We start from the raw sequence: 72,089 nt of genomic DNA, 5'->3' as shown, positions 1-72,089 counted from the left end.
ATAAGCAGTATGGTCCTTGGATATCTCCCAAGTCATTTACATTAGGACATTTCAACCAATCTTCGAGCATATCGGCCTTTACCAAGGCTTCAAACACTTTCTCCATGGGGGTTTCCACTTCCCGAATGCTCCTTTTAACATACACCTCCCCTTCAATCTCATTTTCCCCTGCCCCAACATGATTTGGCAATGGGTTGTTGTTAACATTCTATTCCAGCTTCTTTTCAAAATTCAGGATTCCTACCTTGATCAACCCTTGCAACTTATGTTTGAATGCTATACAATTCTCGATCGAGTGACCTTTGATTCCATAATGATAATCACAATAGGCGAAAGCATCATACCATCTCGGGAATGGAGGTTTTAATGGCTCTATGTATAAAGGTGCCACCAGATGGTTTGCAACTAACTGAGTGAAGAGTTCAGCATATGGGATAGGGATTAGGTCAAACTGCACTTTCTCTTACTTGTTTCGCCATCTTCTTGATTCACCGACAGTATGGTTATTTGAAGGTGTTGTTTGTTGTGTGGTTGAAGCTGTAACGGGTGTGGAAGTAGGTGGGTGGATATTTGTGAGGTAAGGTGTCCGTTGGATGGGAGCATATGGGTACAGGTTAGAAAAGGCATTTGTCATGGGTGGATATAGGTATGGGCTTTGTGAAGCGTTATTCACAACTGGATAATAGGGGTATGGTGAATATGGCTGATAAGGGTTGTAGCTTCTTCCTTGGGGTTATCCCGAAGTGATGGCTTGGGCTTTTCCTTCCATCTTCTTAAAGTTCCTCATTTTTTCGTGTGTGCCGCATCATCTCCTTCTATCTTCCCTTGCTTAATGGCAGTCTCTATCATCTCTCCTGAAATTACCATATCATCGAAGTTCTTTATGGTACTACAGACCAATCGTTCATCATAAGGAGCTCACAAGGTGTTAACGAACATCACGGTGGTCTCTTTCTCAATCAATGGTGGCTGAACTTAAGAAGCCATATTCCTTCATCTTTGAGCATATTCTTTGAAGCTTTTAGTGGGTTTCTTCTCCATGTTTTGTAAAGAAAGGCGATCTGGAGCCATATCTGTAACATGCTTATACTGAGCTACAAACGCCCGAGCAAGGTCCTTCCATGTGTGGATTCGATTGCGGTCCAGTTGGACGTACCACTTTGCTACAGCACTAGTGAGGTTATCTTGGAAGCAATGTATCAAGAGTTTGTCATCATGGGCATATGCAGCCATCCTTCTGCAATACATGGTGATGTGTGTGACTGGGCACTTGGTTCCATCATACTTTTCAAAGTCTGAAACTTTGAATTTTGGGGGTATAACCATATCTGGAACGAGATAGAGTTTGATTGCATCCATAGAGCAATACATTCCCATTTCTTTTATCATACGTAGTCTCTCCTCAAAAAGGTCAAATTTCTGATGGGTATCGGGATTGTCCTTTGATTCAACGGATCCACACTTGAGCTTCTCTTGTTCCTTCGGATTGTTCAGATCGGTACAGAGATGGGGTCTGAAGGACTTGCACCTCCAATTGGCCTCTGTTGGGCATAAGTCGGTGGTGGCCCTATAGGCACTAACATCCTAAAGAACGGATATTGTCCTATCGATGGCATGGGGATAGACGTATTCCTTGCTAGTGGTGATGTGAATCCTAGTGGATATATGGGGTCTGTATTGGCTTTTGTCTGTTGAACGTCTTCTGACACACCAGAACTCCCCACCACTCTCTCCCCTTTATCTGTCGACATCAACTCCAAAATCTTTGACAACTGACCCATAATCTTTTCTTGCTTCTTCTCGATCTTGTCCATTCTCTTCGAGTGTTCGTCCCCCATGATCTTAGAGCGAGCTCTTGTGTTGTATTTGTGTAGGGTTCGTTTCTTTGGAATTTTGTTCCTTACGAGCCAAATGGATATGTTAGAATTTTATGTTGATGAATGCATTGTCATTTGTTATTATTTATATGAATCATGCAACTATGATGCAAGTGAAATGTGTTTGAAAAGAAAATAAAAATAGGAAAAATATCGGCCATCCAACATTTATCATAAGAAAATCCACATCCATAGAATTGAAATATTCGATTACATCATTGTCTAAAACCATTAAATAACTACCAAAAAGAAAAACCAACTTTGTCATATTAGTCCCTAACCATCCTAAGGTGATCGATCAATCGCTCACTCAATTCATCCCTCAGAAGAATCTCTCGCCTGAGTTCTTCAATCTTGTCTGCCATTACTCGTGCTCTAAATGCCACTTCTCTCATATGTCTCAGTATCTATCTCATTTCAACTTCTTTCCTTTGAAGGCCTTGTGTGCACGAATCATTTCTTTCCCTCATTTGGAAATACTCTTACCTTACTGCTTCATACTATGCCTTGTAGCCCTCCATGACAGTTTCCAACAAGCCGCAGTCATTTCTCAACTCTTGGATAGTTTGTTCTTGTCTTCATACCTCGTGCTACAAAGCATTGTTGGCACTTTGGAGTTCTTGCATTCTGGCTATCAGAGAAGAATTTGCCACGTTCACTTCCTCAAACTTGCTTTGCCATTTATCCCGCTCTTACAAAGCCATCGGTACCTTTCTTGCCGTCTCTTTCTTCACTTCTTCTAGCTCATCCTCATGTCTCCGCTTCATATTCATCATCTTATTTTCAAGTCCTTTTCTTGTCAACTTGCTCTCTAGCATGACATCTTGAGGTTCTGGGTTTATGGGATGTTTTGATGGATTTTTCGGGGGGCATATGACATCTTTCACCCTTTGGTCGTGCCAAGTATGATATCTTGTGGTGACTTTATCGGTAACCCTTCCCTGATCCACTCGGTAAGTTTTCTTCCAGTCTTGTGCAATTTCCTCAATTTTCTTTAGCGTTTTCGGTTCTCCATATGTAAACTCTAACTGGTTGAGCTAGTGAGTCATAGGCACGAATTGTTTAGATTCGAACTGTCTCCGTACCATTATCGGTGCATAACTAATGGCTCCTCATGGTCCCATAAGCGGTTCCCACAGCTTGTCTCCGCATTTATACATCACTTGCATTCGCGGCATCCGTGGAGCTCTCCAAGTTACTTCAACGCTCATTAACCTTCGGAGATTCGCAACCCACTCTTCTTTCCTCTTGTAGTCGGGCCATACACTTTCGCAGAATTCAAGGATAGGGCAACTTGTAGATAGATAAGGCTTCCGAAATTTACTCTCTTTGCATTCGAAATGGCTTTTGATCCATATGGTCATGAGTTGGGCACATCCGATGAATCGTTCTTCGCCTTTGCGCCAACAGAAATTCAAGGATCTGAAGGTTTCAACTAAGATGGATAGGGTCGGGTTAGTGCTCCTCATCACCTGATCGAAGAAGTCTATGATTGATACCTCTACATGACCTAGAACCTTCGGGAAGACCACTAAGCCATAGATTGCCATCGCGAAAGCTAGGAGACCTTGTTCATCCTCCATGTGTTTTTTAATATATCCATTCAAGAAACTCCACGGAAGGCATTCTGTGTCTCCTTTCTTCTTCAAGTGCTGATCCACTTCTATCGTAGTCATTCCTAGCAACTTGGCCAACTTCTGCCGATGTCCCATCTTCTGGTCCCTCCAATAGATCTTGTCAGGCTGCATGTGATCTATCCGGAGTAGAGAGGAGTACTCTTCTATGGTAGGGGTCATGTCCACCTTGTTAAAGACAAAGCAACGGTATGAGGGATCCCAAAACTGGATGATGGCTCGGAGCATCTGGTCATCAACAGGTACATATAGGAGCCATACAATGTGTCCATACTTGCTCTGAAAATTGTCTCGGTGAGCACGTCTCCATTGTTCCCAAATTCCTATCATCTTTGTGAAGTCATTATGCTGAAGGTCCAAATGAACTCTTTCGGGTAAAGTTGGGATATGTCCTTGGGTCAAACAGTCTCTTTTTTCTCGCTGAATCTGCCCCATCTGTAACTCTATCTCATAATCATTTCTGTATATGTTGAGCGGACTTGCTAATGACGACTCCATGGATGTAATCGGGATCTCTTAGGTTGGATGTTGTGTAGCCAATATTTCTCCTATATGCAATTACGATTCATGCAAATGAACATGTAACATGCACATGACAAGCAAAATAAACTTAAGTTAGTATGGTAAAAAGAAAGAGTGGAATGTTAAAAAGTAATGAGAGAATAATAAGTAATATCATGGGTATTACTGTCTACTCCACGATACTTTATTACCTTGTGGCATAATTTAAAATAGAGGGAGTGGAAGAAATTCCTTCATGTGTACCTATTTATAAGGTATACTCTTACGGGTATGGCCCTACCTAGGGTTAAGTTGCTCTTAGTATTCTATATGTTGAGCGGGGTTTATAAACAGAGCTAAGGTTCCCAAATCATTCCTCACTGTCGTCCACGCGAACTAGTAAGGTGCCCCATTCCTCGCCCATTACAAGCTTCAAACGGACTAGGTTCGATTTGAGTGGGAGTCTTCACTAGCCCGTGCGGAGGTTATCACCTTACGAGAGCGTAGCTACTAAACTCCCTCCTAAAAGGGACATAACCCGGGTGGAGGGTTTATGCATGAATGCAAAATGTGCTGTGTGTATGAAGGAAAACATCGAGTTCAGAGTATCATTCTCACATCCCTCTATCATAAATCCCCACAATTATTAAAAGTAATAAAATAACAAATGCGAAATAAACAAATGCACTAAACAAAATATGCAAAACAAATCATCAACACTAAGGAATCATCGAATTATTTTAAGCCTTGGATAACCTATTATTATTTAATGGTTCGACTCTCGGAAGTCCCTAGTGGAGTTGCCAGCTGTCGTAATGTGCGGGTCCGGGAACCCGACCGTAGGAGTCGCCACAAATCTCTTTTACTAGGTGCTATTGGCCACCTAATGACTCGATTCTAACCGACGAGGCCTTAAATTAATTTTAAGTTCGCCAAAGAGAACCTTAAACTGGTCTACGGCTTTCTAAATCTAGGCTTAGGAGTACGGTTACGCTCGGGGAAGGATTAGCACCCCCGGGACTCCTTTTCTATGAACGGTACCATTTTTAGATTATCATATTAGGCTTTAATTTTTAATTTCACTTTATTTTCTTAGATATTATTCTCTTATTTTATCTCCTATTTAATCTAAAATGGAATGCAAATGGGAGGCAAGATGAGATGCATGACGTGGGATAAAATGTCGGACGAATAACCTTTTATTGAGGATGTTCTCCTGAATCCGCCCATCATACTGGTGGGATCCGGGATGTTCTCTCACCTAGGGAATTATCCGAGAAACTCGCCTTCGCAAATTCAATGAATAATTCCCATCATCGGGGTCTTCGTACGTTTTCTTTTAAAATAATATTTTCGTGCATGATGAACCTAATTCGAGCAAAAGCCTTTTATTAAAGATGTTTCTCAAGCCTTCCCATCATACTGGTGGGACCCGAAGGCATCTTTTCACCTAGAAAACTTTTCGAGAAATACTCGCCTTCGCAAGATCCTTGGGAGATCCCATCATCGAGATTTAAACTCGAAAACAGAAATATTTGTATGCAATGATATGCATGATGTAACATAAAAATATACTATGCTAGTGCAATTATCTATTTTTTTGTCATTTTTTATTATTTAATTATTATTTTCATTTTATTTCATATTATCATATTTTTTATTTTTTATTCTCCTATATTTTATTTTTTATATTCTAAGTTTTTCCTATATATTCCTTGATATTTCTTATTTTATCATTTTTTACATATTATTTATTAATCTATACCTTATACCATTAGATATTTAAGAAGTGATTTTAAATCATTTAGTGTTTTGGGTTTTCCTCATTAATAGTTTTTAATATTTGTCTATTTATTTAATGTCATGGATATTACCTTTTCACAAATTTATTATATACATATATGAATTATTATCATTATTTTTTTATTTTATTTATTTTCTATTTTTTTCTTTTTATCTATTATTTGTTTATTTATTATTTTTTGATGATTTTGTGTTGTTAATTTTTTTTTTTATAAAAAAATTTTGGGATCTTGAAATCGAGGCCCTCCCATCGTATTGGTGAGGCCTTAATTTGAATTTCGAACCTAGGAAAAAATTGGCCCGGGATTGCCACTTCTCGTGTCCCGACCAACCATCCCATCATCGGTATCGTTTACTTGTCTTATTTAAAATTGAATAATTCTTCTATTTGCTCTCGTTCTCATTATTCCTTTATTTGTAGCTACATCTATTTTATAAACTATCTCCTTTAAATACTTTGATAATTACATTTTTAGTTTTACCACAATTTTTTATTTTTTTTATTCATTTCCATTCATAATTTCTCTATATCAATTTCTCTAATGAAGTTTATTATGTCTCCCATTTCGACCCTCTTACATCTTATACTATATCTTGAATCTAGCCATATATTCCCTTATGTGTAGATTATCCATTTAAATAAATTTATTCCTAATACTAAATACTTACTTTTCCATGTTCAATATCCCTCTAAATCTATTTATTATATTATTATTTTTTGATTAAATGTTCATTTATTTTGTTATATATTTTTGAGCTTATTTAAGCCTTAATAACCTTTTCTATCTAATTCATGACATAATCAAATATATTCATTCATTCATTTATTTTTTTCAATTTTTTTGCATATGTATATATATTGCTTTTATTTTCATCCTTATCTTTCTTTTATATTTCTACTTCCTTTATATGTTTTCCTTTGTCGTTTAATTTTTTTTATATTATATCTTTTATTCCAATTAAGCTCAATTAATTATTCTCCTATCTAAATAATAAATCCACCACAATACCATAAAGTTAACATTAGAGAAGTAAGGAGTATACCTTCAATGGGCTAAATATAGCCCAACCCGGATAGCCTGCTTCAGTTGGTCCATTGTCCAGTCTCCTGCCCAGTAACCTCCAAATGCCCAAAACTACGCCGTTTTGATGCCTTAGCCCTTGGAGTGAGCAAATTCGGTCTCGGTTCGGTTTCAGTTGATTTTTCGTAAAACCAACAAAAAAGTTTTACTAAATTAACTGACCGAACCGCCCCCCTCCAAAATCGATTTCGGTCGATTTTTGGGATAGGTTGGTCGATCGGTTAGGATTCGGTGTTTTAGACTGTGAGCTTAATTTGATTTGGGTTTGGGCTGTGAAGGTTTTATGAAATTGACTTGGACTGTGAAGGTTTATATGGGCTGTTAAAGATCCATTGATTTAACTTATTTTTCCATGAATACTAGTAGTAATTCAAGGATAGAATATTGTCACTTTCTAAAGCAAGGCAAATCAAATTTTAAAACAATGATATTTTTTTGTATATAAATCACAAAGATTTATACTTTTGATATAGTTAAATAATTTGATCCTTTTTTTTATTTGACATAAGCCTTTTGTATATAATTTGTTACAAAGAGTTTTTTTAAGTCTTCTTTTTGACCTATTTATTTATTTTTCAAATGATTAATAATATTAATCTTCATGCAATAAATTAACATTAATCTTTATAGAATAAATAAACATTAGTTTAAAAAGTTCTATAATTAAATAAGATCTCAAAGAAATTAACATTAATCTTCATACAATAAATAAACAAAGAAGAGTTCCACAACTTAAAGTTTAATGACATAAATTACTAAATTTCAAAATATGAATCTCCAAGGCTCCAACTTCGAATTTTAATGATTTTGTAGAACATGCTCCTAAAAAGATTAAAAGCAAATATATAATTAGTGTAAATTTTTGTAGTAAGATAACCTAAATGAATTATAAATAACATATAAATATTGCATAATACCGAATGATAACATTACCTAAAAATGTTAATCCGACTCAGGCTCAAACTCAGCTATTGTCTCCAACGCAATAGTAGCCAACTCTAAAAAATAAAATAACAAATATGGTAAATTAATTTTTAACAAATCAAATAAGTTAAATTATAAATAAAACTATAAAAAGAAATAAAATAGTTACCAAAATCAAGTTTATCAAGCTCGTCCAGATCATCTGCAATCAAATCCGGATCACCAAGTACCTTTCCAAGTAACCAATCTTGAGCACAAATAAGTGCTTGCACAACCTTAGGAGTCAAAGAACTCCTATATGCATCAAGCACACGTCCACCGATACTAAAAGCAGATTCCGAAGCAACTGTTGATAGGGGAACAGCCAAAACATCATGAGCAATAGCGGCAAGTATAGGAAACCTAAACTGATTAAGTTTCCACCACATGAGAACATCAAACTCATCATCATCGAAACCCTCATCATCCACAGGCTCAGATAAATATTTCTCCAATTCTGTTTTCAGTTCTTTTGATCTAATGTTTAACCGGTGCTTCTTGAACCTATCCAATTTTTTTTTAGTTCGTTCTGTGTCCTTGCCAATCAAAGTTGAAACAACATTATCATTACAACCACCGCTAGTGCCTTGACCCATGGACGTTAGACACTGTTGACCACTTTCACCAACATCATGAGCTGAAGGTTGTAACATATTTCTATAACAACGAAACAACTCATCCATTGTTTGTGTCACTAAAGAAAACATCATTGAAGCTTGAGTTGGAGGATACATGTCTAGCAAAGTGAATTCAACATAAGAAAGCTTTTTCCTCGGATCAAGTATAGCAGCAATAAATAACACCAAATTCATTTTCTCCACATTACCCTAATACTTGTCATATTTCTCTTTCATCCTAATTGCCATAGACTGTAAATCAACATCATCACCATTTTGCCATTCAATCAAAGTTGTATACACATCAGAAATGGAATCCAAAAAAGCATTAGCAGTTATGTAAGATGTGCCTGAAACACTCAAAGTCAAATCATAAAATTCTCTCAAAAAACGAGAAATCCTCTTAACATTTTCCCAATCTCTGTCATCGGGCACCCCATCTCCCAACCTTATGAGCTCAGGTATGGAGCCATTATCACATAATTCAAATGATGCAAACGCCCTCTGAAATTTCAAAGCTGTATCCAACATCAAAAAAGTATAATTCCATCTAGTGCTCACATCTAAACACAATAAACACTTGCTCTTAACTCTTGCACTAACAGTACACTCCTTAAACTTGACTAATCTAGTAGGGGATTGTCTAATATATCTCACTGCCCCTCTAACATGAGCAATTGAGGTATTCATATCCTTCAATCCATCAAAGACCACAAGATTCACAATATGAGCAATGCATCTCACATGAAAAAATCTACCACCTAAAATACTAGTTCCAGCAACATTATATTTTTTCTTCAAATGCCCTACTGCAACATCACTTGAACTAACATTATCAACAGTGATAGAAAAAATCTTTTGGATCCCCCAATCCCCCAAACATTTACTAATTGCCTTACCTAGGCCTCACCTTTGTGACTAGTGATCGAACAAAAATTCAAAATTCTTTTTTGCAACTTCCAATCAATATCAATAAAATGGGCAATTAGACACATATAATTAATTCTTTGAATCGAAGTCCATGTGTCAGTGGTGAGACACATTCTACCAGGACATGATTTTAATAATCTTCTCATTCAAGTTTTTTCATCAGTATAAACCTTATAGCAATCCCTAGCAACAGTCCATCGTGAAGATATACGAAATCTAGGACATGCTTCGTTTATGTGTCTCCTATATCCATTATTTTTCACAAACTTAAAAGGCAATTCATCTAAAATAATCATCTTAGCTAAACTCCTCATAACTGCCTCTTGATCAAACTTCCAATTACCCAACCCATCCCCTCCCGAAGCAAAAACTAATTTCATCTGCCTTTTCTCCTCACTATCACGCACCAATTTCAACTTAGGACAAACTTTAATATGATTTTTCAAAGAAGATGTTCCATTCTTTTTTGTATCAGCACACAATTCTTTACCACAATGAGAACAATTAGCTTTCTTATTACCTTTCTTATCAACAAATTTGGTGAAGTGATCCCACACAATCGATGTAGATTGAGACGGCTCCATTTGCTTCCGCACCTTGCTTACAACTTCACACGTTTTGTTGGGATCGGTAGAACTAGCAGTAACATGAGGTGTAGATGTTGATGGTGTTGGTGTTGGTGTCTCATTAATTGCGAAATTTATTTCCTCATTAGTTGACATCTACAAAAAAAAAAAAAAATCCAAATATTAATTTTAATATTTAATTCTAATATATTGTCAATCATTTTAATTAAAAATCCAAATAATAATTCTAAGTTGCCAACCCTGTCAAACACATGCAAGGTAAACAATTTACTCTTCCTCGTTGACATCGGTATGACTTAAAGTCTTTTATACTACTTGGATGAGTGTCATGAATTGCTTAGTCCAAACAACATGGGAGTTTTAGTTTTTCCAACTAAAAATAATTCCAAGTTGCCAGAAATTTTGGGCCAATTTGAGGAAACCAAAAAATGGGAATCAAATTGAGTTATGTGTTGATACTTGGATGTTTATACACAGATAATAAATCAAATATTATCACACATTAATTGAAAAAAAATTAACATTTATTAGATTAAACACATCAAACATAAGTGCACTAAATTGTGTTTATATTAATTTATACAATATTATAATTAGATGAATTATAAATTATACCAAAACTTCTATGTCCATTAAAATTAACATTTATGAATAACAATTTTAAATGTTCTTTTTATAATAATATTATTATAATAGGCTTATCAAAATACTGTTTATCACTTATCAGTAGCATCCAAACCAACTTTCTCAGAATTCTAGATTTTCTCTATTTCTAGATGCATCCGGCATCCCCCACACCCTTTGACTTTCTTTCTTTTCCCTTCTTCCTTTCCAATGACCCAAGTTTAAAGATCCTTTACGTATCATATTCAACTATATAGAACATATATTGTTTGGTAAAGTCGATGAAAATGAGGACCTACGTACCTTTTAGAATTTAATTGCCAAGCTCCATGGAAAAGGAAATTCTAAATTTTTTTGCAAAGTGCAAAAAGAGGGTTTGGTTCCAAGCAGTTTACAATGTCTAAACAGCAAGCTTAATGGAACAAACATAATTATTACAAGCAAAAAACAACCACCCTAAACTCATAATCTCTAACATATTTTCTCTCGAACTTTCTCTCTCTGCTTATTTTCACAAAATAACTTAAAAAATAAAACTAATATTTACCTTGCAATGGCAGCAATTTTGATTGAGAAACACACTTGATAGCAACTAAGAAACACCTATGGTTGCATGAGGCGGCTGCTAGTTGTATGAGGCGAAAAGGGAACGGAGAAAATAAGGGGCTGTCGGGGGAAAGGCCGAATGGTTGTTGGTTTGTGAGATCTGCAACAGGTTTAGGGTCTTTTGAAGAGGGTTTTACAATTTTACCTTTATGGGGGTAGAAAAGAAAGTGTTTAATGAGGGGTATTTTGGTGCTTTCACCTGCAATAGAAACCAAGGCAGTCAATGCCCGGTTATTCAGTCAGCTCAAGGGGGAAGGAGTCCCACCCGACGGTCGACCCGATTGACCGACGAGGCCGATCGACATGACTGACGGTTGCTATTGCAACCGTCGGTTACAAAAACCAACGATCGCGATCGGTTGCTCGGTTGTAATCGATCGCTGCATAGTTTTACTTAACCCTAAGTATAAAAAAGGTTTTTTCTTCACCCTTTCTTCATTTTCTCCTTTTAATTTCTTTCTCTAAAATCAAACTCTCTACCCTCTCTCTAAAAAACTTCCCTTTTGACCGGCCACCACCCAAAACCGGCAGTGCCATCGGCTATCCGATTGGCCCTCTCTCACTCCTGCCTCCTTGCTCTACGGTTGCGGGCGTCACTCCCCAGCAGTCGGCTCTCCCTTTCCCAACGCCTTCCTCTCTCTTCTCTTACTGCCTTGGTTCACTCATTGGCGGTCGACCTAACTCCCAAACATCCTTGCTTCGCTCACCGATGATCAGCCCAGATCCCAAACCTCTTTGCTTCGCCCACCATCGGTCGACCCACCAAAAACAAATCCACTCCCCCGTTACTTTCTTTCACCGATGGCGAGACCCAAAACCCAACTTCTCAGTGTTGGCTCTCCAAAACCCATCAAAATCCTCCTCTCATCCCTCATGCGTTATGTGTTTTTGTATATATTTTCTATATTTTTGTGGTATTTTGGCTGAGGGTTTTGTGGTTGTGGTTGTTTAGAAAGCTAGGAATTCTTTTGGTTTTAATTTTTGGCTACCCTCTGATTTTCTTCCCCCCTTGGTTTTTGCTTCGGATCCCCCCTTTATACTTGAAATATTGGCTTCTGTAGGGGTGTCTTCCCACTACTCTGCCAGGCGTGATTTTTTCGCGTCTGGCACTGTAGTGGTGGTGGTACGAGTACTGGCAAGGGCGTTCACGCCTCGCCAGTACTTTTTTTTTTAATTATTTAGTTAATTAGTTTTTTTAATTAATTTATATTTATTTTTTGTCAAAAGTAAAGTGTCTACAAGTACCTTTTTTTTTTGTTTTTATAGGTAGTTTCCAAGGCTTCCCAAATTTCCTTTGGAGTTTTCATATTGGAGCAGAGATCATATAGACGATTTGTCAAAGTATTTAGAATGTGTCCACGACATATCAATTCATCTTCTTCACGTTTTTTCTCTCTGCCTTTTATGCATCAGAGTCTTCAACAGTCGGTTCTGGAATTACAGTAAGAGTTGGATCTAGAACATAATAAACCTTCAAGGTTGTGAGCAAAAACACCATCTTATCTCTCCAGCGGGTGAAATTGGTTCCATCAAACCGATCAAGTTTGATGAATTCTTGATTCATAAGTTGAAATTTTGAATTTGAATTAGACTCCATTGAAAACAACTCTTTCAAATCGTTAGAAAATTAGTAGAAGAAGAAAAGAGAAGAAAGTAAGGCTTGAGGCATGCTGCAACACACTTTCTTTAAAAAGTTGTTGCCTACTATGGGGATTCGCAGATAAGGACTCTCCAAGATACAACAAGCCTTTTTTGCAAAATGCTTTGAATGACTTCTGGCTTGGAAGTACGTTCTTTTATAGACAATGAGAGGTTGTATCTGTTGTCTTTCAACAAATGCGTCCTTTTTATTTTCAACAGATGTGTCTGTACTATTTTTAACAGATGTGTTTGTTGTATTTCAACAGACGTATCTACAACTTTCAATAGTTGTGTTTGTTGTAAATACTTATTTTTTATTTATTTTTATTTTATTATTTTTTAAGAGTTATATTTATTCTTAAACAGTCACACTTGAATAATTATCTTCCAACAAATATTACAAACTATTCAACAATAACTATATATAAATATGAATTATGTGAAATTTATTGAGAAATGACACAACTATATTATATATTGATTACTATATATTCAAGTATAGTGGAATATTTGAACTCCATTAGTGGGTTTATAAGGTTGTCACGTACATATTCATTTAATAATTATAATTAATACATAATTTCATTAAATATAATATGTTGGACCTGTGACAACTTTCTATGTTTGTTTGTGGAATTTAAAAACTCCATTGCGGATAATTTAGGATAACTTTCCATATATTATATCGTAATTCAAAATTTCTATTATTAAATACTATTAATTTTGTTCTATTTTCCATTAAATACTATTAATTTTGTTCTATTTTGCATAATATATTAATTGTTTATAACTTTAATGAGCTTATCGTAAAAAATCATTCTTTAAAGTATAAGTAAATTTTGTTTTTTAAGTGTTAGATTAATGTTGTAAATCAAAATTTGTCATACGTTTAAACTTCAAATCTGAATTAAAGATTATTTTATAACTAAAAAAATTATCAAATAATGAAAATAAGAAAATAATGATTTAACAATAATTAGAAGCAATTTTTTATTTTCACAACTCTTAAAGCCATTAGACAACAAAGACAATGTCAAACATATATAACAATAATGGCATTGTCGATGGATGTTTAATTTTTTGATGCAGTTTAGGCATAATTAAGTTTAAAATTTTGGATGGCAAAATCTAAGTATAAACGGAAACATTTTTGAAGATACAATTTAAGTTTGGATGGCAAGGTAATACCTAAAGTTGATTAGTCAAATCATGTGATAGTCCAAATACTAGAATTCCAAGTCACTATTCAATAGTGTAGCTTCCTAACAGAATAAAGCATGTAAAATTCCAAATACTAGAATTCAAAGCATGTAAAATTCCAAGTACTAGAATTCCAAGTCTGAAATAGTCATCTCCTTTAGTTCTTTCTAGGATGTTGTGCAAACCTGATCAAAAACATATAAATTAAAAAAAAAATTCTACGACCTATGTCTTGATGAAAAAGTTTCCTACGACATGTCACTACCAGCGATGTGAAAAATTTGAAAAGTTGCCATCAATTTTTTTTATTTAAGTGTGATTGGTCACTTATTAAATTCGTTCTATTCAACAAGGTCCTAAATTGATTTTAGATTCATCTAAAGAACAAAAACTTGATCTGCGAGTTTTATAATTGGGTTTGGGAGTACGGTTATATACAAGGAAGGATTAGCACCCTGTGATGCGCATTCCATGAACGGTACCATTTAATCATATGTTATTGTCAAGCCCGACCTTATAAAATACTTTCCATGTCATTCATATGATTGACAATATGCTTGCATACTTGGAAAGCCCTGAAAGAAAAATCGTTAAAAGACGACAATGTACCAAATGGTACAATTAAGTTAATTTAAGTCTCGAACTAGATCAAATAGAGAATTTAAAATGAAATTAAGAATATTAAAGTCCCAGAATGGTTTAATATGGTGATTTGGAGTTCGAGGATCAATTTGAAGTCAAACTAGAATTTTTACTGTCCAGGGGCAAAATGGTCATTTGCCACCCAAGGACACAATGGGAATTTTTAGAAAAGAATTTTTTTAGCCCCATTTGAGTATTGGAGTATAATTTGAGGGTTTGGCAGTGAAAAAGTTTAATTCCAGTGATTTCTAGAGTGTAGGGGCAAAATCGTAATTTTGCCACCCGCGGACAAAATTTGAGATTTTGAGAGAATTTAGATCAAATTTGACAAATTGGAGAATGGTATGAGTATAAGGGATGAAAAATATGTCTATGGGCAATTTTTCAATTTTTGGGGCAAAAATGTAATTTTTGACTTTTACGGGGGTAAAAGTGTAAATTTCAAAAATTACTCCACCAAGACTTTGGATAAGTCTGAGAATTTTACCTAAGCTATGGATATGTGGGACAAGTGTATGGTGAAAATTTGGAAATAAATGGATGGCTAGAATTTAAGGAATTAATAAAACATTAAAAAAAATGAATAAAATAATATTATATTATTTTAGCCTTTAAAAAGGTAAAAATTCCGGAATTCTCATCTTCTTCAGCTGTCCAAACCAGGGGAGAAAAGGGAAAAAAAAAAACAAGAATCCTACCTGAAAAATTTGGAGAAAATCAAGAGAAATCAAGAAATCAAGCATTAAAAAGGTAAATTTCATTGATTTTCCTTGTGATTTTCACTACCCATGCATTTTTTTCTCATTTCCATGCAAAATTACAAAGTGGGTATGGACACCCATGCTGGCCAAACCTCCATGGATGAGTTTTGAGCTTGATTTTTGGTTGATTTTAATTGAATTAAGTGATTTTAGTTAAGTTATATTGAAATATAGCAAAAATAAGCTAGAAATATAATTTTCTCCCATTGAAACCCATTATGCTGAATTTTCTAGGGGAATATTGGCTGCTGATCTTGATGGTTATTTGAGGAATTATGATGAATAATGATGAATTATGAGCCTAGAAAAATAATGGAAATTTTCGGAGCAAAAATACAAATTTTTACCCACTAGGGGTATTTTCGTAATTTATTATCGGGACTGATAATTTGCACCACACTGAGGGACATTAAGTCAATTTGGGTGCAATTGAGGTATAGAAACTGAAAAAAATTAATTTGGAGTTTAAACGGACGCGTATATCAATTTATCGGGTAAAAGACCGAAATAGGCTAACACCGCATTTAGGCAAAAATTTAGACATTTTTGCATTTCATATCAAGCATTAGTAGTCTAAATTAGTTTAATTTCAATTTAGTACCAATGTGGTGAATTTCTCGATTTTGTACTGTGTCAAGGTGGTGAGTCCTCTAATAAAAGCAAGGGAATTGCACCCGAGGACCAATAGTCTGAGTATTTCGAAAATCCTCACTCTAGACACGGTGAGTAACCTTACCATCATTTTAATTATCTAAAGTATGTTTTTATTCGGTTTTGGTGAATTTTATGAAAATGAGTTCAAATGGTAAATTTTTATGTTTTGTAAACAAAATGAGTTTAAATGAAAATATTTTATAAATTGTCTTGAAACGAAATAACGATTTTGAAAAATAGAGTAATTGGAGACCACTGATATGTTGTAAATTTAAAATTGAATTAATGGCTTATGTTATTGTATTGGCATGACTGGCTGGGCTGTGTTTTTATGAATTATATGAATCACTTTATTTTACCCTTGCAGGCTGGGTAGTAATATATTAGCCCTGTCATGCTGTCAAAATTTTATTGTATGGTGGGTTTGACCTGCTGCAGTGGGTTGGATTCTGTGGACTAGCCTATTAGAGGGGCACGGAATCCTGTTATATTTTTACCTCGGTTGGAGAGGCGAGTAGGGTAACTCCTGAGGTATAACTTTTAGAGTTCACTTCACGCCAAACCACCTCGTGAAGGGGAACTCGGCCAACGTCAAGGAATGGCTATGTTTTCAAAATAAAAACATGACTTTCTAATAGCCTTGGCGGACTCAGTTGGGATAGCCCTCGGCCAAGGTATCCCAAATAACTGAGTATGATAATAATTTTTGGCATGAGCCAAGTTTTTTAAGAAATTCATAAGCCATACTGATTACTTGCTTTAAATAAATTGATTTCATTTGGTTGAAATAAGTTGAAAGATGATAAATTACAGTTTGATGAAATGTTTTAATAGTCTCCTTTTACTCGACTTTAGATATTTTGAGTGATGTTTGTTTACTCACTGAGATTTTATAATCTCACCACCCTCATTTCCACCCATTTCAGGTTCAGAATAGATTGTAGATAACTGATATCGGCGAGAATTACAGTTGAACTTGCCACATCCAAAGACTGTAGGTTCATTTCTTTTTATACTTTTGGTCATTCGGGGGCCCACGTGTCACTGTAAATTAAATTCTATACTTTGGTTATCTGTATTACGGTATGTAAGAATTTATTTTGCTTTTACGCTATAAAAATTATTTATGCAGTGTTCTTAAAATATCGTTTTATGTGAAAATTGAATATTTTATTGAATATTTTTATTTTATTATAACAGTCATAATTCCATTTTAAACGAATGTTTTAGACATCCAAAATTATTTTTGATTAAGAAATATGTGTTTTCCACTTACATACTATATTTTTAGATGATTTTTTTAGATTTTTGGGATAAATGACAAAAATACCCTTGTGAGACGAAAATTATTATTTCATTTGTTTAAGTTGGAAACAGTTTAAAATCTTTTAAAATGTGGTATTTGGAAACAGTTACCCACAGGGGAAATGAGAAGCTGATATTAAAGCCTTGAGGGGTCTCGGTTGACATTCCGGGTAATGAATGTAAATTGAGACGTCGCGGCGGTTGTCACGGGCTCGATGGGAGTTTCGAGTCGTGACAGTTATCCTATTTAAACCTTAATTCTTAATTTTATTCTTGTGTTTCCTTAATCATTATTTATTTTTCTATTTATTTATTTCATTAGCAACTTAAAAATATTTTATTCGATTTTATAGGTGTGACTTGTGCATGATACGATTATGAAATGCATGGCATAAATCTTTATAATGTCAAATGAAAACTTTTTATTAAGGATATTTCCCGAATCCACCCCTTATACTTGAAAAAACTCATATTCACAAACTTATCAAGCAAATCCCATCATCAGAGTAATCATTTGCGGGAAAAAAAAATAGTTTTTCTTTTTCTTTTTTATGAATGCAAACCCTGATATGAGTAAGAGCCTTTTATTAAGGATATTCTCTGAGCCCTCCCATCATACTAGTGGGACATGAAGATACTCTTTCATTTAGGGAAATTTTCAAGGGAACTTGCCTTCGCAAGCTTTCTTGTAAAGTCCCATCATTGGGGCCTTAGCTTGCATATAAAATATATCTATATGCCATGACATTTAAATAATGCTATGATGATGCGTGACATGCTATAAATTTCAATATTGATCGTGATTTATTTCATATATTTACTACTACTATAATTTATAATTTTTATAATTTTCTTTCCATTATTTTGTTTTTGTTTACCTTATGCTTTTTTTTATTATTTTTAAAAAGAACAAAGCCATTCGCCTACTTATTATTTTATTTTTCTCTATGTCTATCTAAATAATTTACTATTATTCTTTTTGTCTACCTTTTTCATTTACAAGATTTTAATTCTCATTTTTATTTATCCTAAATTATTTTTTAAAATTTTTTTCTTAAAGCACTCTATACTATTTTAGAGCTACATATACCTCACCTATAGTTTTCTTTGAATTTATTATTATTGTTGTTATTTATATTTAAACATTTATTTATTTTTTATATATTTTTTACCTACCTAAATCTATTCTTTTTTATAACTAAATATTTATTTAGCTTTTTTTCTATTTATAGTTTTACGTTTTTCTTCTCTTAATATCCTTACCCTAAAACATTATTTTTTTTTGAATATTTTCACTTCATCCTATTTTAATTAATCACTTATTTTGAATAATATATATATATTTTTAGAAAAATAAGCTAGGCCATCCACAATGAACTCAATCCAAATCAAATCAACACAAAAACAAAGAAAATGCTTTACCTTGCTTGGGCTAGAATTGGCCTAAGATGATTGATCCGTGAAAGAGCACCCAAGTCTGCTTCAACAGCCCACCAAACCCTTTTCAAAATGCATTGTTTGGTGTGTAAGTACTCTTCCCGAACAACGTCATTTGAGCTTTGGTCTTCAAGTCAAGTAGCCTTAGCCAAATGGTGCCGTTTTGAACACTCTACTTTTCCCAAACCGTAAGTATTTAAGCCACTTTTTCTTCCTCTCTCTTCATTTCCCTTCCTCACTTTCTCTTATTGGCTCCATTAGTTTTTGATGATAATAAAACATTCCCATTCATATGTGTCTAATATCTCTATTTGAGTGTGTAGGACAAAAATTGTATACAAATAATTAATAAATCATTCAAATGCACATATCAAAGAGCAAAAGAATAAGGAAGTCACAATTGATCAATAAGACAGAAGCCCCTTAGTTATTTAATGAGGAGTTAGTCAGCTAAAATTCAAATCAGAAGTTGGCGAGCTGAAGAGTATTGAAAGACAGAACCAACTTAGTCGACCAAGAAGTAAGTTAGTCGACTAAGTGCACACTGCCAAAAACTGAGATCAGAAAACAGAGATGACTTAGTTAACTAAGATATCAGTTAGTCGACTAAGAGCATTCTACTAAAAAATTTGAATTGTGCACTAGAAGACAAATTAACGGCCAAAACTGCAACAAAACTGTTTCCATTGGTCAAAAACTATCTAACTCACTTCGGAGCTGATTTTGCTAGTATAAAAGAGGGTTCTAACGGCTAGAAATGTAATAAAGGCTTCCAAGTCCAAAAAGAGCTCAAAAATTGTAAAAAACCTTCAGCATACTTTCTGCACTTCACTCTAGCCTTGTAAAAGATCCAAACACTTCACTTTGTACCACTTAGATCAAGTCAGTGATCATAGGTACACATTTATTTCTCTTCTCCTTGTACGCTTAGAGTGTGCGAGACACTCTAAGGGAATTTATTCAAGCTTAGATGGCTTTATTGAGTGTATAGGTTCTAACTTAGCCTAGAAAAGTTAGTTGTTGAGTTTTGGTTGATCCTGATAAAAACCATTGTGAAAGGTTTTGGCTGAGCCTGGTAAAAGCCATTGTAAAGCTTGGTGAAAGCTTCTGAATTTCACCCTTCATAGTGGATTGATTTGGAAAATCCTTGGTTGAACAATCAAGATAGTGGATGTAGGTCTTAGACTGAACCACTCTAAATTTTTGTGTGATTGTTTGCTCTGTTTTTAGTTTGTTCATTCATATTTAAATCTTTCTTTTATCTTGAATTTATCCCCAATCAGAAGTCAAATTTAGTAAGAGTCAAAAAGTGCTATTCACCCCCCTTTAGCACATTTACTTGGGACTAACATCTCTCTTTACCTAAGCGGCCAAAGAATAACCTCAACTTTCTTACTTCTTTTTCCAACAAAACTCTAGCCGAACTCTCACCACCGTGCCGCCACTACCACTGCAGTCTAACCCGTCGACTATCACCTGCCTTCTCTATTGATTTTCACCCTCACTTCAGAACCTAACGCTCATGCCAAAACATCAACTCTCTTTCTCCCTCACATTGCCCGAACCCTCACTTCAAACTTTAACGATCGCCCCAACAACAATAACCTTTTCCTTCACACTACATTGCTTCCTATTTTACTTCTTCTTTGATTTTTTTTTATTTTCTATTTTGCTGTATTTTTTTTATTTTGGTTGTGGTATGTGGTTGGTAGAAAAAGCTAGAATTTTGCTATTTATTCTAGGGTTTTTTCTTTGCAGGAGTTTCTAGGGTTTTTGCTTTGCAGGAGTTTCTAGGGTTTTCAAAAAGTTTTCCCTTGATTTGGAAATAGGGCAATTTTTATAACTGCCCTCACAAGTGTAGGGGATGCAGCCACTTGTGCCATCCCTTGCACCTTGCAAGAGTTATATTACCAAACATGGATTTTTCGCATCTGGTAGGGCATAATTTTGCTTGGCAAGGTGCAAATGCACCTTTCTGTGCTAGGCATGGCTTTGTCCCCATGCCCAACTGGTTTTTTTTTTTCATTCTTTCTTCCTTTTCTAGAATGTCTTTAGTTTAGTTCGTTTTAATCTTAGCTTATTATCTTTAATCTCGTTTGTTTTGTTTGATCCGTTTTATTTCAACTTAACCATATTGGGCTTGTTTTCATTAACAAGCTCAGACATTGAGCTTGATCATTAAGTTTAATGGCCTTTTAATGCAAAACAAGACAAAGCTTGGGGTTCCCAAAGCCCACTGAATATTTAATTGAATTTGAATAACAATAAAATAAAATAAAATGAACAAGATAAAAAATAAAATAAAAAATAAAAACATATATATATTAGCTTGTAGTGCTCCTAATCAAGTAAAGGACAAAAGGTTTAAAGCTTGTTATTGTTAAAAGACATTAAGTAAGAAAAGGTAGAAAAAAGTGAACAATGCACAAGTATTTATAGTGGTTCAGTTCCCTTGACTTACATCCATTACCTTGATCTCCCAAGCAAAGATTTTCAACCTAGCTTCACTATACTAGTAGAATTAACAACTTCCACTAAGCTTTTACAAGGTAAGCTTCTAACCCGAGCCCTAATCCCTTACAATAAGCTCTAGAGTGCTTCCCACATTCTAATTTACCAAGAAAAAAGAAGAAAAAGAAGTACAAATGATTACCCTTATATATCTAAGATCAATACAACCAAGCTCAAACACTTTTACAAGAATAAGAATGGACAACAAGTGTGTAGAGTAAGTTATTTGGCTTTTTGCTCAAAATAGGCTCTTGGAGCTTCTCTCTCTTGTTCTTTGATCGTTGGAGCTTTAATTTATATTTGGGGAGTTAGATTTTTCTACGAAAGATAGTTTCTAGGTATTGGGAGCAACTCTGATGCCATTCTAACTGATATTTTATCCTCTAGCATTTAAATTCAAATAGGCAGACAGAGTTTCCTTCATTGGTTATAGGTAGGCTTTAACTGATTAGCCCTTCTTTAACTTGCACTGTTTGGCAGTTCTGTTCACTATGTTAACTGATTAAAGAGTCTCTAACCGATTAAGAAATCTCTGTTTTCAAAATTCTCTATCTAACAGACTTCTTTTGATTGGTTAACCCTCCCTTTAACTAATTGAAGCTTCACTTCGGTCAACTTTAACCTATTAACATAAACTTTAATCAATTAGAAAATCTTTTAAGTTGAATTTTTCCATTTTGTCTTCCTTTAAGTTAAACTGTTGTTCAATTTTCTACCCACACAAGTATACATATTGCAAAGATATTATAATGATTAGTAGAGTGTCAGTCCAGCAGGGAATTGAATTAATTCTTACTATTAATTACTAAAATTACACATCTTAATTTTATCTAAACACTAAAATTTGAATTTAAAAAACAAAATTCAAAAGCTAAAACTACTCTAAATTTACTCAGTAAAATTACTTTTCTAAACTTGATTGACTTTTAGACATAAGATTATATGTCCCTCAATACTTCATCTGAATATTATTTCTCTCTCTCTCTTAACTTAGTTTACTGGATTAAGTTGCTAACCAAGAATCCTAAATTATAGAGTTTCTCATAAAAATATCTCTTCTAATTAATTTACTATATGTCTATGCAAATTAAATTAATGAAAGATTCATTAAGTTTTTGCTCTAATTGTGGCTATGTATGGCTTATAAGTGTATGTCTACTCTATATGCAAGTCAAACCACCTAATCAATTAAGTGTAATTGATTATACGTTATTCTATTTAAGGTCTACCTAAATCTCATTCGTCAAATAAACCTAGGTTTCCAATTCAATCTAATTAGTGGCTAACCAACTAGAAGCATTAAGAACAGAATAAAATAAACAACTTAAATCCATAAAACATAAGCAAAAGAGAGATAAATAACTCAGACTACGTATTGAGCTCAATCATAATCTTAGATAAACAATTTAGTTTCCCAACAAGTCACACATCATCATCAAATAAAGTTTAAACATTAAAAACCAAACAAAGAAAATAAGACAATAAAAAAAAGATAGACAAAACAAAGAATTATAATCTTGATCTCTAAATCGCCTTGAATCCTTCAAATTATTCTCAACTTCAATGACTTTGCAGCTTGAATCTTAGCTTTCAATTTGGTGTTTCGTTATATCGTAAAAGTCCTCCGAAAGGTTGTTTTTATAGGGCTTTGAAGTTCGGCCAAGTTAGGTGAACAAAGAAGTCAATTCCAATAAGGATTTTCTCATCATACTACGTGGGTCATGGCCTTAACCATTTAAATAACAAAAATTGTAATTGTTCTAGGATTGCTGTAGTGCTCCAACTTCAACAAGATTTTTAACCACCTTCTAGGCCGAACTGGGCAAAGTGGTAAACACAAAAGCTGTAGATTTTTCTCTTAACTTTCCAATGGTCCAAGAATCCTTCATTTGGAGTTCTGTAAAGAGAGTTATGATTGAAATACGGAAATATGTGCAGTGGGAGTCTACACCTAAAAATTGCTCTCCTTCTTCCATTAAAATTTTTCCTTCATTAAACACCTATAAAAGTACAAATAAATTAGCAACAACCTATCTTAATCACATTAACACCAAATTAAGCATAAAATTAACTAAAATTAGATTGACTCACCTAAATTAACTAACATAAATTAATTTGAATAAAACCTACTAATTTCTATGCATTACTACAAGAATTAAGCTAAATTACTATCAAAATTAAGTATCACACCCCCAAACTTAATATTTTGCTAGTCCTTGAGCAAAACATAGAAGAGAAACTAACTTACGAAAATAAATTCCAATTAAGGAAAACTAAAATAAATATAGTTACTACTACTGCTAGAGATTAAGTGCACTAACTCAAGGATTCCCTATAATTTCCTCAAAAGTATGCTTATCAATCATTAATCTAAGGAAAAATAAAGGCATCATTTAAATTTATCTTTTAATTCCAATGCAAGCATATTCTCGAATGGATTTTCGTGTGTGTGTGAAATCTTTTACCAAGAATATTATGACATCCAGATGAGTTTATGCCAACACAAATTTCAAATTAGTACTAGAACTCCATAGGTTTACATTTCATCTCTCTCTCCACTGATGTAGACTAACACCAAGCTATGGATTAATAGGACTTTATAAAGCTTGTAATGTATGGCTAGGGTCAAGTTAGGATCAGGATAATAATGTGGCTCAAATCACCCTAAGCACATAATTATTCAAGGCCTTATCTATACAGCTCTATTTTCCTTCTCCAAGTACACTTTTTCTCTTCTACATTTGAACTTTTCTTTTTTTTTGTCAACACATTTTTTTTTTCACAATTTCACAATTTCACACCTTCAAACTTATTTCTTTGTATTGTAGGTAGTGAGGTTATTTTTAATATCTTGAATTTTTTTTCACATCAACATCATCTTTCCACCTTTTTCAACATTTAACTCAATTTAAATTTTCTAAAACAAAATATATGCTTAGGAGTGAGGGTTGAAAAATTGAAAAATTAATTTTAAGGCTAAGCTCAATTATTATATAGTTATATAAAGAAAAGGGAAATTAGGCTCAAAAGGGGTATACTAGGGATAAAAATTTAACAAGGTTGGCTTTTTAAACTTAAACGGTCCAAAGATGGCCTAAATCATCTCTCTAACTAAGTATTGCCTAGGATTTTGCCTTGAGAAATAATCAAGCAAATTCTAGAATTCATTGACATAATCTAAAATTCACATCAATATAAATCTTCTCTAGATATTCATAATAATTCAAAGTAAAAGATATAGTACTCAAAATTGTGAAAATCATATCCTAACAACGATACTGAACAAAAGACTTTAGCATGAATAAAAAGAAAACCTTATTTACCAGAAGATAAAAATTCAAAACAACTAGTTATCATCATTGGATAGAGAGATCATAAAAAAAAATTGGCACAACTTTAGTCTAGATTCCTAAATTTCAAACTAATAATAAATTCATTTACCAATTAATCCTAAATTATTTATAAATCTAGATAAACATGCAATAAGATTAAATCTAAAACTTCCACAAAATATTCACCCCTAGAAAAATAAATTCACCCCCTCAAACTTAGACAAAACATTGTCCTCAATGTTAGAAAAAAAAATAAAAGGTAAAGAATTCTCCCCTGTTGGTTGGATGAATTTGGAAAAGCTTTAATCCTCCTCCTTGTCTCCATCATCCTTGGCATCATTCTCACACAAGTGCACGTATCGTTAACAAGTAATATAATAGTACGTAGAATTTGTTCCCACGGAGAATTGAATTAATTCCTAATTGCTAACTACTAAAATTTTAACACCTTAATCTTATCCAAACAACTTAATTATTAAAAAGAAAAATTGAAATTAATAACTAAAACTAATCTAAAACTATTAGCAAAATTATTTTATTAAATTCGAGTAACTACTGAACCTCAGATAATGATATCCCTTAATACTTTATTTGAATATTATCTCTTTCTCTTAACTTGGTTTAATGAATTAAGTTATTAACCTAAAGTCCTAAATTATTTACGAGCCTCTGTCGAGTTTCTCATAAAAATACCTCTCCTAATTAATTTACAATATGTCTATACAAATTAAACTGAAGAAAGATTCATTAAGTATGTGTTCTAATTTTGGCTACGAATGGCTACCCTATATCCAAATCAAATCACCTAATCAACTAAGTGCATTCGATCATACGCTATTCTATTCAAGGTCTACCTAAATCTCTTTCGTCAAGGTTTAACCTAAGTTTCCAATTCAATCTAATTAGTGATCAGACAATTATAAGCATTAAGAATAGAATAAAATAAATAACTTAAATTCATCAAACATAAGCAAAAGAGAGATAAATAAATCAGATGACATATTGATTTCAATCATAATCTTAGATAAATGAATTAGTTTCCCATCAAGTCACACATCATCATCAAATTAAAGTTAATCATCAAAACCAAAACCAAGAAAATAAAATAAGAATAAAAAGATAAAAAGAACCCAAGATTTGAATTCTTGATCTCCAAATCTTCTTGAAATCTTCAATTTCTTCTTTAGGTCCAATGAGACTTTTCTTTAATGATTTTGTGGTTTAATTTTTAGTACTCAATCTGGTGTTTCGTTCTCTCCTTAAAAAGTCCTCTAAAAGGTTATTTTTATATGGCTTTGAAGTTAGGCCAAGTTGGGTGAAGAAAGAATTCAATTCAAACTAGAATTTCCTCATCAGACTATGTGGGCTAGGTCCTACTTCCTCCAAAGCCGCAGCCTTGACCATTTAAATAGCAGAAATCGTAATTGTTCTAGGACTACTATAGTGCTCCAACTTCAACAAGATTTTTGACAACCTTCCAAGCCGAATTGAGCGAAGTGGTAAACATGAAAGTTGTAATCTCTTCTCTTAGCTTTCCAATTGTCTAAGAATAACTTCATTTGGACCTCTGTAGAGAGAGTTATGGCTGAAATACTGAAACATTTACAATAAAAGTCTGCACATTGAAATTGCTCTTCTGCTTCCACTAAAATTCTTCTTTTATCAAAAACCTACAAAAGCACAAACAAATCAATAACAACCTATCTTAATCACATTAACACCAAATTAAGTATAAAATTAACTAAGATTAGATTGACTCTCCTAAATTAACTAATTTAAAATAATTAAATAAAACTAACTAATTTCCATGCATTACTAGAAGAACTAAGCTAAATTACAGTCAAAATTAAGTCCAAATAACTCTATATCATAGAGTTATTAATCATTGTCCTTTACCTCATTAGCACCTTGAGGAGGATTACGTGCTGGTGGAAAAGTAGACTTGTCCATGCCCATAAAAGCACCATAAGCTTGAAACATATAGTCCATATGTTGATTACATAGGGTCTGATAAGTCATGTGTTACTCAAATTGTTGCCCAAGGTTCTCAAATAGGTTCTCAATTCTTTAGATCATTGACAATTGTTGGTATCTTGGTTTAAGAGGTGGAAGATGGTGTGTAAAAGAAGAACTACCTCTAGTAGAATTTTGAAATTGTTAGAGGATGGAATTGAGATCAATTGGAAGTTTGGGGTGCAACAACTCTTCACTAGCATCCTAATGTACACCAAGTTGTTTGTACATAGCTGTAATCAGAGAAGGGAACCGTAAACCTTCACATTTAGATTATGCAATGTGAGTCATGGCTTTGTAAATTATGCGGCCAATATCAATTGTCAAGCCCAGCTTTATAATATACTTGTTGTGTCATTCATGTACTTGATAGCATGTCTGCATATTTGGATGTCTCGAAAAATCGTTAAAAGTCGGTATCGTACCTAGTGGTACAATTAAGTTGATTAAAACCTTGAACTAGTTTGAATATATATTTTAGGATGTATTTGAGAGTTATTGAACCTTAGAATGTCTTAATATGGTGATTCGGAGTTCGAGGATTAATTTGGAGTCAAATTAGGAATTTTCATAACGTAGGGGCAAAATGACCCGAGGGCAAAATGGGAATGTTGGATGAAAATTTTGACCAAGTTTGACTAATTGGAGCATGATTTGAATTTGAGAAATAAAAAATTTTAATTCTGACATTTTTTCGAACATAAAGGCAAAACAGTCATTTTACTTGTCCATGAGGACGTAGTTGAAATTTTTGGAATTTTACACCACCATAACGCTTGTCAAGCCCATGAATTTTACCTATTATTATTTTATACTTTGGATAATTAAGAGATTACATGTGGTGGTGAGAAAATGCTTAATGGTTAAGTTTTAACCATGGACCAATCAGATGGTGACACATGTCAAGCTTTAATATTTTTATAATTTCCTTTATAAACTCAACATAAACTATCCCATTTCACTCCTCATGGTTGGCCAAAGCAAAGAACAAAGAGAAAATAATAGAAACAAACCCTAGAGAGGAAAATTCAAGAGAAATTTATTGAATTTGAAAGAACAAAGCAATCAAAGGTAAGATTTTTCAATTTTAGCTTAAAATCTACCTTTTCCATGCTTTCTTTTTCATTTTCTATGGTTGAAACTGTCACGACCTGGAACTCCCCATCGGGCCCGTGACAATCGCCGCGAGGCCTCGACAGGCATTCTTCACCCCGAATGTCGATTGAAACCTCGCAAGGCTTAGCATCAACTTCAGCATCTCCCCGGTGAGCAACAGTTATTAAATCTCGCATTTCAAAAAAATCATAAGTCATTTTTAAATAAGAATAATAAAATATTATTTTTTGGCTCACAGGGGTATTTTCGTAATTTTTCGTCAAAAATCTCAAAACTTGCTAAAAATGTAGTAGGTAAGCAAAAAATATATATTTAATGATTTAAAAATAATTAAGTATCTAAAACGTTCATTTGAAAGCAAATTGTTGACAACTAGTACTATTCAAAAATAATAAATAAAATATTCTATTTTCTCATAAAATAAATTTTTATAGAAATATTCGTAAATAATTTTTCGCACATGAAAGTAAAGTAAAAATTGTATGAATAGAAATACAGATAACCAAAATATAAGTTTTGATCTGCAATGACACGTGGGCTCCAATTGACCAAGAGGATGTAAGACTGTGAACTCTTACTTTCTATAATGCAGTTCCGAGCTTAGTTCTCGTCCTACTCGACTATCTACAAACTGTCCTGAGCCTGAAAAATATATAGGAAGAAGGGGTGAGATTTTATAATCCCAGTGAGTAAACAGATACCATCTAAAGTATCTAAAACCGAGTAAATGGAGACAATTAAAATAAGTCATCATACTGTAATTTCATTACCTTTCAGTTCATTTCAACCAAATAAAATAAATCCATATAAATCGAGTAATCAACTTGGCTTATGAATTTCTTAAAACTTTGGCTCGTGCCAAAACTCATACTCGGTGATACCTTGCGCAGGGCATCTAACCGAGTCCGCCAAGGCTATTAAAATTTTGTATACACTAAAAACATATTTTAGTTTGAGAAAAATACAGCCGTTCCTTGGCGTTGGCTGAGTTTCCCTTCACGTGGTGGTTTGGCGTGAAGTGAACCCTAAGCTATACCCCAAAAGATACCCTACGCGTCTCTCCGTTCGAGGTAATAATATAATGGAGTTTACCATGCCCCTCTAATAGGCTGGTCCACGGAACCCCCTCTGCAGTAAATAATTAATATATAATCCACCAATCAATAAAATTCATTCTAGCATGACATGGCAATTTATTGCAACCTAACCTCTCAAAGTTGAATGCACAGTATAAATAATTCTAACACCAAAATCAGTTTAGCCATTCATGCTCATTTATTATCATAAGCCATTCAATTCATAACCATAAATTTGCAACACAAACTAGCAGTCTCCAATTACTCTATTTTCAAAACCAATATTCGATTTTCCAGAAAATGTATAAAATCATTTTATAAAATCACAATTTCTCTTAAAACATAACAATTTACCATTTAAACTCATTTTTCATAAAATCACACAGTTGTATAAAACTACTCTAAATAATTAAGACGATAATAAGTTCACTCACAGTATTAGGAGTAGAAATACTCCTATCTTCCGCCCTCGGGTGCAGTCTCTTACCCGAAACAATTGACTCACCACCTATCCATAATCTATGACACAAAAATCAATAAATTGTGTCAATTTATCATAAATTATTCCAGGCTCTTATCCATGCGTATGCACTAGATAGGATTTGAAATGTTTAAACAATCGCTTAATTGCGGTGTCCGACCTAACTCGCCTATACACGGTGTAAAGTCCTAAAATCCCCAATTCGACTCTAATTCCATCCATTTCAATTTCAATTATCCAATTATATCCACAATACCTCAATGATTGTGAATTTGATCCAATTTATCAGTTCGGACTATAAATTACGCTTTTACCTCTAGTGGGTAAAAATTTCAATTTATTGCACCGAAAATTCCCATTTAATTTCCAATATCATAATTCATCATTTTTCCACCCAATTCTCTTAAAATAAAGTCAACCTCATCCTCACATACCATTGGCTAGATTCGGCCTAGGGAAATTCATGGAGAAGATAAATATTTTTCTTGTTATTTTACTCATAAACATGCTACACTAACACTAAACACTAACATAGCTCAAAATCAAATTTATCTAACAACTTTCTCTCTCTAAACCCATATGACCAGAATTGAAAACATCCTCAAATCACATGATTCAACCATGGAAAATGATGGGAAATGCATGGGAAAGGTAAAGCACAAGACAAATTTAAGAAATGTTACCTTTTTTCACTTGATTTTTGAATTTCCACCTATTTTCCCTTTAAATTTCTTGGCTAGGGTTTTATTTTCTCCTTTCTCTCTCTTGTTTCTTGCTTGGCCGAATGTTGAAGAAGAAGAATGGGTGGGCTGATTTTTTTATGCCTTTTTTTATTGTTTAATGAAATAATATTATTTTATTCATATTTTAAATATTTTATTAATTCATTTTTTTTTCTAGCCATCCATTTGTCCTACTTTTTCCACCATGCATTCCCTTTGACTTATCCAAGTCTTAAGTGAAATTTTCAGATTTTTCCAAAGTTTTGGTGGAGCAAATTTTTTAAAATTACACTTTTGCCCCCGAACTTTTGAAAAATTACATTTTTACTCCAAAAATTGAAAATTTGCCATAATGCATAATTTGCACTCCTCATACTCATTTCACACTCCAAATAATTAAATTTGATCAAAATCCTTTCAAAAAATTAAATTTTCGATTCCAGATGGCAAAATTACCATTTTACCCTTTTACTCCAAATTATACTGAAATTAAAATTTTTCACTTCTAAACTTCAAATCTTACTCCAATAAGTCAAATGGGGCCAAAAATATTTTCTAAAAATTTCCATTTTGTCCCCAGGTGGCAAATGACCATTTTACCCCTGGATAGCGAAAATTTCGATTGGACTCCAAATTGATCCTCGAACTTCGAATCACCATATTAAACCATTCTGGGACTTTAAAATTCTTAATTTCATCGTAAATTCTCTATTTGATCTAGTTCGAGGTTTAAATCAACTTTGTTGTACGTTTAGGTATAATACCGACTTTTGTAAATTTTTTTCGGGACTCTCTTAGCATGCAAACATGCTATCCATCACATGTATGTCATGACAATTATTTTTATAGAGTCGGGCTTGTCATCTTCTCCCCCACTTGAATCAACCATATGATCTTTCTTCTTGACTGATTTCGACATCCGGCTAAATATTAATATTTTAAAAATTTTATCTTGTCTCCTTGGTATCTTAAATACCTTATTATGCCTCACTTGACTTCTGAATCGCCTTTTATCTCACAAATTCTCCTCTGATAAAATTATTATTATTTTATTGTTATTTTCTCACTTGTGAAATATTTTTATCCTAAACTACTCCTTTCGTCTTTTATCACTTTTAAACATTTTAATTGACCTTAATTTGCATTCGATCAACATTATTTATCACTATATCAAAGTATGGGGTATTTCAGAAACACAAGTTTCTATGAGGGAATACTTGTTGGCTGAACATAGGGAGAGAGGTTTTGATGATAGATTTTGCTAGATTTCATGATATCTTAGTATTTTTAGTTGTTTGATGATGTTTGGCATGAAAAACAAGCAAGAAAATCACATGCCCTTCAGCATCCCTCTTTGGCCGAATTTTATAGATGACATGTTGATGATGGATTTTGTTGTATTTCATGTTATTTAGCTCGTAATTGATGATTTATGGTATCGGATATCGAAAACGACTATCAAAAAGTATAGTTCCTTTAGTAAACGACTTGAACAATAATGAGAAAATCATAATAAATGGACTTGGATTTGATTCCTAATGATGTAGATGGATTTATTGGACTGTGTTAACACTGATTAGCACGTTAGTTTAGAATCGGAATGAATTTTGGTTATGATGAATTAAGTCACAATCAAGCTCATTGAGGTTTTTGGTGTATTTGGAATATTGGAAGTGCAATGAATATATTTGAAGTTGAATCGAATGTTTTGGTTAATTCAACAGTGTATAGTTCGAGTTAGGTTGAATACAAATTCAATCCAATCATAATTGAACTCACGTAGAACACCATCTTTAAGTGATTTCGAACAATTCTCATTCAATTTCATGTATTCATATAGAGCCTGAAATAGTTTTATAACAGTTTGGCACAAATATATTGAATTACGTATCGTGTATTATGTATAGGAAGTGAGCCCTCTGATAAGGGTAAAGATATCGTACCCGAGGACCAAGAATAGGAGTACTTCGAACTCCCGTTATTGTGAGTAATCAGACGATCATCTTAACTATCTAAAGTAGTTTATACTCGTTTTTATGATTTTAAAGAATAATAAATTTAAATTGTAAATTATTATGTTTTAAAATTGAAGTATTGGTTAAACGAAATGAGATTTATAACTTGCTTGAAATTGAATCATGGTTTTGGAAATTGAGTAAGTGGAGACTATATACTTGTGTTATATATATGTTTTGACATATGGTTTGAATTGATGGCTTATGATAATGTGATGGCATGAATGGTTAGATTTGTGTTTGTGTGGAATATATAAACTGTTTTGTTTTACCTTGACAGGTTAGGTAATATCACATTAGCCATGTCATCCTGTCGAAATGTTTATTGATTTGGTGGGGTAATTAATTAGCTTACTGTAGTGGGCGGGTTTTCGTGAACCAGCCTATTAGAGGGGCACGGTAAACCCCTTTATATTTTACCTTAGTATGAGAGGCACGGAAGGTATCTCTTAAGGTAAGTTTAGAGTTCACTTCACGCCGAACCACCACGTGAGAATGAAACTTAGCCAACGCCAAGGAATAGCTATATTTTAAAAGTAAAAACATGTTTTATGGGTATATGTCGTTTTAACATCCTTGGCAGACTCGGTTGGATGCCCGGGCCAAGATGTCCCTAAGTATGAGTTTTGGCACAAGCCAAGTTTTTAAGAGAATCATAAGCCTTGTTGATTATTTTGATGAAATGTAATTGTTTTATATGAATTAAAATGAGTTTTAAATGTTATGAATCATATTATGATGGGATGATTTAACTGTCTTCATTTACTCGACTTTAGATGTTGTAGATGAACTTTGCTTACTCACTGGGTTTATAAAAACTCACCCCTTTCTTTTTACCCATTTCAGGCTCAAAACAGTTTGTAGACAGCCGATTTTGTCGAGGGTTGCTTTTGGATTTACATCCTTAGAAATCGAAGGTCTACAGTCTTGTATATTTTCGATTATTTTGGGACCCACATGTCATTGTAGAATATTTTTGTATACCTGGTTTAGTGTGCTATTATATATATGAATTTATTTTGCTCTTACACTATAAAAATTGTTTATGCTGGATTCTATAAATATTGTTTTATAAGAAAATGAAATATTTTATTTAATATTTTTATTTAGTTTAATTAGTCATAATTTCATTTTAAATGGATGATTTAGATTACTAAAATTATTTTTAGATAAGAAATGTATATTTTTTGATCGTATGCTGTATTTTCACCAGGTTTCCAAATTTTCAGAAAAAAATGACCAAAATACCCTTGGGTGGCAGAAATTACTTTTTGTTTGTTTTTTATTTAAAAATAGTTTATATTCCCTTAAATCATGATATTTAGTAACTGTTGCTCACAACGGAGACGTAAAATTGATGCAAGAGCCTTGCGAGGTTTCGGTTGATATTTTGGGTAATGAATGTCTATCAAGACATCGTGGTGATTGTTACGGACTCGAAGGGAGTACCGGGTCGTGACATCAATAGTGCGTCTAGTCATGATGGAATGAATGAGGATGTCTCGATCTTTTGTGAAATCACTAGTATGTGTGGTAGGAAGTAATTTGAAAGCCACAAAATATAACTATATCTTAGAAATGGTTTCATCATAGTCCTCTTGAATGAAACTGGCGCATTACTAAAGAATCGTCATTGAGCATCCTCCTCATAGAGTATATGAATGATATCATCCCAATCCTCATGTTCAGCCAAATATTGCCCATAACCATCATTATCAATATTAGGAGTTTCATAAAATTCATTGATGGCATGGCTCGAGAATGGAACTAATTTACCTCGCATAAAAACAAAATCATTAGTAGCCTCAACAGCGTTAGCGTAAAATTCTCTTACCAGAGGGGTTACAACTGTTGACGAGGCACAAAATTTTTCCCAGTGGCGACCATCAGTCATTGGTTAAAGGTCAAGGTGTGTAATCAACACTTGATCCAGTCATCGTTTAGGTATTGTAATTTTGTTTGCAAGAGAACTTGCGTGTTTAGCCACAACATCAGTTGACACAAATCTAGTATGATCGGACGAACAACTGGAATTTTGTCTTGATTGATTGGGTGCCATTCTCAAATTTCCTAAAATTAATTCTCAACCAAAAGAAAAGAAAAGTACTAGCAAAACACAATAAACCGTCAACAATATTAGTCCATATGTCTTCTCATTAGGATAAAATAATGCCCATAGTTACGAAGAAAAATCCAACAATTAAAATATTTCTAGACTAATGTAAATAATAATAATAATAATAATAATTGAAACTCAAGAAACTGACCCATATTCCAATATCAACTTACCCTTAAAATTTAAAGCACAAATCTACCTAATCTACCACCCATAAAATAACTAAGCACAATGTCTCAAGAATCATCAATACTCATCACAAATTTCCAACAAAGTAAATAATGTGAAGCAAGTCAACAATATTTCTTAAAAATAAAAAAAAAGAAAATAATAAAAATAAATAAATAAAATATTGAAACTTACTTGAAATCTTAAGCAAAAGTGTTGAAAATAAATTTGGGTAATGGGTATGGGGGAATAAGGATGAAAGGTGAATAATGGTGATGGGAAAATTATGCACTAAAAGAGGAGAGGTGAGGGGGGGGGGGGGGGGGGGGGGAGGGGGGTTTATATGTGGAAGGTGAGGGCTTCTTTGGTATGGCAGCCCACATAAGGAGGTGGGTTTGTTTGGTTAGTGGGCTACCCATTGTTGGCAGCCCACATCAGAGGGGTTGCAGTCGTCTTTTAGTGGGAGCCGTGGCCCACGTTATAAAAAGTCTCAAGGTCATGGCCTTACTATGGGAGCGCTACAACCCACACTCTGGCAAGTCGTTAGGCCGTAGCCCTAAAGGTTTTTTTTTATGGTGGGTTGCCTAATTTTGGAAACTAACAAAACACGGCGCTGTGACCAACCCCTAGTGGGTGCCACAACTCGCCTTGCTTTCGTTTTTGCTGGGTCGCGACCTACCCCTTCCATCATTTGTTTTTGAGTTTGTTTTGTTTTATTTGTGTAGGGGGCTGTACATACCTGCAAAATAAAAATAAAATGTTAATAATTTAATAATGCAATAAATAAAAATAATTAAAATAAATAAATAAATAAATAAGTTAAAATACTTGGGTTGCCTCCCTAGAAGTTCTTGGTTTATAGTCTTTAGCTTGACTTTCTCTGGTTCAAATTGTGTCGTAAGTTTGATTGAGGATCTTTGACGATCAAAATCGTCACCCTAATAGTGCTTTAATCGTTGCCCATTCACCTTGAAGGTTGATTTATCATCAGCCACCTCTATTGCTCCATGACGAAATACTTTTGTCACAATAAAATGTCCAGACCAACTAGATTTCAGCTTTTTCAATAAATAATCTCAAACGAGGATTATAAAGAAGAACATGTTGGCCAAGCTCAAAACTTCTCCTTATGATTTTCTGGTCATGCCTTCGTTTTGTCTTCTCTTTGTAAATTCTTGCATTCTCATATGCTTCTTGACGAAATTCATCCATCTCATTAAGTTGCCAAAGACGCTTTTCTCTGACTGCTTGAAGATCAAAATTAAACTTTTTAATTGCCATATATGCCTTGTGTTCAAGCTTGACTAGAAGATGGCAACCCTTTCCAAACACCAATCTATAAGGAAATACCCAATTTGAGTTTTTTATGCAATCCTAGATGCCCATGAAGCATCATCCAGCTTTTTTGACCTATATTTTCTAGATGGACAAACAATTTTTTCCAAAATTCTTTTAATTTCTTGATTCGAAACCTCAGCTTGGCCACTTGTTTGAGGATGATACACAGTGGCTATTTTATGCTTGACTCCATATTTGGCTAAGATGGTCTCAAAATTTTTATTGTAAAAGTGAGTCTCTTCATCACTAATTATGGCTCTAAGTGTACCAAAACGTGTGAAGATGTTCCTTTGCAAGAAGTTTATCACTACCTTAGAGTCGTTCCTTGGCAATGCAATAGCTTCAACCCATTTAGAGACATAATCAATAACAACAAAGATATATTCATTATTGCAGGATAGAATGAATGGACCCATAAAATTAATTCCCTATATATAAAAAATTTCGACTTCTAAGATGTTGTTGAGAGGCATCACATGTCTTCTAGAAATATTGCCCATTCTTTGACATCTATCACATCTTTCAACAAAATTATGAGCATCTTTGAAAAAAGAAGGCCAAAAAAAACCTAATTGTAGAACCTTTGCAACAATTCGTTTTACCCCATAATGTCCTCCAAAATCATATGGATGGCAATGATGAAGAATATTTTCAAATTCTTCTTCAAGAACACATTTTCTAATGATTCGATCTCCATAATGCTTGTAAAGAAAAGGCTCATTCCACATATAGTATTTGACATCACGCAATAATTTCTTCTTTTGTTGAGAATTAAATTCAAGAGGGAATAGTTTACTCATAAGATAGTTCACAAAATCAGCATACCATGGCAAAATTTTTTCCTTCTCAACATTAAACAATTGTTTATTAGGAAAGATATCATTGATCACTGTTGAATTCCTAATTTGTTCTCCATTCTCCAATCTAGATAAATGATCTGCCACTTGATTTTCTGGACCTCTTCTATCCCGAATTTCCATGTCAAATTCTTGAAGCAAAAGTACCCATCTTATCAAGTGTGGTTTTCCATCTTTTTTCTTGATTAGATATTTAATAGTTGCATGGTCAATGTAGACAATTACTTTAGTACCAACAAGGTAAGAGCGAAATTTATCGAAAGCAAAAACAATAGCAAGCAACTCTTTTTCAATTGTGTTGTAATTTGCTTGAGCCTCATTCAATGTTCTGCTAGCATAATAAATAAGATGAAACATCTTTGCTTTTCGTTGGCACAAAACTACGTCAACTGCATAATCACTAGCATCACACATTAGTTCAAAAGGAATATTCCAATCAAGAACAATGATAATAGGAGCAGATATTAATTTCTTTTTCAATTCAACAAAAGCATCATGGCAAGCATCATCAAAATTAAAAAGAGTATCCTTTACTAACAAATTACATAATGGTTTATAAATTTTAGAAAAATCTCTAATGAATCTCCTATAAAATCCAACATGTCCTAAAAAACTACAAATGCCCTTAACAGAGGTGGGAAGTGGAAATTTTTCAATTGTTTCAATTTTTGTTTTATGTACTTCTAAACCTTTACAAGAGACTCGATGGCCTAAGACTATACCTTATTACACTATAAAGTGACATTTTTTCCAATTTAAAACTAACTTAGTTTCTTCACATCTCTTAAGTACTCTAACAAGATTAAATAGACAATCATCAAAATTATCCCCAAAAGCTGACAAATCATCCATAAATACTTCTAAAAACATTTCAACCATAGTAGAAAAAATTGCCATCATACACCTTTGAAAGTAACTGAAGCATTGCAAAGTCCAAAAGGCATTCTATAAAAAACAAAAATTCCATAAAGACAAGTAAAGGTAGTTTTTTCTTGGTCTTCAGGAGTAATGGCAATTTGATTATAACTAGAATAACCATCCAAAAAACAATAAAAGTCCTTACTTGCTAGTCTATCAAGCATTTGATTAATAAAAGGTAGTGGAAAGTGATCTTTTCTAGTGGCTTTATTCAATTTTCTATAGTCCATACATATTCTCCATCCATTCACAGTTCTAGTGGGAATGAGCTCATTATTTTCAGTAAAAATTATAGTCATACCTCATTTTTAGAGACACATTGGACTGGACTTACCCATGAACTATCAGAAATAGGATAGATAATAACTGCATCAAGCCATTTGATAATTTCTTTCTTTACTACCTCTTTCATGATCGAATTCAACCTTTGTCGATGCTTAATCGTTGCTTTGTGATTTTCTTCCAAAAGAATTTTGTGCATGCAAATTGATGGACTAATTCCTTTGATGTTTGCAATGGTCCACTCAATTGCTTTTTTGTAGTCTCTTCAAACTTGAAAGAGTTTATTTTCCTATTCATCAAAAAGAGAAGAATAAATAATTACTAGTAATGTAAAAGAATTTTCCAAAAAAACATACCTTAAATAATTAGGCAGTGGTTTAAGCTCAAATGAAGGAGGTTCTTCAATTGAAGGCTTAATTGGTGAAGTTGTAATTGATCATTCAAAAGACTCAAATTGGGATTTTGGGAGATGTGATGGGGCATCAAGATGGTTAGCATATTCAAGAACTTTTTCATCAAAAATATCACATGAAGAATTCAAAGAAGTTTCTAGTGGATCATGATGATTTTCAATAAACAAATTATTTGTTATGTCATCCACTACATTAATTGAGAAACATTCATCATGTTCATTGGAAAATTTTAAAGCTTTAAAAATACTAAATGTTACCTACTGATCTTTAACCCTTAAAGTAAGCTCACCTTTTTTCACATCAATTAAAGGTCGAGCAGTTCTCCAAAATAGTCTTCCAAGAATAATCGGTAATTCACTATCTTTTTCCATATCAAGAATTGTCACGACTCGGTACTCCCCTCGAGCCCATGACAATCGCCGCGACGTCTCGATTGACACTCATTATCCGGAATGCCAACCGAAACCCCGCAAGGCTTACATATCAGTTTCTTTCCTTTCCTGTGAGCAATCATTGTTAAATATCAAGTTTTTAGAGAATATATACTATTTTAGATCAAAAACAATCAAAATAAAATTTTCGCCACACAGGGGTATTTTGATCATTTTTTTCTCAAAAATTTCGAAACTGGCTAAAACGTAATATACAAGTACAAAACACATAATTCATATTTAAAATGAGTTTAAAAGTCTAAAATCTTCATTTAAAATGAAATTACGGTTATTTGAATATAATAAGAAAATAAAAGAAATATTAAGAAAAATATTCTATTTTCTTATAAAACAATATTTATAGAGTTATACGTGAATAATTTTTATAGCGTAAAAGCTAAATAAATTTATACATACTGAAATACAGTAAGTCAAAATATTTAATTTAATTTACAATAACAAGAGGGCCCCCGAATAAACAAAAGTAAAGAGGACTGTGAACCTATGATTTGGAAAATGCAGATCCAATGGTAGTCCTCGATGAGATCAGCTATCTACAGTTTATACTGAACCTGAAATGGGTGGAAAGGAGTTGGGTGAGATTTTGCAATCCCAATGAGTAAACAGACATTATCATAAATATCTAAAGGCGAGTAAAATGGAGGCAAGTTTAAACAACAAATTTCAACCCATTTCATAATGTTTTCAATTTATTTCTTAAACCATAAAATATTTGTAATTTACCAAAATAGTTGTTAAGGCTTATGTCTTTTATTAAAACAAGGCTCAAGCCAAAACTAATCCTCGGGGATACCTTGGTCGAGGCATCTAACCGAGTCCGCCAACGGTGTTAAAATATTCACACGTGAAACACATTTTTATTTTTAAAACCAGCCGTTCCTTGGCGTTGGCCGAGTTACACATTCATGTGGGGGTTCGACGTGAAGTGAGCTCTAATACTACTCCGGGAGTTACCCTCCTCGCCTCTACAACCGGAGTAACTATATAACTGGGTTTACCGTGCCCCTCAATAGGCAGTCCACGAAAATCCGTCACTGCAGTGACTAACCCACCAATTTTAATAAAATTTCGACAGTATAACGTGGCTTTTATTTATTTATCCAGCCTGCATAGTAAAACAACTTACATAAATTTTCCAATGCATTCACAAAATATAGCCACATATACTCATTTCTCATAAGCCATTCCTAGGAAAATATATATTTTTCAAGTCAATTTGCAGCCTCCAATTACTCAATTTCATAATCAATACAATATATTTTTATTTATCACATTTATTCCTAAAACATCAAAAATCCCGTTTTCATTTCATAAAATACATAAAGGGCATTTAAAAATAAACTCTAGATAATTTACAATAATAATAAGTTTACTCACCGTTTGTACAAACTAAAAGCTTTATAAGCGCCCCGATCACTACTCGTCGGGTACGACTTCTTTGCCTTTTCCGGAAGGCTCTCCTCCTAGACACATTACAAAAATTTACACAATTCATCACATTGATGCTAAATCACTATATAATTAACTTAAATCCTATACTAATGCATGGTATGAAATGCAATAGCCTAAAACGGCTTAAATGCGGTATTAACCTATTTTTGGCACTTTGCCCGATAAATTGCTAACGCGCTCCATTTTAGCTCTAAATCATCCCATTCTCTCTCCAACATTTCTAACCATTAAATATCAGCTAATAACCTTCTAAAAACAACAAAATCAGCTCACTCCCTTCGTTGGAAAAATTCGGCCAAAAATGGGACATTAACTCGGTAAATTTTCTACTTTGTTTTTCTATCACGTTTAATCATTTTTCATCATTTTCTCTTCATTTCCCTTAGAATAAAATCAATTCATCATCATTGTACAGCATTGAGCATCCAGCCAAGAGTGGGTATTGTGAAAATTTAATGATTTCTTGCCCAATTTAATTTCTAAACACATTTAACTAACTAAAACTATCAATTAACTAAAAATCAAAACCTAAAAATTTCAATTTCTCTCCCCTAGAATTTCGTCCAGCCCTTGATATCACTTTTTGATCTCTCTCCTCAAGCATGCTAAATGGAAATAAAGGCATAGGAAAGGTAGAAATCAAGCTAAAATCGAAAAATCTTACCGTTAGACGCGTAAACGGTCGAAAACCGCGAATTTCTCTTTGAATTTTCTTGTTTCTCTTTGGTTTTTCTTTTTTTCTTCCTTTCCTCTCTATTTCCTCTCTTTTTCTTCCTTATGGCCGGCCAGCACTCAAAATTTGGGTTTAAATGGCTGACTTTTCATTAAAATAATATTATTTCATTAAAAAAATACCACGTGTCACTTTCCCATTGGCCCATTTTTAAAATTTCATCCATTTGTTTCCAAATTTTCACCATACACTTGTCTCATATATTCATAGCTTAGATAAAATTCTCAGACTCATCCAAAGTCTCGGTGGAGTAATTTTTAAAATTTACACTTTTACCTCCGTAAAAGTCAAAAATTATATTTTTGCCCCAAAAATTGAAAAATTGCCCATAGACATATTTTTCATCCCTTATACTCATGCCATTCTCCAAGTTGTCAAATTTGATCTAAATTCTCTCAAAATCTCAAATTTTGTCCGTGGGTGGTAAAATTACGATTTTGCCCCTACACTCCAAAAATCACCAGAATTAAACTTTTTCACTTCCTATCATGAAATTATACTCCAAATAGTTAATCTTGGTCAAAAATTTCACTCCATGATCAAATTATTATCTTAGGTGGCAAAATGACGATTTTGCCCTTGAATATCAAAATTTCTAATTTTACCCCAAATGAACCCTCGAACTCCGAACAATCATTTTTAGTCATTCCTGGACTATAAAATATTAAATTTCATCCTACAATTCCTATTTGAACTAGTTCGAGGTTAAATCAATTTAAGTGTACCGTTAGGTACAATATCAGGTTTCGTCTATTCTTAGGTGCTTTTCTAGCGTAATAACATGTTACTCAATGCATGTATGTCATGACATGTATTTATAGGGTCGGGTTTTACAAGAATAATAAAATCTACTAAAAAAATAAGCTTACCAACTTTTACCAAAACATCTTCCACAATACCATAAGGATAGGTGATGGATTGATCAGCAAGTTGTAAAGTCACAGAAGTTGGCTTAATCTCTTCCGAACCCAATTTCTTTTAAATGGACAATGGGATCAAATTTATAGTTGCACCCAAATCACATAAAGCTTTAGCAATACAAAGAGCACCTATAGTGCAAGGAATAGTAAAACTACTTGGATCTTTAAGCTTTGGTGGAAGTTTATTCTAAATGATGGACCGCACTCTTTAGTGAATGCAACAATTTCAAATTCACCCAATTTTCTCTTTTTAGACAAGATGTCTTTTGTGATACACCGTACCCTCGTATAGTAGTCAACATAACCGTATCGACAAGACGAAGGGCTAATTGACGTAGATTTAAGTGTCAAAGAGCGGTGGGGGGTGAAAGGAATATTCTAGAGTAAAATATTTCGCACATGAGAAAATAATAATTAAATAATAATATTTTTAGTGAGGATGAATTAGCGAGATAAAAAGTGATTCGGAAGTGAATCGGGGCATAATAAGACATTTTGAGTTCCAAGGAGATAAGTGAAAAATTTTGGAATAAAATAATATTAAAATATTAATATTTTATTTGATGTCGAAATTAGTCATGAATGAGAAGTATATGGTCAATCTAAGTGGGGGAGAAGAAGAATGAGGAAATTTCAGAGAAAAACGACATTAGTGGGGCCCGTGTGTATTTATTAAATAAAGCTAGTACGAGTAAGTATATATTTAAATATTATGGTGATACCGCGTTGAAGTGCAAACTTTATATTTTGTTTGCACACATGTAAAGGAAGAAAAATAGAAGGAAATTGGAATTAAAAGATTGTTAGGACTAAATTAAAAAAGGGAGAAACTTGAAAGGTAAAACGGTAATTTTTCCATGAGCTTGGTCAAAGCTTCCAAAGGAAGCTTTGACTCTTTTCTTCCTTATCCATAGCTGATCCTTATCTTCCCCAAAAGGCATTTTCTTCTCTATCTTATTCCTCCCACGCCATTTTCCTTTCTTCACCATAAAAATCAAGTTTTTTTCTTCTATTTTCTCTTTTTTTCTTACTTTTCCATTCTCCTACCCTTTTATTCACCCAACCCACAACTCCCAACCTCATTTTTCATCCCAACTAAACCTTAAGAGAGAAAAAGGAAGAAAGAAGAAAGGAAAGAAAGAAAGGAAAACTGAAGAGAAAAGCTCGAAAAAGGCTCAACCTTGAAGGAGAAAAGAAAAAACTGAGAGGTTTTCCTCCTCACCCACACACACCATTATTAAGGTTTGAAAAGATTTTGGTGGTTTACCTTGTGGATTTCAAGGTAAGAAAGGTAGAAATTGATGTTTTGTTTGAAAGCATGTAGTTTGAACCAATTATGATGTAAGGTTTTGTTTATGGTAGCAAAGATCAATAAAGATCCAAGGAACTCGAGGCATGCATGTGGAAGAATCTTGGAATGCGTGGTGATTTTGAGCTAGATTAAGTGGTGGGTAAGCGTTCTAACCTCTAAATCACAAGTAGTAAGGAAAAATGAGATATGTATTGATTGTTTATGCTTGTGGCAGCATGTAAAAGTAAATTGTGGTGCATGTGGACTTAGAAAATGTTTGATGGAAGTAAATTTATAGTTGCTGCATATGCTAGGTTATTGGTGTGGAAATGATTGTTGAACTTGATAAATATCCTTAGAAAAGATTAATATATGTGCTAGAGTCATAAATAAGTTACCGGTATTTATAATCTAAAGAATTAGGCAAGCAAAGGATAAATGCTACTTTGGTAAAAATGTGTCAAGATATAAGTTAATTGAATAGGGATTCACGATTGAATGACAAAGAGAAGTAGAAATGATATACACTAAAGATATTGAATTTGGATTATTACTAGGAAGTGTAAAAATAAAGATAGTGTACTGTAGTAGCGTGCTAGAGGAAATAACGAGTGATCGACAAGTAAAGATAGCTAGATACGCCTCTGAATTAATAGCGATATAGTATCCCGCTATTGTAAGGTGAGTGAACTTGCATTTAAAAGGTTTTGAACAAATGCATATGTATTGAATGAAATGCTAGAATATCCTTGGTTGACTCTTTTCAAATTTATGCACGAAAACAAGCTTTTCACAAGTGATACTTCTATGTTTTTAAACGTATAATGTAATGAATTACGTATTTGAAATATTATGTTGAATTGCCAATTGATTTGTGGCATGTGATGTATTGTTATGCAAAGATTCTTGTTACATGTTGTTATGTGTGCCATGCATTGAAATGTAATGTTGAATGATAATTATAACAGTGTGTGTGCTATTGTGGGAGTGCACATGACGGTACCGGTAGTGTGTGGTGTGGGAGAGCACACGCTGACGATATATGCCATGTGCGGTGTGGGAGAGTACATGATGATGATATATGCCATGTGCAGTGTGGGAGAGCACATGATGATGATATATGCCATATGCGGTGTGGGAGAGCACATGATGATAATATATGCCATGTGCAGTGTGGGAGTGCACATGAGGATCTTAGCTATGTGTGGTGTGGGAGTGCACATGAGCTGAGTTGAGGATGGCAGTTGTGTGCGTTGAGCCATGTTGTCTAGTTGGGATTGACCTTGATGTGTTTCATGCATGTTTGAAAAGTGATTGCATTGAATGTTGAAAGTTGAATTTCCTAAACGTTTTAAAATGATTTAAAAGTCAACATGGCATCGAGTTTGTTTATGATATACAAATTGCATGGTTTCAATACAAGTGCATCGTGTTTTCTAAAAATCTTCCGTATAGTTTGCTTATTCCCTTCCTATATTCACTCACTGGGTTTATACTCACCCTTTTCAACTTCATGTTTTAGTTTTCAGGATTGAAGGTAGTTGGATCCTAGATCGAGGTGCTCCCTCATATTCATCTTTCAGTAAGTTCACTACGACTCTCAATGATAGCACCCACGCCCAGAGTCATTCTGCTAGTTGTCAAGGGTCTGTTGTATGTTTATATGTGATGGCTTAATGTAAATTGTGAGATTTGTTGTGAACTTTGTATGTACTTGGTTTTCACAATTAAAATTTTGAAGAGATTGTTATTAGAAATTATGAGTTTTAGATTCTAAAGAAAAAGAAGTGATAGATGGACTACTGATGGGTTTACATAGAGAGGCTTGCTTGGGTCCAATGGGCTATGCCTATTGGGCCCATGCACCCATCATGGCCCGAGTTTTGGGTTGTGACATCTTTGAAGAATTTAACATATCTTGGCATTTGTTCCAAAGCTTCAGCAAAAGGAATATTAATATGTAATTTTTTAAACACATTAATAAATCTCTGGAATTGTTTATCAAGTTTTTCTTTTTGAAATTTTGAGGAAAAGGTGGTGGGGGTGTGAGAGCAATTGTTAATTGTGATTTTTCTTTTGAATTTTCAACAGATTTTTTAACCACAATTTCTTTTTTAACATTTTTTTCAATTTCTTTCTCATCAGATTGAATTGAAATTTTAGAATTTAAATCCTTACTACTTACCTCTTTTCCATTGCGAAGATGGATTGCCTTACAATATTCCTTACCTTCTCTTCTTGGGTTAGGTTCAGTATCATTTGGTAAGGTACCATGAGGTCTAGTATTTAAAGTATTGGCGAGTTGGCCCATTTGTGTCTTAAGATTTCTAATTGAAGCTGCTTGATTTTGAATGGAGGCGTCGATCCTTGTCATAAATGCATTAGTCTTTGTTATGAATGTATTAATCTTTGTCATGAATTGTATGAACATATCCTACATTGAAGGCTTTTTCTCTGGCATGGGGGCTCTAGATGAAAATCCAGTAAGAAAGTTTGACTTAGATGCTGATGAAGACTCTTGGTTGTTATTCCATGAGAAATTAGGATGATTCATCCAACTAGGATTATAACTGTTGGAATAGGGATTGTTTTGTTGCCTATTTCCAACAAATTGACAAAACTCAAAATAAATGGGGCAATTGTCATTGAAATGTCCTTCCCCACAAAATTCACACGTCATAAAAGAGTTCTAAACAGCATTAACACTCAGTTTATCTATTTTCTTTGCGAAAGAAGGCAATTGTGTAGAAATAGTGTTTATCACATCTAAATCATGAATTCAGTAATTTTTCTTGTACTCAATCTTTTAGATGGCCATTGATAATTATTGGAAGCTGATAACTCTATGATATAGAGTTATGTGGGCTTAATTTTGATAATAATTTAGCATAGTTCTTGTAGTAATGCATTGAAATTAGTAAATTTTATTTAAATTATTTTAAATTTAGGTGAGTCAATCTAATCTTAGTTAATTTTATACTTAAATTGGTGTTAATGTGATTAAAATAGGTTGTTACTAATTTATTTGTGTGTTTGTAGGTGTTTGATGAAAGAAGAATATTAGTGAAAGAAGAAAAGCAATTTCAAGGTCTAGACTTGCACTGCATATATTTTAGTATTTTAGTCATAACTTTCTCTAAAGATCTCCAAATGAAAAGATTCTTAAACCATTGGAAAGATAAGAGAAAAAGATACAACTTTCATGTTTACCACATCATCCAGTTCAACCTGAAAAGTGATCAAAAATCTTGTCGAAGTTAATGCACTGTAGTAGTCCTAAAGCAATTATGATTTCTGTTAATTAATTGGGCAAGGCTGTGACCCACGAAGTCTGATGAGGAAATCCTGAATGGAATTGACTTTTTTCTTCACCCAACTTGGCCTAACTTTAAAGTCTATAAAAATAATCTTTCGAATGACTTTTAAAAGGAGAAAAAGAGAACGAAACACTAGTTGACAACTGAGAGTTAAGCCACAAAGTCATTGAAGCTAAGAAGATTTGGAGATCAAGAATACAATCTTTGGTTTTTTTCTATCTTTTTGTTATTCTTTTATTCTCTTGGTTTTGATTTTTAAATGTTTAAACCTTATTCAATGATGATGTGTGACTTTATAAGGAACTAAACTTTTTATCTAAGATTATAATTGAACTCAATATGTAGTCTGAATTATTTATCTTTCTTTTACTTATGTTTGATAGATTTAAGTTGTTTATTTTATTCTGTTCTTAATGCTTCTAATTATCTGATCACTAATTAGATTGAATTAGAAACATAGGTTAAACCTTGACGAAGGAGATTTAAGTAGACATTAAAGAATAGCGTATGATCGAATGCACTTAGTTGATTAGGTGGTTTAATTTGCATATAGAATACACATACACCTATAAGTAATACGTAGCCAACATTAGAGCACGAACTTAATGAATCTTTCTTCAATTTAATTTGCATAGAGATATAATAAATTAATTGTGAGAGGTAGTTTTATGAGAAACTCGACAGAGACTTGTAAATAATTTAAGACTCTAGGTTAGCAACTTAATCCATTAAATTAAATTAAGAGAAAGAGACAATAATCAGATGAAGTATTGAGGGACATCATAATCTTAGGTCTGATAATTAAGTGAGTTTCATAAAACAAATTTAGTATTTAAATTTAGTTTTAGTTTATTAGTTTAATTTTTTTTTTTAGTAATTTTAAATTTAATTGTTTGGATAAGATTAACGTGTTACAATTTTAATAGTTAACAGTAAGAAGTAATTCAATTCTCTGTGGGATCGATACTCTACTTATTACTATATTAACATTGTGATACGTATACTTGCGTGGGTAGAAAACTAAACAACAGAATCTATCTCTTCAAGAAAATCATAAGCCTTATCAATGGATTTACTCATGAGTGCACCTCCAACGGCAATATCAATGGCAGTTCTAAAAGGTCCTAGCAAACCATTATAAAAAGTATGAACTTGCAGCCACTTAGGTAATCCATGGTGAGAACACCTTCTTATCAAATCCTTATACCTTTCCCAAGCCTCATATAGTGACTCAGAATCAAATTGCATGAAAGAAGTGATATCATTCTGCATCTTTGCTGACTTAGCAAGTGGGAAGAATTTTGCTAAGAATTTTTTAGCCAAATCATCTCAGGTATTACTGGAACCAACAGGAAGCGAATTTAACCAACTCTTTGCTTTATCTCTCAATGAAAAAGGGAAAAGCCTTAGTCTTTCGGCATCATCAGTAACACCATTATCCTTGAATGTATCGTAAATTTCTAAGAAATTTACAATATGAGCATTCAGATCATCATTAGGCAAACCCTAAACTAAACATCAGTCTGAATCATTTGATTAATTGATGGCTTAATTTTAAAGTTGTTGGCTTGAATAGGAGGCCTTCGGATACTAGAATAGAGATTTTGTACTTCTGGGATTGGATAATCCCTCAAAGACTTGGTTTCTTTCTCTTGTTGATCAGCCATTGTTTTACTTGGAGAAAAAACTTTTTTATTTTTCCTTCGAAGTCTTTGAAAAGTCTTTTTGATTTCTCGATCAAAATGAACAATTTCCAAATTTCAAGCTCTTCGCATACAACGACCAAAAGTACCTGAAAAATTAAAGAAAAGAAAAGTTTGGATTAAAATTAAGAATGCTTGGTATTAAGATTAACAAGAAAGAATTAAAAGTCAACTTCCCAGTAACGGCGCCAAAAACTTGTTGTTCAATTTTTCTACCCACACAAGTATACATATCACAAATATATTATAATGATGAGTAGAGTGTCGGTCCCATAGGGAATTGAATTAATTTTTACTATTAATTACTAAAATTACACACCCTAATTTTATCCAAACAATAAATTTTGAATTAAAAAACAAAATTCAAAAACTAAAACTACTCTAAATTTACTTAGCAAAATTACTTTCTAAACTTAATTGACATTTAGACCTAAGATTATGATGTCCCTCAATGCTTCATCTGAATATTAGCTCTCTCTCTTAATTTAGTTTAATGGATTATGTTACTAACCTAGAGTTTTTAATTATTTACAAGTCTCTATCAAGTTTCTCATAAAAATATATCTCCTAATTAATTTACTATATGTTTATACAAATTAAATTAAAGATAGATTCATTAAGTTCGTGCTATAATTTTGACTACATATGACTTATAGGTGTATGTCTACCCTATATGCAAATCAAACCACCTAATCAACTAAATATTATTAATCATACGTTATTCTATTCAAGGTCTATCTAAATCTCCTTTGTCAAGATTTAACCTAGATTTCTAATTCAATCTAATTGTTGGCCAGTCAACTAAAAGCATTAAGAATAAAATAAAATAATCAACTTAAATCTATAAAACATAAGCAAAAGAGAGAGAAATAAATCAAATTACATATTGAGTTTAATCATAATCTTAGATAAACAATTTAGTTTCCCATCAAGTCACACATCATCATCAAATAAAGTTTAAACATTAAAAACAAAACCAAGAAAATAAAAGAATAACAAAAAGATAGAAAAAACCAAGAATTGTAATCTTGATCACGAAATCTCCTTCAATCCTTCAAATTCTTCTCAGCTTCAATGACTTTGCGGCTTGAATTTTAGCTTTCAATCCGGTGTTTCGTTATATCCTAAATGTCTTTCGAAAGGTTGTTTTTTTTAAGGCTTTGAAGTTAAGCCAAGTTGGATGAAGAAAGAAGTCAATTCCAATTAGGATTTTCTCATCAGACTACGTGAGCCTTGCCTTCCTCCTCTAAAGCCATGGCCTTGACCATTCAAATAGCAAAAATTGTAATTGTTCTACGACTGTTGCAGTACTTCAACATCAACAAGATTTTTTACCACATTACATGCTGAACTAGCTGAAGTAGTAAACACAAAAGTTGTATATTTTTTTCTTAGCTTTCTAATAGTATAAGAATCATTTCATTTGGAGATCTATAGAGAGAGTTATAGTCAAAATAAAAAAAAAATGTGTAGTGGAAGTCTGCACCTCAAAATTGCTCTCCTTCTTCCATTAAAATTCTTCGTTCATTAAACACTTACAAAAGCACAAATAAATTAGCAACAACCTATCTTAATCACATTAGCACTAAATTAAGCATAAAATTAACTAAAATTAGATTGACTCACCTAAATTCACTAACCTAAAACAATTTTAAAAAATCTACTAATTTATATGCATTATTACGAGAATTAAGCTAAATTACTATCAAAATTAAGTCCAAATAACTCTATATCAAAGAGTTATGATGAACTTATTTCAAAATTGGATTTTGACCTTTAAAGGTACTAAGGTCTTATGCTCTAACCGATTAGCCCAATTCCTTAACCGATTAGCATGCCTCTATTTCAACTTCCATCACATTCTTAATCAATTAAGCCTGGTGCTAACTGATTAAAGCTTTCTTGTCTTGCTTTTACCCAGCATCCAGTTATGCCTTAACTGGTTAAGGCACCTTGTTAATTAGTTATTAATGTTCTATCTTCACTAGTCACTTTTTTTTTTTTTGTAATTGATTAACTTTTCTTTAAATTTAGCATGCATCTTGACTTACCTTTAATTAACAAATTTATTAAGGGAATTAAACTATATATTGAACACTTAAATAGTAAAGTTAGACATTAATGAATAAGGAATGTTTTGTTATCGTAAAAAACATATGGTGTCAACAATGAGTCTATAAAGAGACATAGATGCTAAATGGATTAGATCCACATTGTGATGAGGTAGCAATTGGCTTTGTACTAGTGGGAGAATGTTGGGATGAGCCTTGCAGTCAATTGAGATTGATCAAGGCTTGGTTCTAATCATACAATGATATCATTCATATTGAATGAGTATAGGTTTTTCTTCATCAATAAGACATTAATTATAATGAGTTATAAGTCTAATTAAATGAATTCCATGAGATTAATATGCTTCACAAGGGAATTATAATGGATTACAGTTATGAGATCCCCATATATGCATCAAAGCATAATCTTAAAATGTTCCTGTTGGTCCCGTTAAAGTGCTAGAGGGGGGTGAATAGCACTAAAACTTTTTTATTTAGCCCTTAAAAGCTTGAAGAGCTCTTAATCAACTAGATAAAGGGAATGACTAAAACTTGTTAGAATTACAAGACACCAAGTAAGGAAAGGTAAAGAGAAAAAGACAATGCAAGAGTATTTATAGTGGTTTGGTCTCCTTAACCTACATCCACTACCTTGATCTCTCAATTAGGGATTTTTAACCCAACTTCACTATAGTAGTGGAATTTATAGCTTCCATTAAACTTTTACAAGGTGAGCTCTCAACCCAAGCTTTAATCCCTTATAATAAGTTTTATAGTGCTTTTCACACTTTAATTTCTCAAGAAAGATAAGAAAAAGAAGTACAACTAAGTACCTTTACAGCTCTGAACAGATTACAATTAAGCTCAAACGCTTTTTCTAGATATGGAATGAAAAACAAGTGTTTTGGTGAAGAATATTTTATTTTTTGCTCAAAGTAACTCTTTTCTCTTCAAAACTCCTTTCTTTGACCGTTGGAGCTTCCTTTTATACCCGAGGAGTTAAATTTTTCTATTTGAGATAGTTTCTAGCCATTAGAAACGACTCTGATGCACTTCTAGCTGTTATTTTGTTCTCTTGTGTTTAAATTCAAACAGGCAGACAAACTTTGACAAAGCGGTTACAGGCAGCTCTAACGGATTACAACTTCTCTACCTTGCACTGTCTTGCTGCTGTGTTCTTTACTCTGACAGATTATAGAAGGCTCTAACCGATTAAGAATTCTCTATCTTCAGACTTCTCTTATTCAGCAGACTTTTTCTAGCTGGTTATAGCGGGCTCTAACTGATTACAAACTTTTTGTTTTCACTTCTCTACACAGCAGTCTTTTTTTAATTGGTTAGCACTTCCCTTAACTAATTGAAGCTTTACTTCCTTCAACCACAATCGATTAAAATCACTTTTAATCAACTAAAAGATCTTCGAATTTTGAACTTCTCCATTTTGGCTCCCTTCAAAGGTCAACTATATTTTCAAACTTGTTTTTAGGGCTTAAAGATATTAAGACCTTATGCTCTAACTGATTAACTAGACCTTTTAACCGATTAACATTTTTCTATTTTGCTTTAACTTATCACACAACCATTCCTTACCTAATTAAAGTCCCTTGATAATCAGTTACAAAGGTTTTATTTTTGTTCATTACTTGCTCTTTCCCTCTTAGTTGATTAACTCTTCATTAAACTTAGGAAGCTCCTTGACTTGCTTTTAATTAACAACTTTGTTAGGAGTATTAAATTAAATCACGCACACTTAAATAATAAAATTAGACATTAATGAATGAGGAATGTTTTGTTATCATCAAAAACATATGAAGTTAACAGTTCCTAGTCAATGCATCATTGAGACTGGATATCAATGATACTTAGAGACTGGTACATTTTATGCTCTTTACTTTGAAAATAAGCAATCGATCTCATAAATTGAAGTATAGAGATAGTTGAAACTAGAATGTAGATGTTTGCTTAAGAAAGCAAGTTCACTAAACATGACCTGCCATGAAAACTGCATTTGGTACTACACTTCAGTGTCTATACAACACTTCTTATGTGTTAGTCATGTAAATACTCCTTAAACTTTTGACACCAAGTTGTCTTATATGTGGAATGCTATCCTTTAATTTCATCCCTATAGGTGCCTAACCAAAGTTGCCTAAACAGGATGCTTTTTGGTATAATATGAAGCATGTGAAGGCAAATGAGTGGTTAATGTAGGAATCATCACCTCAAGTGTTTTTAGATGACATATCCTATCAGTTCTTGGTTAACATTAGCTCATTGAAGTCCTTGGCCAAACGACTTGGAGATTATGAAAAAGTTTCATAAGTCTCTATAAAGCTAATGCTATAATTATCGAAATGAGTATGGAGATCAATAAGAGTACACACTATACCAAGTTTTTATAATATTTGAGATATATGATGAGGGAATGAATTACATTGATAGACTATACACTGAAAGGTTGTCAAAGAACCTTTTGACTCTCCTAACAATTGGGTGGCATGATGCAGTGCTAGATGTCAATCTTGGTCTATGGAATTGATTATAAATTAATTGATTGAAATTTATATTAATAAATTTCATTGCCAACATGTTAGGAACCTAATGAGCTAAACATAATGATTGCATTTGAATTAAATTGAGAGAGTGATGATTTAAGTTAAACTTAACTCACATGCTAGGTAATTAACTTCTATAAACTTAATTGCAAATATATAAATAGTTATAATTATAATGCCGAAATTGCAATAATATGAAGGAAATTATTTCAATTTAATTTCCATTGGGCTTAATTAAAATAATTTAATTAAGTCTTGAGGTTATATTGTAATGTGTTATAATTTAGAGGGCCCTATTGCAAAATTAAAGTTAATTTTAACCTAGCTATATAAATCACATTTAACTATTTTTCCACATATGAAGAAAATGAGTAGTTAGAAAAGAAAAAAAAAAAAGGGTTTTTCTCCTGTGTGTTGTCACCTACTTTGTGAAAAAGAAAAATCGTTTTTGAAGCAATATTTCAAGTGTGTGATTTGGCCATCCTTGTGAGAAGTGGAAAGGGACAAATGTTGTCTCATTTTTCTAGCACAAAAACATAGTTGAAATCTCTTTCCTTTGCTGAAAGATTCAAGTGAAATCGTTTGTACTACCGTTGGAGGTCAAGAGCTTAATTGGTTAGGGTTCTTGCTTCTTGTGGTGTTCACAGATTGCATTGAGGAGATTGCTATTATGATCAGAAGAACATTGGCAAGGTTAGCTTCTGATTTTATGATTTTATATGCCATTTTATGTATTAAAATATCACCATGGTGATTCATGGGTGAAGGTATGTTTTGTTTTATTTTTTAAAAGTTTTAATTTTCTTTCTGTTGATTAATTTCGAGCATGTCGTCCATAGCCAAACACAACAATGAATGTATAGGATTAGAAACATTACTTTATATTTTTTGTTCGTATGCAGTATGATAAATTCAACATTATAATGTTTACTTTTGTATACAAACTAAGATCTGCAAAAGCACCAATAGTAAATCATGATCTGAACACTATAATGTAAACTTTTGTGTGTGTACAAAGATCTGCCAAAATACACCATCAGATAATGATCTTCACTTTCTTCATGGTCATTGACTTTTTCTTGACTGACTGACAGTAACTTTTCCCTAAATTGCCAACAATGAAAGTAAGCATCATAAATTGAACAGCATATAATGATCTAAATTTGGCTCATGGACATTCATTTTTTCTTAAACATATACAAGTGAAATGCATACATTTATAAATAGTTATAATACACTCTTTCACATAATAACTAGAATTTTAACAACTTTTTAGTCTCTTTTTTGTCATTGGTGCTTCCTTCATCTTTTTTATTTGGCTTGAGTGTAACACACGGGGTCAATTCTAGTATTTGTAACAAGGAGGTGCCAGACCTTCGCACTTAATCTATAAGGTGGCATCATACCTCCTTTCCAAGGTTAAGGATGGCAATGGGCACCTTGTTACAGGGTATCCGTGGGTATTTAATCCGATTATATAGGATTAGGGTACCCTATAATCGGGTTCAAGTAGTAATTTCACTAACCGTATTAGGTTTAGGTAAGGTTCAGATACTACCCCTTGGGTACTCAATATCCTAACCCGATTATGTTTTTTTTTTTTAATTTCATGTAATTAAAGCTAAACTTATATTATTAAGTAAATTAATTTATGAAACTATTATTCTTAATTAACTTGTAATATCTTTTAATACATATATTTTATATATTATTTTAATTTATAAAAAATATAATTATTATTACATATATATTTTTAGTATATATACTTTAAATATAAAGATATTTGTATCTTGGGCCTTTAGATTTACTCCTATAGTTTTAGGTCCAACTATCAGTTTCTCATAAAATCATGAAAATTTAGAACTTCTCTCGACAAACATTCTCTATTAGTCATAAAATCATGACATATATTCATTACGCTTTACCGTTCCCAATTGAGGAGCACATCCTTCCATTGTCCTTCACCCATCTTCCATCACCTGCTGACAAGTTCTCTCTGCCTTTCCTCTTTTACTTATCACATCACTGCAGTGCAATACTATCTCATCTACCCTGAACAGAAGAACCCTACACGCCACATCTGTCATTTTTTTCTCTTTTATATATTATGCATATTGCTCCTTTTTTTTTGTTGTTTTAGTCAAAATATTTCAATAAATTCTCACCACTTCACTTTTGTTATCATTTTATTTTTATGAACTACATTTCCAACATGTAATTCACTTATGAATTATATTAAAATGATGTTAAAAAATATATCAGAATATATGTTGTTTAAATAATTAATGAAACTATTTTTCAGATATTAACTATATATAAACATGAATTATGTGGAATTTATTGAGAAATGACACAACTATATTATATATGGATTACTATCTATTCAAGTATAGTGGAATATTCGAACTCCATTATTGGGTTTATAAGGTTGTCACATGCATATTCATTTAATAATTATATTAATACATAATTAATTTCATTAAATATAATATATTGGACATGTGACAACTTTCTAAGTTTGTTTGTGGAATTTAAAAACTCCAAAATACTATTAATTTCGTTCCATTTTGCATAATACATTAATTGTTTATAACTTTAGCTATGAGCTTATCGTAAAAAATCATTTTTTAAAGTACAAGTATATTTCGTTTTTAAAATGTTAGATTAATGTTGTAAATGAAAATTTGTCATACATGTAAACTTCGATATCTCGATTAAAGGTTATTTTATAAGTAAAAGAAGTTATCAAGTGATGGAAATAAGAAAATAATGATTAAACAACAATTAGAAGCAATTTTATAGTTTCACAACTCTTTTTTTTATTTAAAAATAAAGTTTCACAACTCTTAAAGCCATTAGACAACATAGACAATGTCAAACATCTATAACAATGGTGGCATTGTCAATGGGTGTGTAATTTTTTTGATACAGTTTAGGCATAATTAAGTATAAAATTTTGGATGGCACAATCTAAGTATAAACGGTAACATTTTTGAAGATACAATTTAAGTTGGGATGGCTAGATAATGCCTAAAGTTGATTAGTCAAATCACGTGATAGTCCAAATACTAGAATTCCAAGTCAGTCACTATTTCATAGTGCAGTTTCCAAATAGAATAATGCATGTAAAATTCCAAATACTAGAATTCCAAGTATGAAACAGTCATCTCCCTTAGTTCCTTCTAGAATGCTATGCAATCGTGATCAAAAACATATAAATTAAAAAAAAATTCTATGTCCTATGTCATGATCGAAAAGTTTCCTACGACATCCACCCTCTTTCTTTAATCTGAATTTCCTTGGAAAATGGGAGAAATTTTAATTACCATTGCCACCGTTCACGTTACAACTAAGGGTCCAAATGACATCGAAGCTTTTGGACGTTTTCAAAGCTTCAACCCCCTGCTCGGGCAAAGCTTTGTCAGAGTGAAAGTCTAGATGACCAATCAATACGGTGAAGGACTAATATTATATTATTATTAGTATATAGCTCAAGTAAGAGTTCAACGGGCACCGCACTGCTCCATAAAAACCCATTGGGGCATATATCCATGAAATTTGCTTGGATATTCCCGCATCTATCATTACTACATTTCTTGATGTTAATTTCCTAAAAGATTTGAAATGGAATCTTAGAAACCTGATGATCACTATTTTATAGTTTCTTCCTCTTTGTGGTTTTTTACTCTTTCATTCTGCAAATCACTTAGCTATTACTCTGACTTGTACGTGAAGTGGAGCTACGTAACTTAAATAAAATATTTGAGACTTAAATTTTTAGGATAATCAGTCCCTAATTTAACATAGTAAGTAAAATTGACTCTTCCCCTACTTGTTGGTTCATAGATTTGTTAAGATTTTTCTAAAGTTTTACACATGTGTTTGGGGAAAGTCACTTTGCATGATGCCGAAAGAGAGTACTCGCTCCTATGTTTGTACATGTTTACTTTTCAAGTGTAGATCAAATGCATGCTACATAGCTTATCATTGCACCTATGTCCGTACTATTTTCGTGCTTAGTGGTTAGAAAGGACCTGATAAAATTAATTCAGTATTGATAATGTATATAGAAAAGTACATATTACAAAATGTGGTATGAGAATTCGATCGCTGGATGATTAGAAGAGTTATCATCAAATCTCTTTTGTTTAAGTGTGATTGTTTACGATTTTGAATTTATCGTTTTTTAAAAAATCTTAAAACTCTAGTTAGGGTCATTATAAATGATCAGTTTCAAATTTTCGAATAGAACCAAAGTTTGGGAATATAATTACATGCAAAAATGGTATAACAACTTCGTAACCCTTATTCAAAAAATAATATGAATTAATTATTTGTTATCTTATATTAGTCTTAGATAAGATAATTTTTAATTTCATATAGGATTTACTTTTCTTTAATTATTATTATTTTTTCTCTTTATTATTGCACCATTATTTAAATATTGAAGATTTTTTGACAATCTTCCCAACACTTCGACAGGAACCGAAGGAAATTCTCTCACCTCAACAAGTATTGAAGAAAGTCACTTGAAGAAATTTTGTCACTGGATTCATTTAGTATTTTACGAGAAAGGTTTAAATTTAACCTTTTATTATTTTCTTCGATCTTTTTGGTTCTTTTCCTTTTCTTCTCTTTTTCTTAATGATTTTTATGCCTTTTAGTTATTTCTTTCTTTGTTCATTTTTTTATTTTTCTACTTTTTTACTCCTACCCTTTTATGACTTTTGATTTATAATATTCTTGTCCTAATCTTTTTTAACATTATTTAGTCTATTTTCTTAAATTATCTCTTGAATTAGACATTTGCACTTTTATTTCAAAAGTAAATGAAAACTCTTGATATTGAAATTTTTTCTAAATTCTCCAACACTCTTGGTAAAATTTTCTCATCGAAAAAATTTTCATAAAAATCGTGACTTACAACTATTCCATCATCGGGTTAGATTTCCTATTTACTTGCAAAATGCATATGATACTGTCGTAACGTGCTGGTCCGAGAACCCGACCGCCAGACGAGAGTGAAAACTCTAAAAAAAATTAGGAGTCACCACCAATCTTTTTTTACTAGGTGTGATTGGCCACCTATTGACTCGATTCTAATCGACGAAACCTTAAATTAATTTTAAGTCCACCGAAGAAAACCTTAAACTGGTCTACGATTTTCTAGATCTAGGTTCGGGAGTACGGTTACGCCCGGGGAAGGATTAGCACCGTCGGAACGCCCGTTCTATGAACGGTACCATTTTTAGATTATCCTATTAGGCTTTATTTTTTAAGTTCACTATATTTCCTTAGTCATTATTCTCTTATTTTATCTCTCATTTAACCTAAAATGGAATGGAAATGTGAGGCAAGATGAAATACATGGCGTAGGATAAAAATATGTCAGACGAATAACCTTTTATCGAGGATATTCTCTCGGATCCGCCCCTCATACTAGTGGGATCTAGGGTATTCTCTCACCTAGGGAATTATTCAAGAAATTCACCTTCGCAAATTCGACGAATAAATCCCGTCATCGGGGTCATCGTATGTTTTCTTTTAAAATAATATTTTCGTGCATAATGAACCTAATTCGGGCAAAAGCCTTTTATTAAAAATGTTTCTCGACCCCTCCCACCATACTGGTGGGACTCGAGGACATCTTTTCACCTAGAAAACTTTTCGAGAAATACCCTCCTTCGCAAGATCCTCGGAAAATCCCATCATCGGGTTTAAACTTGAAAACAAAAATATTTATATGCAATAATATGCATGATGTAACATATATATATGCTATGCTAATGCAATTATCTATTTTTTTTTTGTCATTTTTTATTATTTAATTATTATTTTCATTTTATTTCATATTATCATATTTTCTATTTTTTATTCTCCTATATTTTATTTTTTTATATTCTAAGTTTCTCCTATGTATTCCTTTTATAATTAGATAAATTATTTATGATTCCATGTTATTTTAGTGAAAAAAAAATTATTTTTTTATTATACTATTTTTATTTTTTATATTTTTATATTTTTATTATTATTATATTTTTTCGTAAGCAATCTTTTATTCAAACCTAATTCCTAAAATCTTATTTTATATATCTATATTTAATTCTTTTTTTTCCTTTCTTATCGTTGTCTTCACATTTTTTTTATAATATTTATTAATTCATAGCTTGTACCACTTGATATTTAATGCTTAATTTTAAAATTATTTATTATTTTGGGTTTTCCTTATTAATAGTTTTTATTATTTGTCTATTTATTTAATGTCATGGATATTAAATTTTCATAAATTTATATATATATATATATATATATATATATTTGAATCATTATTATTATTTTTATTTTTTATATTTTTTTACCTATTATTTGTTTATTTATTATTTTTTTAATTATTTTTTGAATGATTTTGTGTTTAAAAATTTTTATTTATGAAAAAAAATCCGAGACCTCGGAATCGAGGTTCTCCCATCGTACTGGTGGAACCTTAATTCGGATCCCGAACTTAGGGAAAGTGGGCCCGAGGTTGCGACTTCTCGCGTCCCAACCGACTATCCCATCATCGGTACAATTTTGTATTCTTTCCATGGTTAATAGTATGGTACCTTAAGGCTCAATTAATATACTATTAAAACTACAAATATTATCCTAAAACAAAGGATTTGTTGTGGTAACTAAAAAAATAATTAAACTTTTTTTTACTACCTCTACTATTAACATTATTGTTTCATATTTTTTGTCAATTTAAATCCCCTAAAGTATTATTAAAAGGATTTCAAATATCATGCTCAAACCATTTAATTACTTTTTAAAAAATGGGCTAGCCCCAAAACAACCAATTCATCACAGATCACTGCGAAAAAGAAATTTTTACCTGATCAGGCTTAGTTTGTTCAGATTGTTGCCGGACCTTGGTCTGCCTTGGAGCAGAACTACTTGGAGCTTGGTGTGGCAGCCTCCAAGCAACGAAACGGCGTCGTTTGAATGGGTCAGAAAGGGCTCAAAACGATGTAGTTTTAAGGCTTTTAAACCCTAACTATAAAATCCTCTTTTTCTTCTTTCCTTCTCATTTCCCTTTACCATTTTCCCTCTCTACCTGGCGGCAGCCTCCCCTCTCTCTAAAATCGATCCCTTTGTCAGCTGGATTCCCACTCTCTCCGGTCACCCGATTTCTCTCCCTCTCTACCGTCGGTCGCCTAAAAACTGAATCTCCTTTTTTCATTCACTCTCTCTCTCTTCTGCCGATGCCGACTAGATCCTCTCACTCTAAACTCCCTACGCATCGATCGGTATTTCTTCCTCTCTCTCCCTAAGCGTCGATCGATATTTCTTCATCTTTCTCCCTATGCACCGATCTGTATTTCCTCCTATCTCTCCTTACGCGTCGATCGGTCAGACCCACTCTCACTACCCAGCGGTAACCCAAAACTTCCCCTCTCTCGTTGATCGACCGACGGCAACCCAAGCTCACCCAAGCTCTAAAAACACTTCACCACCGGCGGCACCAAAGATACTCTCTCACCCCTAGCAGTGACACCAACCCCAGCCCCCTTTTTTCAAATGGCGACACAAACCCCCAAAATCCTTAACCTCCAACCAACGATATTTTTTGCTTCTCTCTCTTTTTTTTTTCTTTTTTGTGGTTGCTCTCGATTACTAGAAAGCTGGGATTTTTGGATTGCTTGTTTCTTTGATTTTTGGCTGCCTAGGATTCTTAGGGTTTTTTTATTGTTTTCTCTTTGATTTTTGCTGGTAGCTGGGGTTTTCAGATTTTTTTGGCTCTCTTTTTTTTGATTGCCCCCCCATGGGTGAGTGCTACAGTGCCTCCTTTATACTAGGTTAAAGGGGGCACGCTCCCACTACCCTGCCAAACGTGAATTTTTCACGTCTGGCAGGGTGAAGGTGGTGGCTGGCAAGGTGCGTCCGCACCCTGCCAGTCGTACCTCTCTCTCCTTTTTTCCTCTTTTTTTCTTTTTTGTTTATTTTTCATTTATTTTTAATTAATATAATTTTATTATGACTTTTCCTTTTTTACAGTGTCTACAAATACAAACAAATAAATGTCATGATGCAGTTTACACATCATTCACCTTTTTATTTACTACATATTTCTTTTATTTTAATTTATAAATTAAATTTAAAAAATTTCAATATATGTAATTGAAACATTAATCGTTTATTATATCTTTTAATTATTTTCTTTAATTTATAAATAATTAGATTCACACTTTAAAAATATTTGTATCTTCTATGTAATTGTTATTTAAAAATAAATGAAAAACAAGTAGCGGCAAAGCTAGAGCATTTTTAAAAGAGGTCAAACAAAAAGAGACATTAAATAATCAAAAATAACTTTATATATAATTCAATTCTCACTCATCTAAAAGATTAAATAAAATTCACAAAATATTAAAAATACAAAAAAAATGCATATTAACAGTAATGATGATGTCATATATATATATATATATATATGATTGAACGAAATTATAAAAAAGTATCTTTCACTTTTTACGGTCAAGAGTGGAAGAGAAAATAATTTTCCAAACTCAAATAAATTGTCTCTTTACTTTGTGTCTTCCACACGAAATGAGTAGCTTTCGGAGAAAGCTTTCTTTTTATTTTCTATTCAACTCTTAAATTGCTAATCAACATGTTGAGTTATTGGGTTAAACTATTAAAATATAATATGTTATGATAGGTTATTGGGTTGGACTGTTAAAATATAATATATTATGATAAATTTATATTTATATTAAAACTTAATGAGTTTGGGTTAATAGACTTATTTTTATTTTTTAAAAAAACTTTGATAGGTTTAACATATTATGTTAAAATATTTTATTTGTTGGGTTTAACTAGCAATATACTAACCATAATGACTTTTATTTTATCAAATGGTTTGAGAAATAAAAAAAATTATTAAATAAAAAATTATTTCGAGTGCCATTAAAAATATATAGAAAAAATAAAATTATATTAAAAAAATACAATCATTTTATTCTATCAATTTATATATATATATTCTTAATATTTAAAATTTGCAATATGCATACCAGATCGCATTAGTTATTCTAAATGAAAAATGATATATTAATGAAATTCTAAACTATAGTGTTACTTATATTTGATAATTACATAATAATTTATTAATTTTTTAAAAAAACTACAATCCACATAACATAAAAAAAATGACAAGTATAAGATCAAACCCACATATGTCATAACGAAAAAAAGAAAAAGAATATGATTTATGGTTCGTAGAAATTTGTCAAAGAAAATCTATAAAGATTTAAAATATATGAGTAAATAGAATAAAAATAAAAAACTAAATATAAATAATAATATAAATTAAAAAATAAAAAAACTTTAAAATTTTTATTATTCTTTATTTGTATTAATTATATAAATAAAAAATTAAAAATTTTATATAATATGAAAAAAAATTTAAAAATTTTAGGTTGGCCATGACCTCATCTCTTAAGGAGGCGCCGCCCCTAAAAACAAGCATTTATATAGATCGCACATAATAATAAATATTAGTATAATAATATAATAAACTGTGGTAAGCAAAATGCCAACCTAGTGCCATGCCTGAAAAACAATATGTGGTTTTGCACAATCAACGGGCGCCCAATCAGAATTATTTTATCAGAGAGAATTTCTTCGACCCACTGCTTTGAGAGCCCATTGGGAAACTAATCCTGCATGCAAGTCACGCTAGGGTTCTGTTTTAGGCTCTGTACGTAGTCCTTTAGGATTTGTAGTTTAATTATCCCCCGAGCACGTAGCAAGATCAGATAAAATTCTTTGGCTATAAAAAATTTAGCAGTCCACTCGTATCAACAGGCAGCAGTTTGTTTTGCACGGTTGATATTTACCGGGGACGTATAACTATCTCTAATTAATGATTAACAAAATGAATTACTTAACAAGGGTCTAAGTATTATTAATAACTATTATTTGAAAGAGTAAAAAGAAAAGACTAAGTCTAAGGAACAGTCGGACGAACCAAAAAAAAATCGCGCGATAGACTTGTGTTGAGTTCAGACAATCGGCAGGACCCAAGCGACTTCTCTCGATTGACTCTAATTCTGGTTTGTTCAAACATTGGTTGTAGGATTAATATTTCTTCTTTGATTCTTTCGTTTGGACTAAGTTTATGTTTTTTCCTTGATAGTCATGCACCAAGCTTAATATAAATTTTTGCATGGGGCTGAGGGGAAATGTACCCAGAAGATCATCCGAATCAGGGCAAGCTTTCAGGTTATAAGATTACTACGATTTGCTAACAGGTCGGCCGGGATGCAGAGTCGTCGGAAAACGCATGACATGAGGAAATTATCTCTGCTGTTAATGTCCAAAAGATGTACATTATCCCAAAGAAACCATTTGGTATACATTTTCAACGTTCCATTTATCATCGTTGAGTAATCTGTTCATCTTCTGTCAGTAATTAAAATGCATTTCTTTTTGTCATTTTTACGCAATAACTTTTCATTAATTTATATAGGATTATTAATCCATTTGCCTTATATGGTCGGAACTGCTTATGTTAATCACTTATGTTGGTCTATATATATATATATAGTCGAAGCTGCTTCAACTAAGTGGACTTAAATAATTTGTTGGGAAATTGGGCTTTGTCATTGCCTTAGTAGCTTGGTAGGAGGACCTATCTTAGGGAAAGTAGGATCTGAATTTAAAATCTTTTATACTTTAATATAACTTGTTTTCTAATATGGATTATGGATGTACAATTTAATTTTGTACCTAGACAAGAAGAGCCAGGGAAAATCTAGGCAGGAGAATGAAAATGCTGAAAGTGGAGATGAAGGAGATTAGTAAGGAACAAGAAAGCATAAGAAAGGAGCAAAGGGAAGTCAAAGAAAAATTTGATATGATTGAGGTTGAATGTGAGCAACTCCGAAGAGAGACTGAATTCATAACACAACAAAGCCTCAACACCCAGCTTCGACTTTGTCTTATGTTTCAAATCCTAAAAGCACGAGAGACGAATGATTTCACCAAAGCTGCTAGCCTTACTCAGATTCTCCGGTTCGTTGCTAATTCAAATACTTATAAGAAAAGAATATGTAGTTTTAACTCAAGCTTCATTTAGCAGTAGTTGTTTTATTTATTATTATTATTATTATTGCAGTGAAGTCATAGCAAAACAGAGCAAGGAAAAGTAATGGCTTTAGCTACGGTGCTTCAGTTCAGGCAAGCTGCTTTCTACGTGGCGACCGACATACAATCAACTCCTTGGCGTCGCTTGCAATTGGTTTCCTGTTTGAAAAATAAAAAATCAATGGCGACTTCTCCTGTTCTATTAAACCATTTGCGAAGTAAAAAAAAAAAAAAAACCATCACCAAAAAAAATATTAATATTTTATTATGATCATAGTTCCATGCATGGCCTCGCCGTTGCAGCATTTGTACCTTACCCTTTTTGGTATATTTTCACGTATGTTTGTGTGTTGATTGAATTTTGAATGATAAGAAAGAAATGGAATATTATTGTATGAATGAAAAGTACCAAAATTTACATCTATATTGAATATTTTTCTTTGTCGTGCCTTAACTTTTATGAAATTGTTGGTCGCCTTGTCCGTACCATGTTGTATCCACTACGAATCTTAAGCACGATTTGAGCAGAAATTGTTGGCTCAGTCATAACAGCAGTCGCACGATTTTCAAAAGGGCTTCCAGCTTCAAAAGGAAAAAGATTAATCGTAGTAGGAATTATCCAAGGAAAAAGATGGCTAGAGTTTCCTTTCCCTATAAGTAGTCTCAAACTTATGGGGTAAGTATTCCCTCGTACCTAGGTAAGAAAAATAAACAACATAACGATATTAGCATGCATGCAGCTAGCCAACAAAAATCTCCATATCCAAAGACCAAAATTAAGCCGATTTAAAGAAGATCTGCCCAATGCCGAATGTATCACATCCACCATTTGCGCCCAATTGACTAGATGTAAGAGGAAAGAAAATATATATTCTATGTATGCCGCAGTCCTCAGAAGCATGTCCAAAGAGAGAAACCTAAAACCAAACATTTGGGATGGAAAAGTTGTATAACACTTTACACCTCCCCTCCATGTTGGCTACTTTCGGTCATGTCAGTTTCTCTTTTATAACAGACATTGTTTAAACAATACCAAACCGACAGTTTAATGAAAAACATAAACAAACAAACATCAAAAGGAAGGGGGTCTTGATTCCTTCTCTATAGCCATGAGATAATATCTTAGTGTGATCCCAGGAACCAAATAGCAACTGTGTAGCGGTGTCGTCGTTGCTTTTTCCTTACGTCCGCACTTTGTCACTAAAAAATAACGTATGTAAAAAAGCCAATTATGAAATAGTGATAACGGGACTCTATAGTCGTTACCACCGCTTTGTCTGTCCAGAATATAAATCAAAACTTTTTTTTTTTCATTTTGGTGCTAAAATAACTCACTCAAAAATTAGTAAATATAAATCTCAATTAAGATCAAGAAAAAATTATTCAAAGTATGTCGTAACAATAAGCTTAAAACTACATTTTTTTAAAACACATTTCTGCAAGAAAAGTTAGGACTTCCGATAGATATATGTTGATGTCGGGAGGCTTGGTGGGGATGGGGTTCTGTGGAACCAATCAAAATGTTTCCTTTTGTTTTTAGCTTAAAATTTGGAGGAAAGTTTAGAGGAAAAAATGTTGTTAGCTAAAATTGAAAAATTTTTGGAATTTCTTTATATGATTTAGATAGAGAAATTTCTGGAAGGAAACGTTTGATGGAATTTTAGAGGATTTTTTTTTTATAATTTAGATGAGAAAATAATTAATGTTAATGTTTAATATAGTTATTTTATTATTTATTAATCAGTGATTTTGTATTTGGATTTTAATTGACCCTTTTTTCTTTTGGCATTTAAATTTTTTCTTGCTATTAGATTAGTTTTATTTTAGTATCATTCCTGCATAACTAACTAACAATTGAAAATGTCATCCATTATATAATAAACTGAAAATAATTTGCAAGAAAAATGCTAAATTAATTAATGTACCAAAAAATTTTCAATTACTTAATATGAATAGTTTAATTACCATAATGTCAAAACAATTGTGAGTAATTCCTTTTATCATATAAATAATGAACAAAGAGCATCATAAACTACTTTAAATATCATTAAAGAAGATCAGTTTATATAATTATAATACTACATTTTATAATAAGTTTTGTAAAATTGGGAAAAAAAAATATCACGATCACAATGACCAAAAGGACTACGATAAACACGAGGTGGAAGAAAATGCATCTGCAACCGTCATTAAATCCTTGATGTATGGATTATCTTATTACTAGTCTTTGAAAGATGAGAACCAACTATGTAACATTTACATTGAGAGTTCCAGTATTGTAAACATCATTGATCTGTTGATCAGACTATTGTTATCTCAGTCTTGGATTTCTAGAAAAGTTGGTACTAACAAGTCTAATAATTAATCTTAGAAATTCCTAGGATAGGTAAGGTTAAAAACGTTAATCCTACCAGATGATTGACTTAAGGAATAACGTGCGAGAGAAAAGGTAAAGAAATTGCAAAAGAAATAAGCCCCGGTTTTCAAGTAAAGGTAGTTGGTCATACACGGGGATATTGCTGGACAAGCTCAGAGCATTTGTTTTTCCATTTAAGACGATTAACAATGAATCCACAAGGTTATCCGTGATTGACCTTCACATGACAAACACACCATGCTGTAATTGCGCATTGACTTCAAACAGAGGTCATATTGGGATGGACTTGTATTCGTCGTCCATCAAATCGCGGATCACGTGGTCTCCACGTTACCTGTCATTTCATAATTTCGGAAGCACCTATGAGGCAGACTCACATAAACCAATACCTATTCGTCTTAGTAAATTTTATGTTCTAATCGTTTTATAGCGACGTGGTTGCATTAGAAATCTAGTATTCTTCTCAAATTTTAAAAATCAAATGAAATAAATATAAGACAAAGTCGAACTACAATACCTCCATTAAATACCTTGAATTGCACGTTAAGTATAGAATTGAATTCACGTTGTGAATACGTTCATTATGACTTGTCTTTCCACTATAATCTAAAATGAGCACATATTTCGTTTGAGAATTGTGGAAGTTTTTTTTTTAATCCCTCCCAAAATATTCACAGGGACAAAAAGAAGAGGATATATACAACCCTACACTAAGGAACAAAAAATGCTATAAGCTCGTTCCTTGTGAAAGATAGAGTCAGTAGCTCATTCTTCCTAAACAATGGCTCACAAAAGGTAGTGGACAGCCTCGAAATTAAAGTCAGGCAGCCATGGGCAATCATCACAGAATGGAAAACTGATCAACAACAATCAAATAACAGTAAATATAGCAACTCCTCTCGTGAGGGAACAAATATAGCAACAAAAAGCGGCGCTCTCCCCCTTTGAAAATGTTGGAACTCCATCACTAGCAGGCATTAAACGTGGTAGGTTGATCAACTCCCATTTTTGTCAAAGAATCGGCGAAAAAGTCAGCCTCCTTCCTCCCTATAGATTTGTCTAAATTAAGGTGACATCTCCAATATGCATGTGACTTGTTAATTTAAGAAAATACCTTCCACAGAGAAATCTTATTCCATCACTAAAGATTTCAAACTATACCATGAAAAAGAAGCAAAAAACTATAATGAATATTTTATAGTATAAACTTCAGCATGTTTAGACTCAAGCTCTCCTAAAAGAACAAAGAAAAGACCTATTATAATACCCTTATTATCTCTAAAAACCCCTACACACCCCGCTGGCCTTAGCTATCTTCTTGCTTGCTGTGCCATCAGCATTGAATTTCAATTCTACATCTCTAAGGAATCCATTCCACTCTTCTTCTAGGTTCTTCAGTAGACCACCAAGCTATCTCATCTACCCCTTCTGTCTTAATGACATTAATCTAGAATTTTGTCCTCTTTTTAATCATGAAAACCACTGCATCCTTCTCCCACTTCTTGGCAGTAAAAGTCAAGTTATTTCTAACAAATCATAGGGACCAAAATGTGGCACCTACTACTGTCATCCATCTCCTAAATAAAAGACCTTCTGATACAAGATCCTCACAGTATTTAATCATCCATGAGATAGACATCGATAGCATTCATTGAAATCCCCACCATTCAAACACGTAGCACCAAACTTCTTAAGAAAAGCGGCAATGAAGTAGAATATGATGGCATTCTTCCTCCACGAGACCACACCAAAAAATAATGAGAATTATAAAACTTATATCAATTTCTTAGTCTTGAAATGATTTATCCAAAAAATAATGTTGATCCTGCACATTTGTCCCTCTTTTTTATCTCTCTTGATATGACAAAATTTCATCAGATAATTCAAAAGTTAGTTAACTTATACACAAATACAATATTTAAAATTAAATCAATGAAGATTTGTCACATAAAGAGAGATAATAGTAAGAACAAAAATGGAGGATTAAGAAGTATTTTTCTTGCTGTTTTTCCAAAAACCTACAAGATAATTTCCACAACTTAAACGTGGGTGTTAAGGAAAATAAATAACTTGCATATCACAAATCATAGAATTGACTCAACAAACGATGTTAACAAAAGCTACGCCTTAGTAGGTTTCGGAAGCATTCACTACACATCTACTGCTGACATAATTTGATGAAGTATCAACAGCTTCTCGGCAAGAAACAAGGTTCTGTGCAGAAGCTAATCATCTAAGTGAAGATATCCTTTCCAAATAATTGTATTTTCTTTTTGTTTTTATCTTCTGTTCAGTATATATAGTTGGTCTATATGTTTTGACTGAATTCTTTTTGTTGGATGTATTCTTTGATAGCAGGCTTTACCCCTACTTTGTTAATATGAATAAAATTCTCATTCATCAAAAACAAAAACAATGCAAAGAGTAAGGACATAATAAAGAAACCATTGGTCGAGTTAATGAGCCGTTGGGAATTGGAACATGCTTATTTTATGCAAGTCGGTGGACATATTCGGTGGGCATGTTTCGTGCCTAACATAAGTAATTCGCTGTCATGGACAATGCTGGATTCGAGTGTCCACTATGAGTATATATAATCGTGATAACCAGCTGTTTTTCCATGTGAAAATCTTAGCCAAATGTACTTTTTTTTCCATATGACAATCTTAGCCGAATGTACTTTATATGTATAAGATGATTAACGCACTTGAATATTTGATTTCGAAATTCTTTATCTTTAAAATAAAAAAAAATATACTATTCACATCAATACTTGTATCTCACCTGAGGTAGTAACAATTTATTTATTTGACTGTAATACCATATTTCTAAATTAATTACTTGGCCCATAAATTAGTTGACCTTCCATTTGAGTTTATCTAATAACTATTTGTCATGTTAAGGTGAGCAAACATTTGAGACAAAAGTATTAACCAAACAAATTGTTATTAAAGTATGAATTCAAACAAAATGAATTCCAAAGGCAGCATGCATTGTAAAAGCAAGATCCATTTCATTTCTTTGAAATTGACGAAATAGAAAGTCGAAAGGTGCATTAATTTATGTCTATTTGTTTCTCTAAAGTGATAAAGAAACTTCAATACTTGAAAATAAAGTATTGTCCATCAGTGCTGTCGAGTTCGAACGATGTACTGCCGACTATCGAACGATACCAGAACGAGAGATGCTTTCAAAGCTGTGCAGCTGGAAAGTAAGCAAAACAAACAATCATTCAATTGCGGGTCAGAGTCTGCAATATCGGTCCGTGAAGGATACTCATACACGGAAGTTCTCTATTTAAAGTGAAAACTCTTAATTCCATAGTGCAGGAGGAAGTTGAAGACTATATTGAGCACTTTGTACATCCAACGGAGTTTACGATAAAAAAAAAATGAAGTCCTTTTATGTTGCCATGAAAAGCCTGCATAGTCCAAGCAAACATCGTTGCATCGCCACAGCAATGAAATCGTCGCAGAGGAATAAGAAGCTTCGGGTATATATATTTCCCTTTGCCTTTTTTATGCGTAGACTCCTTTTCCTTATTACCAGTGCCATATATGAATGTCGTTTTCTCAAATGCTATGCATTTTTTGGAGGAAAAACTATATCTATATATATATCTCTCGAAAAACATTGTGTTATTCAACCCTTTTCATGAAATTTTTCTGTTCATGAAAAAATGCAACTGATAACATTCTTTTCTTAATTTTCGTTAATAAAGAGCATGACATATTATTGGAACAACCAACTCTAACAAATCAAAATCATAACAAGTACATCGTCATAAAGATAATCAAATATGAGCAAAAAAAATAATGTCATAATTTGTTGAAACATTGTGATTTACGTAGTTCAGTACAAAGTAAAATGTTATGCATGATTACGAAGAAGCATTTTATAATAATTTGTGCTCAAACTTCTATATGTGTAGATTTTATTGTTAGTAGAATCTTTTTATTCATGCAGTTGATAGATTTATATTTACATATATACACACACATGTGTCAACCTAGGTGCTAAGTTATTTTAACTGGAAAACTTTTAGAGAGGGAGAATTTGCAGTCAGTGAGGCTTTCCAACGCTAGCATGTATACAACCAAGGAAGAGGCATAGCAAAGCAAAAAGAAATAGATAGATAAATAGGAGAGCTCAGCTAGAGGTGAAAGGGTGTTATTGTACTCAGAAGTATATATTTATTATTGAAAAACTGAATTAAAATCTTCTTTTTACAAATAGAAAAACGAAATAAAGTAGCGATATTTATATAGCACACGCTGCTGGTAGAGACGCAACAAATAAACTGAGTAGAAAGAGGGAAGCTTCTCTCTCTGTCTGTTTGTGAGAGAGAGATAGCATCTGTCTGTTAGAATAACAGAGAGTAGAAAGAAGAAAAGAAAAAAAAAAAAAGGGGGAAGAAGGGGAGCGGCCAACAAGTACAGGCTCATTGACATAGATATTGCTTCAGAGAAAGAGAGATGTATGTATGTAGGTGTATATAGGAAATAAGAAACAGCAGAGAGAAGAAAAAAGAAGGGCGAAGGAAGGGAAACTTTTAAATTAAGAATTTATATAATTATGAGTAAATTAAAGAAAAATAAGATAATGCAACGTGGTTGATGAGTCAACACTGAATTGGATAGGGCCGGCGGGTTGTGTTGTTATGGAGGCGCCATGGCCCCCCCAGAATTTTTAAAATATTTTATATATTATATATTTAAAACATTAATTCCTACTTTTTTTTTGAAAAGTAACATTAATTCATATCATAACAGAAAAGAAAAATATTTAACTTAAAACATTTTAAAATTTTTTATGTTTTATACATTTAAAACATTAATTAATACCATTAGTATGAGAATAGATAAGAAAAATATTTAATCTTCAAAAATTTTTAAATATTTTATATATTATATATTTAAAATATGAATTCCTATCATTATTATGAGAATACTAATTGTGCAAGAGATTAGTAAAATAGGAAAGTCAAGAAATTATTATTGATTGATAGATTAATTTATCATATTTTGACTCTTCCAATTTTTACAGTAATTACAAAATTAGTCATTTTAACAATAAAAATTGTGAAAATAAGATTTCGGAACAAACTAAATGATGAATTTTTTTCAGATAATTTAGTTATTTATATTGAAAAAAACATTATTAACTTTTTTAGTACAGAGTCAATAATTGATAAATTTGAATATAAAAAATATTGTCGAGCACAATTTTTCTAAAAAACTACTATAAGTATTTCTTTTTCCATTCCTTTTCATTTACATATTATATAAAATTATTATCTATTATAAATTTTTTGATTATTTGTTAAGTTCAAAATTTTAGTTTTAAAAATTTTTACCCCTTATTTTCTTTTATCTTTGGCCTTATTATTAAAAATTAACTAGCTCTGGCCCTATTTAGATATGTTCAACACCACATCTTTCTTATTAACACTGATTTCTATGAGACCATTTGATTTTCAGAGAAAAAAATTGAAAAGATTAAATGCGAGTATGAGACGACTAAAAGTGGAGACGAATGAGATAAGAAAGGAGCAGGAAATTATAAAAAGGGGACAAAGGGAAGTTAGAGAAAAGTTTGAGGCCATTCATTATGAATGTGAGCAACTGCGTACGGAGACTGACCTTATAATTAAGCAAAGTCGCAACACGCGACTCCGTCTTGGTCTAATGTTTCAAATCTTAAGAGCACGAGAAAGTAATGATTTCAACAAAGCTGCAAGCCTCACTCAACTTCTTCGGTAATGTTTTATCATACTTTTACCCTTTTTTTTCCTTTATACATTTAAGCAAATCAACATAGCTTGTCAAAAATTTTTTTCCCCAAGATAAGATGGCTAATCAATAAAGCAAAAACATTAAGCAGCTAAAT

The 72,089-nt window shown here is 32.6% G+C and overlaps 1 protein-coding gene, 2 long non-coding RNA genes and 1 other non-coding gene across 4 annotated transcripts in view; 3 read left to right on the top strand and 1 right to left on the bottom strand.

Moving 5' to 3' along the window:
- The first annotated feature begins 15,367 nt into the window (after window positions 1–15,367).
- On the top strand, window positions 15,368–17,248 carry LOC148762786 (uncharacterized). The gene is made up of 3 exons (XR_016026571.1): window positions 15,368–15,457; window positions 16,107–16,190; window positions 17,049–17,248. It is a non-coding gene; the product is annotated as an uncharacterized LOC148762786 (long non-coding RNA).
- Window positions 17,249–28,301: 11,053 nt separating this feature from the next.
- On the bottom strand, window positions 28,302–30,221 carry LOC148762785 (uncharacterized). The gene is made up of 3 exons (XR_016026542.1): window positions 30,077–30,221; window positions 29,347–29,431; window positions 28,302–28,478 (listed from the first exon to the last, which is right to left on the bottom strand). It is a non-coding gene; the product is annotated as an uncharacterized LOC148762785 (long non-coding RNA).
- Window positions 30,222–47,555: 17,334 nt separating this feature from the next.
- On the top strand, window positions 47,556–47,661 carry LOC148762784 (small nucleolar RNA R71). Its single transcript, XR_016026822.1, has one exon. It is a non-coding gene; the product is annotated as a small nucleolar RNA R71 (small nucleolar RNA).
- Window positions 47,662–69,447: 21,786 nt separating this feature from the next.
- Window positions 69,448–72,089, top strand: part of LOC18598817 (uncharacterized) — a 3,021-nt gene continuing 379 nt past the window's right edge. Inside the window, exons 1-2 of the mRNA XM_007028509.3 lie at window positions 69,448–69,693; window positions 71,681–71,958. Coding sequence (XP_007028571.3) covers window positions 69,592–69,693; window positions 71,681–71,958 — 380 coding nt within the window. The 5' untranslated portion in view covers window positions 69,448–69,591. The remainder of the gene's footprint in view (window positions 69,694–71,680; window positions 71,959–72,089) is intronic.

This window comes from Theobroma cacao, chromosome 5 (genome assembly GCF_053813885.1).
Source record: "Theobroma cacao isolate CCN51 chromosome 5, ASM5381388v1, whole genome shotgun sequence".
Lineage (NCBI taxonomy): Eukaryota > Viridiplantae > Streptophyta > Magnoliopsida > Malvales > Malvaceae > Theobroma > Theobroma cacao.
This window is presented reverse-complemented; position numbering and strand designations above follow the sequence as displayed.